The sequence below is a fragment of the Lolium perenne genome, chromosome 4, assembly GCF_019359855.2.
Source record: "Lolium perenne isolate Kyuss_39 chromosome 4, Kyuss_2.0, whole genome shotgun sequence".
NCBI classification, from domain to species: Eukaryota; Viridiplantae; Streptophyta; class Magnoliopsida; order Poales; family Poaceae; genus Lolium; species Lolium perenne.
In genome coordinates this window covers 137,315,628-137,387,716 of record NC_067247.2, presented here as the reverse complement: position 1 = coordinate 137,387,716, position 72,089 = coordinate 137,315,628, and the positions used below count along the sequence as shown (strand labels likewise).

The 72,089-nt window shown below is 41.4% G+C and overlaps 2 protein-coding genes and 1 long non-coding RNA gene across 3 annotated transcripts; 2 read left to right on the top strand and 1 right to left on the bottom strand.

The window, feature by feature from the left end:
• The first annotated feature begins 28,213 nt into the window (after nt 1-28,213).
• On the top strand, nt 28,214-29,006 carry LOC139839139 (uncharacterized). Its single transcript, XM_071829184.1, has 2 exons — nt 28,214-28,849; nt 28,941-29,006. Exons 1-2 carry the CDS (start codon nt 28,214-28,216, stop codon nt 29,004-29,006), a joined length of 702 nt encoding a protein of 233 aa, XP_071685285.1.
• Nucleotides 29,007-29,069: 63 nt separating this feature from the next.
• LOC127294005 (F-box/FBD/LRR-repeat protein At1g13570) lies at nt 29,070-30,948 on the bottom strand. The gene is made up of 3 exons (XM_051323735.2): nt 29,975-30,948; nt 29,723-29,866; nt 29,070-29,607 (listed from the first exon to the last, which is right to left on the bottom strand). The coding sequence occupies exons 1-3, from the start codon at nt 30,878-30,880 to the stop codon at nt 29,242-29,244; spliced, it is 1,416 nt and encodes a 471-aa protein (XP_051179695.1). The 5' UTR covers nt 30,881-30,948; the 3' UTR covers nt 29,070-29,241.
• An 8,914-nt stretch (nt 30,949-39,862) lies between these two features.
• On the top strand, nt 39,863-41,750 carry LOC127294003 (uncharacterized). The gene is made up of 4 exons (XR_007846324.2): nt 39,863-40,150; nt 40,239-40,514; nt 40,603-40,671; nt 41,158-41,750. It is a non-coding gene; the product is annotated as an uncharacterized lncRNA (long non-coding RNA).
• The last annotated feature ends 30,339 nt before the right edge of the window (nt 41,751-72,089 follow it).

Below are 72,089 nucleotides of genomic sequence, written 5' to 3'. Positions count from 1 at the left end.
AAGGGGGACTCGTTGAGAGACCTTCCCGCCCGAAGCCTGTCGGTGACCCGGAGGTAGCCAGACTGCTTCGCCAGCGAGCTCTCCTCACGGCAGACAGAGAGGTTGCGAACCATGGAAACTGGGATGACGGGGAATCGGAGAAGAATGCGGGATTCAGGCAAGGTGAAGAGACAAAAATTGGAGGGTATGTGGACATGGAAGATGATGTCTTTCTGGAGTTCGAGGAAGAAGAGGAAGTGAAGAAGGATCCTGATGAAGCACCAACCTGGCAACTCATGGCGAGGTACATGGCCAATTTCAAACCCAATACTAAAGCAATGTTCACTCGATTTGTTGAGGAAGTGTGGTTTTTGCGTACTGGGATTGATTATGCCGAGAAAGGTAAAAACTACTATATGATCACCTTGTACTCAAAAGGTGATTATGACTTTGTTAGAAGAGGAGGACCGTGGATATATAAGAAAAACGCTCTGATTGTGAAGGATTTTGACAGTACTGTCCAGCCATCTGAGATCAAACTCGATGCCGTTCCTGTTTGGGTAAGAATATATGATGTGCCGTTCCAGAAGCAGGATTATACATGGGGTATGCGATATGGCAATGGTCTAGGCGAGGCCTTAGAGGTGGATGTGCCAGAGTCTGAAATTAAAAAGCAGGAGTTTCTTCGCGTAAGGGTGAATCTCCCTTATGATAGGAGGCTACAAACACACATAGCAGCAGGGATCAAAGGGAAACCTGAACAAACTAAAGTGTTCAAGCTCATGTATGAACGTGTGCCCTATTACTGCTCACATTGCGGATTCATGGGGCACAAGAAGGATGATTGCGAGAAGTCGCGTCTGGGGATACCATCTTTGGAGTATGATGCCATAGAGCTGCGATGCAGCCCATATAAGAATTCGAATATCGGAGTCATTCTATTCCTCCAGCTGGGCACCCCAAGGCAAAACGCGGGCTGAGCTTCTCAAGCTTTGGGAGTGCTGAATCTCGGAAACAGTTTAACCGGGGCAGCAACTATGGAACACAACGTACAAGTGGTAATAGTGCTCAAAGCCAGCCTCGCTCAAACTCCATTGACCCAGAGATGCCCCCGCTTGCGGATGACATTGTGCCTGGAGTGATTGATGCTGATGGCCAGATCGTTGGGCAACCTGTTTTATCTGAAGAAGAGAGAAGGCTCGCTGAACGGATTGCGGAACTGGATATGTCTCCGAACCAGCATGAGAGGAGTGGTGCAGAGTCCAAAGGCCGGAACACCTCTGAGCCCATCATTCAATTCCCCGATGAGGATGGCCAGACCATGGGTGTGGAGGGGGCTACAGTTTCAGTTTCTGTAGAGATGATGGCACATGTCCAGCGCCTTCAGCATACAATGAGACAGGGGCCTGGTAATCTGCCCAGAATGTCGGGACCTCATGCGAGCGATATGATACCTGCGTTGCAAGGCCTATCTAGCCTGCAGGTCTCTTTCGGGTCTGTCAATGACACCTCTATGCCAGCGGCTGACTCTGTGCTCGGCAAGCACTTGGCTGATCAAGAAGCTCAGGGGGAACTTCATGACCAACAATCAGATGGGCACGCGGAGAAGAATCTTGGCGGCACCCCAAAGAAGGGGAAATTGCAAGATGTGTGGCATGGAAAGGCCGGTCAGCGTGAGGTGGAGGTGGTGTACAAGAGAAACAAGAAGACGACTCAAGCTGGCGCAAAGCTAGCGGGTAAACTGGCGAGACCAAACGTGTGGTCTCGCCAGCAGCAATGAGTTGCCTATCCTTCAACTGTCGGGGGGCCGGGAACGCCCCGACAGTTCGTGATATCGTTACTATTTCCCGGGCTTCAGATGCTCGTTTAGTCTTCTTGTGTGAAACTAGGCAAAATAAAAATAAAATGCGTCGTCTTCGTCTTAGGTTAGGTCTTAAAGGTTTTGATGGTGTCAATTCTGAAGGTCTTAGTGGTGGTCTCGCTTTGTTTTGGCATGAGAGTTGGTTTGTAGATATCAAAGCTATGAATAAAAACTATATTGATGCGTATGTTCGTGTGTCTCAAAACGACCCTCTTTGGCGTCTTACTTGTGTTTATGGTGAGCCTCGAGTGGAAAATCGTCACACCTTTTGGGAGGCTCTGCAAAATCTATGTATGGAATCTGATCTTCCCTGGTTAGTTTTTGGAGATTTTAATGAATGTCTCTGGCCAGAAGAGCACTTTTCGGGTACCCCCAGGCCTGTGAGGCAAATGGAAGATTTTAGAGATGCGCTTAACATATGTCATTTGCATGATCTAGGCTTCTCTGGCACACCTTATACCTATGATAATAAAAGGAAGGGGAGTGCAAATGTTAGGGTGAGATTAGATCGTGCAGTTGCAACTCATTCTTGGAGAGATTTGTTTTGTGACACAACTGTGCAACACTTGGTTTCTCCCTGTTCTGATCATCAACCAATTTTAATTAATTTGATGCAGGAACAACGGAGATGCAATCAAGCACCGGGAAGGCAATATGAAGTGTTTTGGGAACGATCAATGGAATTGCCAGAAAAGATTGCTGCAGCCTGGGAGAGCACAGGACAGAAAAATGATCTGGGGTCAGTGCACCAGGGACTGGATAGGGTCATGACCGAACTGCAGCAGTGGAGTAAAAAGAAGTTTGGTAACGTCCTTTGTGAACTAGGAAAATCCAGGAAGAGGTTGGAAGAACTAATGCTTAAAGGAGCAGATAATAGTGAAATAAGGAAGGAGACTGATCATATGAATGAGTTACTCTACCGTGAAGAGATGCTCTGGTTGCAACGGTCGCGGATAAGCTGGCTCAAAGAAGGAGATCGCAATACGCGTTTCTTCCATCAAAAGGCGGTCTGGCGAGCCCGCAGGAACAAAATAAAAAAGCTGAAGAATGCTGAAGGGGTGTGGAAGGACACACCCTCGGATATGGAGAGGATGGCCACCTCGTATTTTCAAGAATTATTCACCCGTGACCCATCCTTAAATGCAGACGATCTGATCAACCTTTTTCAGGATAAAGTCACAGCGGATATGAATGAGAACCTATGCAAAGATTTTACAGACACTGAAATTGGAGACGCACTCTTCCAGATAGGTCCTCTAAAAGCTCCAGGAGTGGATGGGTTTCCAGCGAGGTTCTATCAGCGGAACTGGGCAACACTGAAAGAGGAAGTTATTAACGCGGTGAAGGTCTTCTTTGTGACAGGGCGCATGCCTGAGGGAGTAAATGATACTGCCATAGTCTTGATACCGAAAATTGAACAACCCGAGACCCTAAAGGACTTCAGGCCTATTAGCTTGTGTACAGTGTTGTACAAGGTACTGGCGAAGTGCATGGTTAACCGGCTACGACCCATTCTTGGTGAACTCATTTCAGCAAACCAAAGCGCCTTTGTCCCTGGCAGGCTCATTACGGACAACACTTTAGTGGCATTTGAGTGCATGCACTTTATTGAGCAAAATGTGAATACTAATAAGGATTATTGTGCATACAAGCTAGACCTCTCAAAAGCATATGATAGAGTGGATTGGGATTTTCTAAAGAAAGCGATGCAAAGATTGGGTTTCGCTCCCCGGTGGGTCAACTGGATAATGGCATGTGTGACCATGGTGAGTTATAAGGTTAAATTCAATGGAACCCTGCTGGATTCGTTTTCGCCTTCCCGGGGCCTCCGGCAAGGTGATCCCTTGTCCCCCTTCTTGTTTTTGTTTGTTGCAGATGGGCTATCCGCTCTTCTGCAGAAAGAGGTGGAAAACCAAACTATTGAGCCAGTGAAAATTTGCCGTAGAGCACCAGGGATATCTCACCTGTTATTCGCAGATGATACACTTCTATTCTTTAAAGCAAAGCAGGAACAAGCACACAAGGTAAAGGAGGTTCTAGAGAAGTATGCATACAGCACGGGGCAGCTAATTAATCCCAGCAAATGCTCAATCATGTTTGGAGCATCATATCCAGGGGAAGTACGGGAAGAGGTTAAAGCGATACTGCAAGTGGTGCAGGAGTCTTTTGAAACTAAATATTTGGGATTGCCAACACCGGAAGGGAGGATGAATAAAGGAAAATTTCAAAGTCTTCAAGCGAAGTTAGCAAAAAGCCTAGTTGAATGGGATGACACTCACAAATCCCAAGCAGCAAAAGAGACCTTGATTAAGGCAGTGGCCCAGGCCCTCACAACATATGTCATGGGAATTTTTAAGCTACCATATGGACTGTGTGATGAACTAACCAAGCTGATCCGGGATTACTGATGACCCACAAGTATAGGGGATCACAACAGTCTTCGAGGGAAGTAAAACCCAATTTATTGATTCGACACAAGGGGAGACAAAGAACACTTGGAAGCCTTAACAGCGGAGTTGTCAATTCAGCTGCACCTGGAAACAGACTTGCTCGCAAGAGTTTATCGATAATGAGTTTTATAGCGATGCGATAGTGAAATAACAGCAGCAGAGTAACAGAGACAGCAGTAGTGATTTTAGTAAACAGCAGGATTAAAATACTGTAGGCACGGGGACGGATGACGGGCGTTGCATGGATGAGAGAAACTCATGTAACAATCATAGCAGGGCATTTGCAGATAATAATAAAACGGTGTCCAAGTACAAAGCAATCAATAGGCATGTGTTCCATATATAGTCGTGCGTGCTCGCAATGAGAAACTTGCACAACATCTTTTGTCCTACCAGCCGGTGGCAGCCGGGCCTCAAGGGAAACTACTGGATATTAAGGTACTCCTTTTAATAGAGTACCGGAGCAAAGCATTAACACTCTGTGAACACATGTGATCCTCACATCGCTACCATTCCCTCTGGTTGTCCTGATTTCTGTCACTTCGGGGCCATCGGTTCCGGACAGCGACATGTGTATACAACTTGCAGGTAAGATCAATAGACAATGAATATCATGATGAAACAATAACATGTTCAGATCTGAGATCATGGCACTCGGGCCCTAGTGACAAGCATTAAGCATAACAAGTTGCAACAATATCATCAAAGTACCAATTACGGACACTAGGCACTATGCCCTAACAATCTTATGCTATTACATGACCAATCTCATCCAATCCCTACCATCCCCTTCGGCCTACAGCGGGGGAATTACTCACACATGGATGGGGGAAACATGGTTGGTTGATGTAGAGGCGTTGGCGGTGATGGCGGCGATGATCTCCTCCAATTCCCCGTCCCGGCGGAGTGCCAGAACGGAGACTTCTGGCTCCCGCGACGGAGTTTCGCGATGTGGCGGCGTTCTGGAGGGTTTCGCGACTTCGACTTCTCCGTGCGTTTTTAGGTCGAGGCCGATAAATAGTCCGAAGGAGGGCGTCGGAGGCCGGCCGAGGGGGCCACACCACATGGCCGCGCGGGCCCCCCCTGGGCCGCGCCGCCCTATGGTGTGGGGCCCTCGGGCCTCCACCTGGTTTGTCCTTCTGGCTCCGTCAGTTCTCTGGGAAAATAGGGCCTTCTGCATAAATTCCGAGGTTTTTCCCGAAAGTTGGATTTCTGCACAAAAACGAGACACCAGAGCAGTTCTGCTGAAAACAGCGTTAGTCCGTGTTAGTTGCATCCAAAATACACAAATTAGAGGCAAAACAATAGCAAAAGTGTTCGGGAAAGTAGATACGTTTTGGACGTATCAACTCCCCCCAAGCTTAGCTTATTGCTTGTCCTCAAGCAATTCAGTTAACAACTGAGCGATAAAAGAACTTTCACGAACACATTTGCTCATATGATGTATATATTCTCATGCTATGGCTAATACTTAAGCAGTTCATAATGAGATACATGCAAATAAGATCATCTAACAGCTATGTCAATCATGGAGAGGTACCAACAATTAATAATAAGCATCATGAATCATGTATATAAGCAGGATTGCAATGTTCATAAAAGAGTATGATAAAGTGGTATCTCGCTTGCCTGTATTTGATTGGCAAAACATAAATGCCCGGGCACCTTTGGAGTTCATAGAAAGACTAGAAGTAGTGATTGTCAAAGATAAAAGCATCAAAGTTATACCACAATCAATCATATTTTGAGACAAGCATATTATACTAAGAATGACAGTTGTGCTCTCAAGATAGTGCTCAAAGAAATAATGGAGACACAACATAGAAGTAAAAGATTGACCCTTCGCAGAGGGAAGCAGGGATTAACATGCGCTAGAGCTTTTCATTTTTGAAATCAGGAGTAAAATTATTTTGAGAGGTGTTTGTTGTTGTCAACGAATGGTAATGGGTACACCAACTACCTCGCCAACCGGACTTCCAAGAGCGGCTCCCATGAATTATTGCATATTTATTTGGCACTCCTTCCAACCTTTCTTACACAAACCATGGCTAACCGAATCCTCGGGTGCCTGCCAACAATCTCATACCATGAAGGAGTGCCTTTTTATTTTAGTTTTATTATGATGATGACACTCCCCCCAACCTTTGCTTACACAAGCCATGGCTAACCGAATCCTTCGGGTGCCGTCCAACAATCACAAACCATGGAGGAGTGTCTATTTAAGTTAATTAATTCGGGACTAGGAATCCCATTGCCAGCTCTTTTTGCAAAATTATTGGATAAGCGGATGTGCCACTAGTCCATATGAGAGTCCGTCAAAAGTAAATGACAAGGTTGAAAGCTAAACACCACATACTTCCTCATGAGCTATGAAACATAAACACAAATTGAGAAGCATTTTGAAGGTTTTAAAGGTAGCGCATGAGAATTTACTTGGAATGGTTTGAAATGCCATGCATAGGTATTTATGGTGGACACTTTTGGAACAACTTGGTTTTCAGGTGTTTGGAAGCATGAGCAGCGTTCCCGCTCGGTACAAGTGAAGGCTAGCAATAGACTAGGGAGCGACAAATCAAGAGAGCAGTAACTGTCATAATCATGCTTGCGGCAAAATAAATTAACGGAGGCATAAAAGTGATACAAGAACTCTGAAGCAATATAAATCATTGAGGCTTAATTGACTTTTGTTCAGTCATATGCATGCGTGAGCATGTGCCAAGTCGATATAAATGAATTATTCAGAGGAGGATACCACAATGCCATACTTACTTATGAATAAAACAATGCAAGCAAACATCCATGACATGCTACTCATATTAATAGATTGGAGCTAAACATGAGAGATCATGAACTACTAGACTTTCTCAAATAACATATACCTCACATGAACCAACTAAGCATGCTCACATGGATGAGTATATGTACAAAAATGAAAGCAAATAGAGTTCATACCAGCCTCTCACCACAATCCAATTGTCGTAGATCGTCATTATTGCCTTTTCACTTGTGCAGCTTGGATAATATAAAATGAAAACCACGCTCCAGCCACCGAAGACCATGGAACTCAAGATGAACTTTACAAACCAAAGAAGAACAGCAAATATTTTTGGTGTTTTCGAATTTGAGAACAAGAACAAAAGGAAACAAGCAAACAAAGCAAAATCTTTTTGGGTTTTCTTATAGCAAACTAGCAATAGCAAATAAAGCGAAACAAATGCAAGAAACCAAAGCAAACAAATGGTGAAGAGAAACAACAGAAATATTTTTGGTCTTTTTGTGTTTTGGGAAGGGAACAAAGCAAAAACAAGAAATAGCAAACTAAAAGAAACACAGAAAAGCGAGATGGCAGAAATCTGCCAAAACCTGACAGCAGTACAGAAATCGATTTTTACAAAAATCTTACGTTGCTCAGCTCGAAAAGTGTTCAACTAATGAAAGTTAGATAACAACCTGGGGAACCTGCACAAAAAATTGGCAGCTCAAAATAACGCTCTGGCTGTGCGCACGAATTTTTCTAGTAACAGTCCAGAATCTGTTTTCAGGCAGCACTTCCCCAAATATCATCTTCCTCTCATTAGAAAACCACTCAAACGAACAAAACAAATATGTACAAGTATCCAGCAACCATAATATGCAAAGAATGAGTGATGCCGGTATACCTCCCCCCAAGCTTAGGCTTTTGGCCTAAGTGGAGTTCAACCCCAACGAGGGTACTGTTTCTTGCCGGTGGATAATTCATGGAGTAGTCATAGTAAAGTTCCTGTGCAGAAGAAAAGCGTGGAGGCTCCACATGTCCACCATGTTGATGCGAGGAACTTGCTGCATCGGATGATGAGTCGAGGTGCTCCTCGACCTCCATGTCGTCTCTTGCATGTTGGCCTCCTCCCTCTATGTGTGCATCCAGTGCACCTTCTGTGACCGACCAATCTCCCCTGGAATCAAGGTTAGACAGAACAGGCGCAGGCAATTTTACTAATTTCTCAGTTTTCTTAGTTATTCTCCAGATTTTCTTATAAAATGTCATCTTGTAAAACAGGTTACCCAAGTTGGAGGAATCAGAAACAAATTCATGTTTAATCATAGAGGCTATGTCAAGTTTTTCTATGGGGAATGGAATATCAAAATGATGAGGTTCTACATTATGAAAAGCTAGTAAACGAGAGGCGATGAGACCTCCACAAATTCCACCTTTCTCACGGTTAGTAGCAAGTCTATAAGCTATCAATGCCCCCAAATTATAAGTCCTACTACCTTGCAGTGCCGCAGCTAGAAAAGCTAAATCCGGGATAGAAAGTTTACCACCAATCTTTTTAGCAAGAACGCATTTGGTAATAAAATAGGCAAAGTAGCGGATAGCCGGGAGCTGAATGCTAGTGATTTTACCACTATCCTCTGAGAAACTCCTTCCATAGCAAATCATCTTGAAGAGGTTCAAGAGTTCTTGCGGCGATCCCCTTATCTTCTCGCATGATCCCCATTGCGGTATGATACGTCTCCGACGTATCGATAATTTCTTATGTTCCATGCCACATTATTGATGTTATCTACATGTTTTATGCACACTTTATGTCATATTCGTGCATTTTCTGGAACTAACCTATTAACAAGATGCCGAAGTGCCAGTTCCTGTTTTCTGCTGTTTTTGGTTTCAGAAATCCTAGTAACGAAATATTCTCGGAATCGGACGAAATCAACGCCAAAGTTCCTATTTTCACCGGAAGCATCCAGAACACCCGGGAAGGACCAGAGGGGGGCACTGGGCCCCCAGACCATAGGCCGGCGCGGCCCAGGCCCTGGCCGCGCCGCCCTATGGTGTCGTCGCCCCTTCGACCCTCCTGCGCCGCCTCTTCACCTATATAAAGCCCCTGGATCGAAAACCCTGATACGATTGGCGAAAACCACAGAAACCTTCCAGAGCCGCCGCCATCGCGACGCCAAGATCTGGGGGACAGGAGTCTCTGTTCCGGCACGCTGCCGGAGCAGGGAAGTGCCCCCGGAAGGCTCCTCCATCGACACCGCTGCCATCTCCACCGCCATCTTCATCACCGCTGCTGCTCCCATGAGGAGGGAGTAGTTCTCCATCGAGGCTCGGGGCTGTACCGGTAGCTATGTGGTTCATCTCTCTCCCATGTACCTCAATACAATAATCTCATGAGCTGCTTTACATGATTGAGATTCATATGAGTTTTGTATCACTACTATCTATGTGCTACTCTAGCAATGTTATTAAAGTAGTTTTATTCCTCCTGCACGTGTGTAAAGGTGACAGTGTGTGCACCGTGTTAGTACTTGGTTTATGCTATGATCATGATCTCTTGTAGATTGCGAAGTTAACTATTGCTATGATAGTATTGATGTGATCTATTCCTCCTACATATGCATGAAGGTGACAGTGCGCATGCTATGTTAGTACTTGGTTTAGTCTGTTGATCTATCTTACACTACAAGGTTACTAAAACATGAGCATTATTGTGGAGCTTGTTAACTCCGGCATTGAGGGTTCGTGTAATCCTACGCAATGTGTTCATCATCCAACAAAAGTGTAGAGTATGCATTTATCTATTCTGTTATGTGATCAATGTTGAGAGTGTCCACTAGTGAAAGTGTAATCCCTAGGCCTTGTTCCTAAATCGCTATCGCATTTTGCTTGTTTCTTGTTTCTTTGCGTTACTACTGCTGCAATACTACCACCATCAACTACACGCCAGCAAGCTATTTTCTGGCACCGTTGCTACTGCTCATATATATTTATACCACCTGTATTTCACTATCTCTTCGCCGAACTAGTGCACCTATTTGGTGTGTTGGGGACACAAGAGACTTCTTGCTTTGTGGTTACAGGGTTGCATGAGAGGGATATCTTTGACCTCTTCCTCCCTGAGTTCGATAAACCTTGGGTGATCCACTTAAGGGAAAACTTGCTGCTGTTCTACAAACCTCTGCTCTTGGAGGCCCAACACTGTCTACAGGAAAGGAGGGGGAACGTAGACATCAAGCTATTTTCTGGCGCCGTTGCCGGGGACCAGAAAGCTACACAATAGGGATTTCCTCCCTCGTCAACCACGCGCCAGTCCTGGACAGCATCAAGTATTTTCTGGCGCCGTTGCCGGGGAGGAAAGGTAAAAGGTACTCACACTCCGGACCTCGGCTACCAAGCTATTTTCCGCTGCCGTAAGTACTCGAAGCTATTTCCTTTAGATCCTGCAATTGCATCTTTTTGTTTCTTGTTTACACTAGTTTGGCATAATGGACAAGAATGATCTTCTTACTCTATTTCCTGATTTAAAACATGGATTGTTTGATGCGAAAATTAAAAAACCTATGGAATCTTATTTGCATGCTGGTAGTAATATTAGTATGAACGCTTTGAACACCATTGTTGATAATAATATAGAAAGTTCTAAGCTTGGGGAAGCTGGTTTTCATGATCTTTTTAGTCCCCCAAGCATTGAGGAGAAAATTTTCTTTGATGATACTTTGCCTCCGATTTATGATGATTATAATGATAGTGGTCTTTTGTTGCCACCTACTATGGAGAGTAAATTTTGTTGTGATTATACTATGCCTCCTACACTTGATGAGAATAATAATGATAGCTACTTTGTTGAATTTGCTCCCACTATTACTAATAAAATTGACTATGCTTATGTGGAGAGTAATAATTTTATGCATGAGACCCATGATAAGAATGCTTTATGTGATACTTATATTGTTGAGTTTGCTCATGACACTACTGAAAGTTATTATGAGAGAGGGAAATATGGTTGTAGAAATTTTCATGTTACTAAAACACCTCTCTATGTGCTGAAATTTTTGAAGCTATACTTGTTTTATCTTTCTATGCTTGTTGCATTATGCTTCTTGAACTTGTTTATTTACAAGATTCCTATGCATAGGAAGCATGTTAGACTTAAATGTGTTTTGAATTTGCCTCTTGATGCTCTCTTTTGCTTCAAATACTATTTCTTGTGAGTGCATCATTAAAACTGCTGAGCCCATCTTAATGGCTAAAAAGAAAGAACTTCTTGGGAGATAACCCATGTGTTATTTTGCTACAGTACTTTGTTTTATATTTGTGTCTTGGAAGTTGTTTACTACTGTAGCAACCTCTCCTTATCTTAGTTTTGTGTTTGGTTGTGCCAAGTGAAGCCTCTAATCGAAGGTTGATACTAGATTTGGATTTCTGCGCAGAAACAGATTTCTATCTGTCACGAATCTGGGCTGTTTTCTCTTTAGAAAAATCAGAAAAATATGCCAATTTACGTGCGTGTTCCTCAGATATGTACGCAACTTTCATTAGTTTTGAGTTTTCTGATCTGAGCAACGGAAGTATTTATTAGAAATTCGTCTTTACGGACTGTTCTGTTTTGACAGATTCTGCCTTTTATTTCGCATTGCTTCTTTCGCTGTGTTGGGTGGATTTCTTTGTTCCATTACCTTCCAGTAGCTTTGAGCAATGTCTAGAAGTGTTAAGAATGATTGTGTCACCTCTGAACATGTGAGTTTTTGATTATGTACTAACCCCTCTAATGAAGTTTATGAGAAGTTTGGTGTGAAGGAAGTTTTCAAGGGTCAAGAGAGGAGGATGATATACTATGATCAAGAAGAGTGAAAGCTCTAAGCTTGGGGATGCCCCGGTGGTTCACCCCTGCATATATTAAGAAGACTCAAGCGTCTAAGCTTGGGGATGCCCAAGGCATCCCCTTCTTCATCGACAACATTATCAGGTTCCTCCCCTGAAACTATATTTTTATTCCATCACATCTTATGTGTTTTGCTTGGAGCATCGGTTTGTTTTTGTTTTTTGTTTTGTTTGAATAAAATGGATCCTAGCATTCACTTTATGGGAGAGAGACACGCTCCGCTGTAGCATATGGACAAGTATGTCCTTAGTTTCTACTCATAGTATTCATGGCGAAGTTTCTTCTTCGTTAAATTGTTATATGGTTGGATTGGAAAATGATACATGTAGTAATTGCTATAAATGTCTTGGGTAATGTGATACTTGGCAATTGTTGTGCTCATGTTTAAGCTCTTGCATCATATGCTTTGCACCCATTAATGAAGAAATACATAGAGCATGCTAAAATTTGGTTTGCATATTTTGTTTCTCTAAGGTCTAGATAATTTCTAGTATTGAGTTTGAACAACAAGGAAGACGGTGTAGAGTCTTATAATGTTTTCAATATGTCTTTTATGTGAGTTTTGCTGCACCGGTTCATCCTTGTGTTTGTTTCAAATAAGCCTTGCTAGCCTAAGCCTTGTATCAAGAGGGAATACTTCTCATGCATCCAAAATACTTGAGCCAACAACTATGCCATTTGTGTCCACCATACCTACCTACTACATGGTATTTCTCCGCCATTCCAAAGTAAATTGCTTGAGTGCTACCTTTAAACAATTCAAAATTTATCACCTCTGATTTGTGTCAATGTTTTATAGCTCATGAGGAAGTATGTGGTGTTTATCTTTCAATCTTGTTGGGCAACTTTCACCAATGGACTAGTGGCTTCATCCGCTTATCCAATAATTTTGCAAAAAGAGCTGGCAATGGGATTCCCAGTACCAAATTAATTAACAAAAATAGACACTCCTCCATGGTATGTGATTGTTGGACGGCACCCGAAGGATTCGGTTAGCCATGGCTTGTGTAAGAAAAGGTTGGGAGGAGTGTCATCATAATAAAACTAAAATAAAAAGGCACTCCTTCATGGTATGAGATTGTTGGCAGGCACCCGAGGATTCGGTTAGCCATGGTTTGTGAAAGAAAGGTTGGAAGGAGTGCCACCCAAAAATAAAATAAAATGGGAGCCGCTCTTTGAAGGTTTGTCTGGCAAGGGGGTTAGAGTGCCCACTACCATTCGTTGACAACAACAAACACCTCTCAAAACTTTATTTTTATGCTCTCTTTATGTTTTCAAAATCAAAGCTCTAGCACAAATATAGCAATCGATGCTTTTCCTCTATGGAGGACCATTCTTTTACTTTCAATGTTGAGTCAGTTCACCTATTTCTCTCCACCTCAAGAAGCAAACATTTGTGTGAACTGTGCATTGATTCTTACATACTTGCTTATTGCATTTGTTATATTACTCTATGTTGACAATATCCATGAGATATACATGTTATAAGTTGAAAGCAACCGCTGAAACTTAATCTTCTTTTGTGTTGCTTCAATACCTTTACTTTGAATTATTGCTTTATGAGTTAACTCTTATGCAAGACTTATTGATGCTTGTCTTGAAGTGCTATTCATGAAAAGTCTTTGCTATATGATTCACTTGTTTACTCATGTCATATACATTGTTTTGATCGCTGCATTCACTACATATGCTTTACAAATAGTATGATCAAGATTATGATGGCATGTCACTCCAGAAATTATCTGTGTTATCGTTTTACCTGCTCGGGACGAGCAGAACTAAGCTTGGGGATGCTGATACGTCTCCGATGTATCGATAATTTCTTATGTTCCATGCCACATTATTGATGTTATCTACATGTTTTATGCACACTTTATGTCATATTCGTGCATTTTCTGGAACTAACCTATTAACAAGATGCCGAAGTGCCGGTTCTGTTTTACGCTGTTTTTGGTTTCAGAAATCCTAGTAACGAAATATTCTCGGAATCGGACGAAATCAACGCCAAAGTTCCTATTTTCACCGGAAGCATCCAGAACACCCGGGAAGGACCAGAGGGGGGGCACTGGGCCCCCAGACCATAGGCCGGCGCGGCCCAGGCCCTGGCCGCGCCGCCCTATGGTGTCGTCGCCCCTTCGACCCTCCTGCGCCGCCTCTTCGCCTATATAAAGCCCCTGGATCGAAAACCCTGATACGATTGGCGAAAACCACAGAAACCTTCCAGAGCCGCCGCCATCGCGACGCCAAGATCTGGGGGACAGGAGTCTCTGTTCCGGCACGCTGCCGGAGCAGGGAAGTGCCCCCGGAAGGCTCCTCCATCGACACCGCTGCCATCTCCACCGCCATCTTCATCACCGCTGCTGCTCCCATGAGGAGGGAGTAGTTCTCCATCGAGGCTCGGGGCTGTACCGGTAGCTATGTGGTTCATCTCTCTCCCATGTACCTCAATACAATAATCTCATGAGCTGCTTTACATGATTGAGATTCATATGAGTTTTGTATCACTACTATCTATGTGCTACTCTAGCAATGTTATTAAAGTAGTTTTATTCCTCCTGCACGTGTGTAAAGGTGACAGTGTGTGCACCGTGTTAGTACTTGGTTTATGCTATGATCATGATCTCTTGTAGATTGCGAAGTTAACTATTGCTATGATAGTATTGATGTGATCTATTCCTCCTACATATGCATGAAGGTGACAGTGCGCATGCTATGTTAGTACTTGGTTTAGTCTGTTGATCTATCTTACACTACAAGGTTACTAAAACATGAGCATTATTGTGGAGCTTGTTAACTCCGGCATTGAGGGTTCGTGTAATCCTACGCAATGTGTTCATCATCCAACAAAAGTGTAGAGTATGCATTTATCTATTCTGTTATGTGATCAATGTTGAGAGTGTCCACTAGTGAAAGTGTAATCCCTAGGCCTTGTTCCTAAATACTGCTATCGCTGCTTGTTTCTTGTTTCTTTACACTACTGCTGCAATACTACCACCATCAACTACACGCCAGCAAGCTATTTTCTGGCACCGTTGCTACTGCTCATATATATTTATACCACCTGTATTTCACTATCTCTTCGCCGAACTAGTGCACCTATTTGGTGTGTTGGGGACACAAGAGACTTCTTGCTTTGTGGTTACAGGGTTGCATGAGAGGGATATCTTTGACCTCTTCCTCCCTGAGTTCGATAAACCTTGGGTGATCCACTTAAGGGAAAACTTGCTGCTGTTCTACAAACCTCTGCTCTTGGAGGCCCAACACTGTCTACAGGAAAGGAGGGGGAACGTAGACATCACGGTACTCTAATTGCTGCACAAAAATCACTGAATGGCAAGTTGACGGCTTTATTGTAAATTTTATACTGGACCGTGGGGTTAGATCGCGACCAATTGAACTTAAAGTCCTGCACAAAAGACATAGTTAATTTTGCATATTTTCTTGGCTCTCCTTCAACAAAGTCACTCAGCCCTGCACGAGAAATTAGACTTTGAACATCTTCAAATATTCCCGCGCTTCTCATGAAATCCGCGCACGGGTAGTAAGAGGGGTATACTCCCTCTTCACGGTTCACCCTCATAACTTGTTGGACTTCCAATTCTTGTTGGTTCAATTGATATCTATTCCACTCCATTTTCTGAAATTTCAACAAACAATATAAAAATTTGATTTGGTGACATATAATCAAGGGGAACTACTATAGGAACTTGCTAGAGTACTAATCATGCATCAAAACTAGTTTCTACCACTTAGAACAAGCATGCAAGCTCACTAAACATGTTACCTACAGCAGCAAAATATTCAAGATATACTCAACCAAACAAAATTCTACTTGGATGGGTGGAGGAGTCACATACCAAGGAGCAAATGTGCCAAATTTCAGCAAGAAATCTGGGCTGAGCAAAGAGATCGAAAAATCTGGAGCTCTGGAGCAAAAACGCGAGTGAGAGGAACCTGGTACGAGTTTTTTCGGGAGAGAGAAGGTGCTGGGAGAAAGAGATGGCAAAGTGGGGCAAGGAGGGGCCCACACCACAGGGTGGCGCGCCCCCCTCCTTGGCCGCGCCGGCCTGTGGTGTGGCACCCTCTGGTGCCCCACAGGTCATCCTCTGGTGCTCCCAGGTGCCTCGTCGAAAAATAGGACCAACGGTATAATTTTTGTGAATTTTTGAAAACTTTGAAAAATGCACATTTCTGGGTATTTAATTTATTATTACTGGCCAGGAAATTTTTTGAAATCTCCAATTAACTAAGGAACTTTGTAAATTAAAAGTGCTACAGCAACTAGAGCAAGTGGAGGAAGAAAGAGATGTTGTTTACCTCCTCTATGCATATAAAAAGTATTCGTTAACAAGGTTGATCAAGTCTTGCCACCAAATAAATTTTACATAGCATAAGAAGAAATAAACCTCAAATCAATCATGTTACCTTGAATTGTATTGATATGGATCCAATCACGAGAGTTTGATATTCTTCCCTAGGCTCATATATAGGACAATCAATAGTTCCCACTTTGATAGTTCTCACATTAGAAATAGTATTAACTCCACATACTTTATCAATCTTCTTGGGGAAATAAACGGTATGCTCCTTATCATCAATATTGAAAGTAACCTTTCCTTTATTGCAATCAATAACAGCCCCTGCGGTGTTAAGAAAAGATCTCCCAAGAATAATAGACATATTATCATCTTCAGGCATTTCCAACACAACAAAATCAGTTAATATCAAGCAGTTAGTAGTAACTTGAACAGGAACATCCTCACATATACCAACAGGAATAGCAGTAGATTTATCAGCCATTTGCAAAGATATATCAGTAGGTATCAACTTATCTAAGTAAAGTCTCTTGTAAAGAGAAAAAGGCATAACACTAACACCGGCTCCCAAGTCACATAGAGCAGTTTTAACATAATTATTCTTAATAGAACAAGGAATAGTAGGTATACCTGGGTCGCCCAACTTCTTTGGCACTTTGCCATTGAAAGAGTAATTAGCAAGCATAGTGGAAATTTCCTCATTGGGGATTTTCCTTTTGTTAGTAACAATATCTTTCATATACTTTGAATAAGGAGGCAATTTAATAGCATCAGTCAAAGGGATTTGCAAGAATAAAGGTTTCATCCAATCGCAAAATTTATTATAGTGTTCTTCTTCCTTTGATTTTAGTTTCTTAGCAGGAAAAGGCATTTGCTTTTGCACCCAAGGTTCTCTTTCATTACCATGTTTCTCAGCAATAAAATCTTCTTTAGTGTACTTTTTATTTTTAGCATGCTTTTCAGGTTCTTCTTCAACCTCTTCTTTATCAGGAGTATCATTCTTATCATTATCTTTATCATGTTCATTACCACTTTCAGTTTCAGCATCAGAAATAGAAATACTATTAGGATCATTAGCAGGTTCAGAGGATTCTACAACATTTTTATGTTTCTTCTTCTTTTTCTTCTTAGAATGAGCACTAGGTTCAATGTGTTGAGAATCTTGTTCAATTCTTTTGGGATGCCCTTCAGGATATAGAGGATCCTGGGTAGAGACACCACCTCTAGTTGTTACTTTATAAGCATGTTTCTCTTTAGAATTGTTCCCTAACAAGTCATTTTGCACTTTAGTGAGTTGATCAATTTGAGTTTGAACCATATGAAAATGTTTAACAAGCATCTTAACATCATTGGAGGTTCTCTCTACAATATCATGTAATTCACTAATAGCTCGAGAATTTTCCATTAAATGATTCTCTACTCCCATATTAAAATTTTCTTGCTTAACAATATAATTATCAAACTCATCTAAGCATTGTGCAGGAGGTTTCGAATACGGAATATCTTCCCTAGTAAAGCGTTGAAGGGAGTTTACCTCAATCATGGATGAAGGGGGAATTATCTCACATATATCTTCTATGGGAGGAAGATTCTTCACATCTTCAGATTTAATACCTTTCTCCTTGAGAGACTTCTTGGCTTCCCTCATATCTTCATCATTCAATTTAATTAAACCTCTCTTCTTCAATATTGGCGTTGGAGTTGGTTCAGGTGTAGTCCAATCATCATGATTCCGGCCTATTTTAGCCAATAATTCTTCAGCGTCGTCTGGAGTTCTTTTCCTGAAAACACAACCAGCACAACTATCCAGGTATGCCCTAGACTCAATGGTTAGTCCGCTATAAAATATATCAAGTAAATCATGCTTTTCCAAATCATGATCAGGCCGAGCTCTAATAAGAGAGCAAAACCTCGCCCAAGCCTCAGGCAATTTCTCTCCATCTTCCTGGTTAAAATTATAAATTCTCTGCAAAGCAATATGTTGAGCACCAGCAGGAAAGTATTTACGGAAGAAAACATCAAGCAATTCTTTTGGACTTTTAATAGAATTAGGTGGCAAACTATTATACCAAGTTTTAGCGTCATCCTTTAATGAGAATGGAAAGATTTTAGCAACAAAGTAAGTACGCATCTTGACATCATCAGAAAACAAGCTACTTAGAGTAGATAACTCAATCATGTGTTCAACAGCACTCTCTTTTTCAGTACCACAAAAGGGTGTTTTCTCAACAATAGCTATATGAGATAGATCAAGAGAAAAATCATAATCTTTATCCTTAATGTTTATGGGAGATGTGGCAAACTTAGGATCAGGAGACAGCTTTATATCTAACAGCATGTTACGCAAGTAACTTTTTAATTTTTCTTGCATCAGTAGTAGCATTGCATTTTTCAATAAAATCATCATTAAGCTCCACATAATCTTCATCAGGATCATCACTAAAATAATCAAGTTCAGGTGAATTAACAGGTGTAGTAGCATTAGGAGTTTCAGTATTTTCAATTTGTCTAGACCTAGCAATCGTAGCATCTAGAAAGGATCCCAAAGAACCACTATCATCAAGCACAGCAGAAACATTATCAATATCATGGGAGTTTTCAGATTCAGCAGAAGTACCCGCATGTGAAGCATGTGGCGGTGAAACAAGTTTATCAATCACAGATGGTGAATCAAGTGTAGCGGAGGTATTCAGAATTGTACCTTTTCTTGTAGTGGATGGTAATATGGCGACCTTACTATCGCGAGGTTTACCCATGATGGAGAATTTGCAGCGAACAATATTAATCCAAGTGAACTTCCAAATAAAGCTATGCTCCCCGGCAACGGCGCCAGAAAATAGTCTTGATGACCCACAAGTATAGGGGATCGCAACAGTCTTCGAGGGAAGTAAAACCCAATTTATTGATTCGACACAAGGGGAGACAAAGAACACTTGGAAGCCTTAACAGCGGAGTTGTCAATTCAGCTGCACCTGGAAACAGACTTGCTCGCAAGAGTTTATCAGTAGTAACAGTTTTATAGCGATAGCGATAGTGAAATAACAGCAGCGAGTAATGAGACAGCAGTAGTGATTTTAGTAAACAGCAGGATTAAAATACTGTAGGCACGGAGACGGATGACGGGCGTTGCATGGATGAGAGAAACTCATGTAACAATCATAGTAGGGCATTTGCAGATAATAATAAAACGGTGTCCAAGTACAAAGCAATCAATAGGCATGTGTTCCATATATAGTCGTGCGTGCTCGCAATGAGAAACTTGCACAACATCTTTTGTCCTACCAGCCGATGGCAGCCGGGCCTCAAGGGAAACTACTGGATATTAAGGTACTCCTTTTAATAGAGTACCAGAGCAAAGCATTAACACTCCGTGAACACATGTGATCCTCACATCGCTACCATTCCCTCCGGTTGTCCCGATTTCTGTCACTTCGGGGCCATCGGTTCCGGACAGCGACATGTGTATACAACTTGCAGGTAAGATCAATAAACAATGAATATCATGATGAAACAATAACATGTTCAGATCTGAGATCATGGCACTCGGGCCCTAGTGACAAGCATTAAGCATAACAAGTTGCAACAATATCATCAAAGTACCAATTATGGACACTAGGCACTATGCCCTAACAATCTTATGCTATTACATGACCAATCTCATCCAATCCCTACCATACCCTTCGGCCTACAGCGGGGGAATTACTCACACATGGATGGGGGAAACATGGCTGGTTGATGTAGAGGCGTTGGCGGTGATGGCGGCGATGATCTCCTCCAATTCCCCGTCCCGGCGGAGTGCCAGAACGGAGACTTCTGGCTCCCGCGACGGAGTTTCGCGATGTGGCGGCGTTCTGGAGGGTTTCGGCGACTTCGACTTCTCCCGTGCGTTTTAGGTCGAGGCCGATAAATAGTCCGAAGGAGGGCGGCGGCGGCCGGCCGCGGGGGCCCGACCACATGGCCGCGCGGGCCCCCCTGGGCCGCGCCGCCCTATGGTGTGGGGCCCTCGGGCCTCCACCTGGTTTGTCCTTCTGGCTCCGTCAGTTCTCTGGGAAAATAGGGCCTTCTGCATAAATTCCGAGGTTTTTCCCGAAAGTTGGATTTCTGCACAAAAACGAGACACCAGAGCAGTTCTGCTGAAAACAGCGTTAGTCCATGTTAGTTGCATCCAAAATACACAAATTAGAGGCAAAACAATAGCAAAAGTGTTCGGGAAAGTAGATACGTTTTGGACGTATCAATTACTGGTGGGGTGCGGACAAGGGAAAAAGGAAAACACACTGGATCTCTTGGGATACCATGCTGCGGCCAAAGGATAAAGGTGGCATGGGATTTCGGGATATGAGGCTGTTTAACCAAGCACTACTAGCTCGCCAAGCCTGGCGGCTGATTGAGTTCCCTAATTCCTTATGCTCTCAGCTTTTGAAAGCAAAATACTATCCTAATGGCTTTCTAGTTGATACCGTGTTTACAGGTAATGGATCATCTACTTGGCACGCAATTGAATATGGATTGCAATTGTTGAAACAAGGTGTTTGATGACGCGTAAAGCACACGCTCGTTGGGAACCCCAAGTGGAAGGTGTGATGCGTACAGCAGCAAGTTTCCCTCAGTAAGAAACCAAGGTTTATCGAACCAGTAGGAGTCAGGAAGCACGTTGAAGGTTGATGGCGGCGGGATGTAGTGCGGCGCAACACCAGGGATTCCGGCGCCAACGTGGGACCTGCACAACACAACCAAAGTACTTTGCCCCAACGAAACAGTGAGGTTGTCAATCTCACCGGCTTGCTGTAACAAAGGATTAACCGTATTGTGTGGAAGATGATTGTTTGCAGAAAACAGTAGAACAAGTATTGCAGTAGATTGTATTTCAGTAAAGAGAATTGGACCGGGGTCCACAGTTCACTAGAGGTGTCTCTCCCATAAGACAAACAGCATGTTGGGTGAACAAATTACAGTTGGGCAATTGACAAATAAAGAGAGCATGACAATGCACATACATATCATGATGAGTATAGTGAGATTTAATTGGGCATTACGACAAAGTACATAGACCGCCATCCAACTGCATCTATGCCTAAAAAGTCCACCTTCAGGTTATCATCCGAACCCCCTCCAGTATTAAGTTGCTAACAACAGACAATTGCATTAAGTATTGCGCGTAATGTAACTAGTGACTACATCCTTGAACATAGCACTAATGTTTTATCCCTAGTGGCAACAGCACATCCATAACCTTAGAGGTTCTTGTCACCCCTCCAGATTCACGGAGACATGAACCCACTATCGAGCATAAATACTCCCTCTTGGAGTTACTAGCATCAACTTGGCCAGAGCATCTACTAATAACGGAGAGCATGCAAGATCATAAACAACACATAGATATAACTTTGATAATCAACATAACAAGTATTCTCTATTCATCGGATCCCAACAAACGCAACATATAGAATTACAGATAGATGATCTTGATCATGTTAGGCAGCTCACAAGATCCGACAATGATAGCACAATGGGGAGAAGACAACCATCTAGCTACTGCTATGGACCCATAGTCCAGGGGTAGACTACTCACACATCACACCGGAGGCGACCATGGCGGCGTAGAGTCCTCCGGGAGATGATTCCCCTCTCCGGCATGGTGCCGGAGGCGATCTCCTGGATCCCCCGAGATGGGATCGGCGTTGGCGGCGTCTCTCGAAGGTTTTCCGTATCGTGGCTCTCGGTCGGGGGTTTCGTCACGGAGGCTTTAAGTAGGCGGAAGGGCAAGTCAAGAGGCGGCACGGGGGGCCCACACCATAGGCCGGCGCGGCCAGGGGTGGGGCCGCGCCGCCCTAGGGTTTGGCCACCCCGTGGCCCCTCTTCGTCTCGTCTTCGGACTTCTGGAAGCTTCGTGGAAAAATAGGCCCCTGGGCTTTGATTTCGTCCAATTCCGACAATATTTCCTTACTAGGATTTCTGAAACCAAAAACAGCAGAAAACAGCAACTGGCACTTCGGCATCTTGTTAATAGGTTAGTTCCAGAAAATGCACGAATATGACATAAAGTGTGCATAAAACATGTAGATAACATCAATAATGTGGCATGGAACATAAGAAATTATCGATACGTTGGAGACGTATCAGCATCCCCAAGCTTAGTTCTGCTCGTCCGAGCAGGTAAAACGATAACACAGATAATTTCTGGAGTGACATGCCATCATAATCTTGATCATACTATTTGTAAAGCATATGTAGTGAATGCAGCGATCAAAACAATGTATATGACATGAGTAAACAAGTGAATCATAAAGCAAAGACTTTTCATGAATAGCACTTCAAGACAAGCATCAATAAGTCTTGCATAAGAGTTAACTCATAATGCAATAATTCATAGTAAAAGCATTGAAGCAACACAAAAGAAGATTAAGTTTCAGCGGTTGCTTTCAACTTGTAACATGTATATCTCGTGGATATTGTCAACATAGAGTAATATAATAAGTGCAATAAGCAAGTATGTAGGAATCAATGCACAGTTCACACAAGTGTTTGCTTCTTGAGGTGGAGAGAAATAGGTGAACTGACTCAACATTGAAAGTAAAAGAATGGTCCTCCATAGAGGAAAAAGCATCGATTGCTATATTTGTGCTAGAGCTTTGATTTTGAAAACATGAAACAATTTTGTCAACGGTAGTAATAAAGCATATGCATCATGTAAATTATATCTTATAAGTTGCAAGCCTCATGCATAGTGTACTAATAGTGCCCGCACCTTGTCCTAATTAGCTTGGACTACCTGGATTATCACCGCAATACATATGCTTTAACCAAGTATCACAAAGGTACCTCTATGCCTTTGTACAAAGGTCTAAGGAGAAAGCTCGCATTTGGATTTCTCGCTTTTGATTATTCTCAACTTAGACATCCATACCGGGACAACATAGACAACAGATAATGGACTCCTCTTTTAATGCTTTAAGCATTCAACAACAATTAATTCTTTTCTCATTAGAGATTTGAGGATGTTTGTCCAAAACTGAAACTTCCACCATGGATCATGGCTTTAGTTAGCGGCCCAATGTTCTTCTCTAACAATATGCATGCTCAAACCATTCAACTCAGTGTAGATCGCCCTTACTTCAGACAAGACGAACATGCATAGCAACTCACATGAAATTCAACAATGAAAAGTTGATGGCGTCCCCAGTAAACATGGTTATCGCACAACAAGCAACTTAATAAGAGATAAAGTGCATAATTACATATTCAATACCACAATAGTTTTTAAGCTATTTGTCCCATGAGCTATATATTGCAAAGGTGAATGATGGAATTTTAAAGGTAGCACTCAAGCAATTTACTTTGGAATGGCAGAAAATACCATGTAGTAGGTAGGTATAGTGGACACAAATGGCATAGTGGTTGGCTCAAGTATTTTGGATGCATGAGAAGTATTCCCTCTCGATACAAGGTTTAGGCTAGCAAGGCTTATTTGAAACAAACACAAGGATGAACCCGTACAGCAAAACTCACATAAAAGACATATTGAAAACATTATAAGACTCTACACCGTCTTCCTTGTTGTTCAAACTCAATACTAGAAATTATCTAGACCTTAGAGAAACCAAATATACAAACCAAATTTTAGCATGCTCTATGTATTTCTTCATTAATGGGTGCAAAGCATATGATGCAAGAGCTTAATCATGAGCACAACAATTGCCAAGTATCACATTACCCAAAACATTTTTAGCAATTACTACATGTATTATTTTCCAATTTCAACCATATAACAATTTAACGAAGGAGAAACTTCGCCATGAATACTATGAGTAGAAACCAAGGACATACTTGTCCATATGCTACAGCGGAGCGTGTCTCTCTCCCATAAAGTGAATGCTAGGATCCATTTTATTCAAACAAAACAAAAAAACAAAAACAAACCGACGCTCCAAGAAAAAGCACATAAGATGTGATGGAATAAAAATATAGTTTCAGAGGAGGAACCTGATAATGTTGTCGATGAAGAAGGGGATGCCTTGGGCATCCCCAAGCTTAGACGCTTGAGTCTTCTTGATATATGCAGGGGTGAACCACCGGGGCATCCCCAAGCTTAGAGCGTTCACTCTCCTTGATCATGTTGCATCATACTCCTCTCTTGATCCTTGAAAACTTCCTCCACACCAAACTCGAAACAACTCATTAGAGGGTTAGTACATAATATAAATTGACATATTCAGAGGTGACACAATCATTCTTAACACTTCTGGACATTGCATAATGCTACTGGACATTAGTGGATCAAAGAAATTCATCCAACATAGCAAAAGAGGCAATGCGAAATAAAAGGCAGAATCTGTCAAAACAGAACAGTTCGTATTGACGAATTTTAAAATGGCACCAGACTTGCTCAAATGAAAATGCGCAAATTGAATGAAAGTTGCATACATATCTGAGGATCATGCACGTAAATTGGCTTAATTTTCTGAGCTACCTACAGGGAGGTGGACCCAGATTCGTGACAGCAAAGAAATCTGGAACTGCGCAGTAATCCAAATCTAGTACTTACTTTTCTATCAACGGCTTAACTTGGCACAACAAAACACAAAACTAAGATAAGGAGAGGTTGTTACAGTAGTAAACAACTTCCAAGACTCAAAATAAAAACAAAGTACTGTAGGTAAATAACACATGGGTTATCTCCCAAGAAGTTCTTTCTTTATAGCCATTAAGATGGGCTCAGCAGTTTTAATGATGCACTCGCAAGAAATAGTATTTGAAGCAAAAGAGAGCATCAAGAGGCAAATTCAAAACAAATTTAAGCCTAACATGCTTCCTATGAAAAGGAATCTTGTACACAAATAAATTCATGAAAAGCAAAGTGACAAGATCATGAAGATAAAACAAGTGTAGTTTCAAAAATTTCAGCACATAGAGAGGTGTTTTAGTAACATGAAAATTTCTACAACCATATTTTCCTCTCTCATAATAACTTTTAGTAGCATCATGAGCAAACTCAACAATATAACTATCACATAAAACATTCTTATCATGAGTCTCATGCATAAAATTATTACTCTCCACATAGGCATAATCAATTTTATTAGTTGTAGTGGGAGCAAATTCAACAAAGTAGCTATCATTATTATTCTCATCATCAAATATAGGAGGCATATTGTAATCATAATCAAATTTATCCTCCATAACAAAGTGTACTAAAAGACCAATATCATTATCATAAATAGGAGGCAAGGTATCATCAAAGTAAATTTTCTCCTCAATGCTTGGGGGAATAAAAAGATCATGAAAACCAGCTTCCCCAAGCTTAGAACTTTCTATATTATTATCAACAATGGTGTTCAAAGCGTTCATACTAATATTACTACCAGCATGCAAATAAGATTCCATAGGTTTTTTAATTTTCGCATCAAACAATCCATGTTTTAAATCAGGAAATAGAAATAGAAGCTCATTCTTGTCCATTATGCCAAACTAGTGAAATAAAAACATGCATGATATTAAGTAAAGTAAAACAAGTAACTAATTTTTTTGTGTTTTTGATATAGCAAACAAGATAGCAAATAAAGTAAAACTAGCAACTAATTTTTTGTATTTTGATTTAGTGCAGCAAACAAAGTAGTAAATAAAACTAAGCAAGACAAAAACAAAGTAAAGAGATTGAGAAGTGGAGACTCCCCTTGCAGCGTGTCTTGATCTCCCCGGCAACGGCGCCAGAAATTTAGCTGCTGGCGCAAAGTTGACGTGGGAGTTAGAGATCTCTGTGGTGTAACTTTTCTTCAGTTCCCCGGCAACGGCGCCAGAAATTTAGCTTGATGACGCGTAAAGCACACGCTCGTTGGGAACCCCAAGTGGAAGGTGTGATGCGTACAGCAGCAAGTTTCCCTCAGTAAGAAACCAAGGTTTATCGAACCGAGGGAGTCAAGAAGCACGTTGAAGGTTGATGGCGGCGGGATGTAGTGCGGCGCAACACCAGGGATTCCGGCGCCAACGTGGAACCTGCACAACACAACCAAAGTACTTTGCCCCAACGAAACAGTGAGGTTGTCAATCTCACCGGCTTGCTGTAACAAAGGATTAACCGTATTGTGTGGAAGATGATTGTTTGCGAGAAAACAAGAGAACAAGTATTGCAGTAGATTGTATTTCAGTAAAGAGAATTGGACCGGGGTCCACAGTTCACTAGAGGTGTCTCTCCCATAAGACAAACAGCATGTTGGGTGAACAAATTACAGTTGGGCAATTGACAAATAAAGAGAGCATGACAATGCACATACATATCATGATGAGTATAGTGAGATTTAATTGGGCATTACGACAAAGTACATAGACCGCCATCCAACTGCATCTATGCCTAAAAAGTCCACCTTCAAGTTATCATCCGAACCCCCTCCAGTATTAAGTTGCTAACAACAGACAATTGCATTAAGTATTGCGCGTAATGTAACTAGTGACTACATCCTTGAACATAGCACTAATGTTTTATCCCTAGTGGCAACAGCACATCCATAACCTTAGAGGTTCTTGTCACCCCTCCGCATTCACGGAGACATGAACCCACTATCGAGCATAAATACTCCCTCTTGGAGTTACTAGCATCAACTTGGCGGAGCATCTACTAGTAACGGAGAGCATGCAAGATCATAAACAACACATAGATATAACTTTGATAATCAACATAACAAGTATTCTCTATTCATCGGATCCCAACAAACGCAACATATAGAATTACAGATAGATGATCTTGATCATGTTAGGCAGCTCACAAGATCCGACAATGATAGCACAATGGGGAGAAGACAACCATCTAGCTACTGCTATGGACCCATAGTCCAGGGGTAGACTACTCACACATCACACCGGAGGCGACCATGGCGGCGTAGAGTCCTCCGGGAGATGATTCCCCTCTCCGGCAGGGTGCCGGAGGCGATCTCCTGGATCCCCCGAGATGGGATCGGCGTTGGCGGCGTCTCTGGAAGGTTTTCCGTATCGTGGCTCTCGATGCGGGGTTTCGTCACGGAGGCTTTAAGTAGGCGGAAGGGCAAGTCAAGAGGCGGCACGGGGCCCACACCATAGGCCGGCGCGGCCAAGGGGGGGGGGCCGCGCCGCCCTAGGGTTTGGCCACCCCGTGGCCCCTCTTCGTCTCGTCTTCGGACTTCTGGAAGCTTCGTGGAAAAATAGGCCCCTGGGCTTTGATTTCGTCCAATTCCGAGAATATTTCCTTACTAGGATTTACGAAACCAAAAAGCAGAAATGACAAGCGGCACTTCGGCATCTTGTTAATAGGTTAGTTCCAGAAAATGCACGAATATGACATAAAGTGTGCATAAAACATGTAGATAACATCAATAATGTGGCATGGAACATAAGAAATTATCGATACGTTGGAGACGTATCAGTGTTATATGGAGAGTGGGCAATGGTGCAAACATCCGTGTATGGCGAGACCCCTGGATACCTGGAACCCCAAACTACAAACCTATTTCTGTCAAAGGAAGATGTAGATATCGATGGGTTTCAGACTTCCTCCATCCAGATGGTACCTGGAATGTGCCTAGACTGCAACTCTACTTCCTCCCTGAAGATGTGTCACTAATTCTGAAAATTAAGCCATCTAGAAGAAATGATGAAGATTTCCTAGCGTGGGAGCCAGAAAAGCGCGGCTCCTTCTCGGTACGAAGCGCATATAGAGTGGCACTAGAGAACCAAATGTTACAACAAGGATTAGAAGCGACTAGCACTAGGCCTGATGGTCACCGGCCAGACTGGAAGCTAATATGGCAGTGCCCAGTACCACCGAAGGTAAAGCACCTTGGCTGGAAAATTGCAAAGAATGCCTTGGCTACACAACAAAACAAACGACGCCGCGGCATGGAAACACCAGCAACATGCCTGATCTGTGGCCAGGAAGTAGAGGACACTTTCCATATATTCATCAGGTGTCAGCATGCTCGAAATCTCTGGTTAGCGATGAGGGAGGTTTGGAATCTGCCAGCCGACAACCTACTGATCCATACGGGGGTGGAGTGGCTGCTTCAGTTGTTGCACCAAATCACCGAAGAACAGCGAGTGATGACACTGATGGTGCTCTGGAGAATCTGGTTTGCACATAATGAAACTACACATGACAAGGCTCTACCGTCGATTGAAGGCTCCAAACGATTCTTAATGAGCTACCTGGATTCACTCTTGCTAATTAAGCAACATCCCATGGCAGATTTAGAGAAGGGGAAGATGGTGATCTCACAGGCAGGGTTCCAGCCTAACAAACACATGTGTAGAGGAGAAAAGAAGAATAAGCAGAAGTGGATGCCTCCAGCGAGGGGTGTACTGAAACTCAATGTTGATGGCTCCTATGCCAATGATTCGGCTGGAGCAGGTATAGTAATCAAAGACCACGATGGAACTGTGATCCTCACTGCTTGTTGGCAGCTTCAACATTGCATAGACTCTACAGAGGCAGAGATAGCAGCAATGGAATTGGGTATTGCCCAGGCCATGACAGTTACCACTGGCAGGTTTATGATCGAGTCAGACTGCGTGGAAGCAATTACTTTGATCAAGGAAGGCACTCCGAACCTGACGAAGTATGCTTCAAGAATTCAAGTAATTAGGGAGATGATTGGGGAAAGGGAAGTTCAAGTCGCTAAGGTTGATCGTACTAGTAACTATGTTAGTCATCTGTTAGCGAATTTAGGTAGAACTCATGGATGGACTCGTGTGTGGCTCCGTCATTTCCCCCAGGAAGTGGCTGGTGCTTTAGACATTGATTGTAATTCTACCCAAAGTTAATAAAATTCCTTTTCCCTCGAAAAAAAAAAAAAAAAACACTCCCAGATACTCACTTTGTAGTTGATACTGATATCTTCATGTACGTTCTTTCTAAAAGAACAGGCAGATATAATTGCCTAGAAACTGAACAGTACACTTGGCATGTAGAACACTATGCGATACACCAAAAAGCTTTGGATCATGCCAATATATAGACGGCCTCAGGTTCACCAGTGAAAAGGGTCGTCGACAGTAAGATCAGATGCTTTCTGGATGGTCAGCTCATTCCGAGAATTAGGGCCTAGCAGCATCACCTTACAGTCACGCCGCCATGCTAGAAGTGAGAGAGTACCCAATTTGCTTGTCATGTCAGTAGTCTTGGCCAGCGTAGTGAAGGTTTCATCATCTGCCAGAGCATAGAGAGTCCGCAGCTCCTGCGCACTTGTGAAGATGAACTTGAGGAATTCAAGTTCGCTTTGATCCCCTCTATATTCATGGACAACCATCTTCTTGACATGTGACTTGATGCATTCAACTGTAGTGATCTCCTGCCAGAACTCCGCATGGTTCCTTCCGGTGGGTTCAGTTAAAGACTGAAACATGATATCAGCAAATGACTTTTCAGTTAAAGACTGGATCATGTTTTCTGAAATCTTCCGCCTAGTAATATGAATGGGTGATTGCATGAGATATAAACTAGGATTTCACCTCGATGTGCAGTGTTTCAATGTTGGGAAAGCATCTGAGGAAGGTCACCAGCATCTCAACCTCCTGCAGGACACCAAAATTGACCTTAAAGGCCAATATTTTGATGCCTGGAACCACTGTGGCTGGGCTCGGCATCGTGCCAGGCTGCAACGGACAAACAAGAGTAAGAGATACATATAAATCATCTCTATACGCGCGCGTCACTTGCAATCCCATGTACTGAGACACTGATGGAAGGAAGGTAATGCGTACCTTGATCACATTTTCACCTATCTGCAACCTGTGAAATCTTGGCTCCAAGTAGCCGAGCACCCGCAGGGTAGGTGCAGAAGCAATCTTGAGCATCACAGTACTCCCATCACATCCACAAGGCTCAACCAGCAAGAAGAGCCGCTCCAGGAGCGGGGCGTCCACCACGGCAACCTCTTCCGCCGTGGAATTCCAGAGGGTGACGCACTGGAGTTGTTTTTTGCCGCGGAGGTGGAGAAGATTGGGCAGGGTATTGTGTCCGAAGGCGAACTGGTTCAGAACCGGACAGCAGGCGAGAATGTAGTCGAGATCCCAGTCGCTGATGGTGATCATGCACATGACGAGGTCGTGGAGGTGGGGAAAGATGTCGGCGCCGCGGGGAAGGCCGGCGGTGTCAGGGAACGTGCAGAAACCAAGGAAGAGTCGCTGGAGCGAGGCGCAGCGGAGGATGTCCACGGGGGGCCGGACGCGGTCGTCCACGGTGAGTTGGTCGATGCCGTTGGCGAGGACGAGGTCCTGGACGCCCTTGGAGGCGAGTAGGCGAGCCCACTCCGCGAGCGCACGCTCGTGGGAAGCGAACCTGCAGCGGATGATTTCTACCGTGCTGAAGGGCCCCGGGTGGTCGGCGAGGACGCGGGTGACCTCAGAGGGAAGTAGGTCCTTGTCGTTGAGGAGGAGCGGGGTCGAGCGCCATAGATGGCGCCACCTGGAAGCCAAGGTCGCGGTTCGGGCGGCGTCCTTGACGGGGAGGAGCGAGATGATGATGCGGAGGAGGTCGTCGGGGAGGGCGCTGATGCGGTCCTCCTCGTCGTCGTCGTCGTCGTCGTCGTCGTGGCCGAAGGCAGCACTTGCGACGCCATTGCGAACGCAGGGAAACCAACCCATGATTTTCTTGGCCAAGGCACCCATGGCCGGAACGGAGTGGATCAGTCGAGTGGAGATGCGGCGCCGGCGGCCGGAATGAAGCAAAGAAGGGGAAGTACAGCAGTATAGGATAGGGTTATTTTACTGGGCCAGCAAACTGTCGGAAGCGGCTTAGGATGGGCCGGTGAGGAAGCACATTGACATGCTAGCTGATTTCAAGGAAGAATATATCTTCAGTTCCAATTTGGATGAAATAATGTGAAAATTCATTTTAGATGCTGAGCACCAGTGCTCTTATCATATTAAAAAATTCTACAATTATATTTATGTGTTAAAAGAAATTATGTAATAAAATTCTAAAAGGAGCTGATGGTGTATCCCACTAATGTACAAAATCTCAATTACAAATGTTTTGTCTTCTGAACAAGAAAAAAAATGACAAAGTCTGAATTCCTTTTTGAAGAGTTGAATCGCTATACTCAGATTTACACATTTTTTTGTGTAGCCCAAAATGCATATTACTTTCACTTGAAAGTTTACATGTTTGTGGGAGACAATACTAGCTACATCATAATTTATTTTCAGATTTTTCTAAAACTTAAAAATATTATTTTTAATTACTTTTAAAAAAAAGTATCACGGGTGCCCATGTGCACCAAATCTATGTCCAAAATAATGAGTCAAATTAAAAGCTACAACGTGAACACTAACATCGAAGATCGAGAAGATAAGTATATCGACATGCTACACAAGATCAATCTTAAGAAAATTTTAAATTCCAGTTTTTACATACAATTAGTAAAATTACAAACTAACATCTTGCCCAACAAGGGACATCTTGCTAAAGACAAGCACACCACCTAGTTCAACGACTCCACAAGAATTCTTTCATGCCAGCCAACTCATCCTAGAACTGACAATTTGTCTTCCAATGACAAGTGAGACTACAATTGCTGCAAGTGGTCTCCCTTCTAGGTTTTCTTGTCAAATGACTATGCATCGGACAGATCGTTGAACCCCGACTTCATATCTTGGCTTCTCACGTGCGTTAGTTGGGCAGCCTAACTTTCGCTTCCGATCTGTAGGCTTCACACGTTCATACAATCACTTGTGAACTACATGGTCCGCAAATTCTGGACTCATATCCAGTTATCCACTATTGTCATGCTTGATCCCGTCGCTTCAGCATTGGACTCCTTCTCATCCAAGCTCATACCATCCCTCTTAACACTTACCTCTGCAAGGTTTGACTTAGTATCTAGAAAGAATGACATCAGAACATGGTAGCTATGAACAATGGCATCACCCACCTTCCCCAACTCAATAGCTGAAATGTAGAGTCAAATGACGAAAAGTCTCATATCTAATAGGGCCAGTGTTCGTATGATAGTGCGCAATGTGTTCAGGCAAGATGTCTGTAGCATTCTTTGTCCAACGCTTCATGATATTATGCTTAGGGGTCTCCTGAACACCTAAGTTTATCATCACCTTCATAATAAGAGAAAACATCAGTATTCATATAGGGATTCATGCACATGACACAAGCACACCGAGGTCTTGATTTACCTGTAAAGCATGGGCTGCATGGCAACAAAGCAAGCCCGTGCGGTTAAATTGTTCACACTCATAGTTGCATCTCCATCGACCCTAACATTACCCTCAAATGAAAACTTCGACTAGTGCTCCCTTCTCTCACTTTGCACATGCCTTGCAATATATTTTAATTTAAGCACCACCACTTCCATGACGTATGCACTGGATTCAAAGAATATTTTACTAAACAACTCCCTAGCTCAATTGGCGCCCCGACTTGTAGCACAAACCTTGCATGCACCATCTGAAAATGTAATGGAAAATTTGGTTCGTTGGCAAAAGTCCATCTATTCATAAAAATCATAAACCAACAAACATGCTAAACTGACCAATTTAGTCCTCTTCTCCTGAAAACTCTCTTAAGATTCGCGGTCAAACTATACCTTAACATATCGCTAAACGAACATGTTCAATTGATGAGCCATGTTGAACATAGCCTTCGAGTATATGGTTCGCGCTCTCACTCTGTTGACTGCTTGTATGCATTGCACAAAACCTGCCACTAAAATACGGCTTCTCCCATCGTCTGTGTACCTCTTATATCTGAGTGAAGAACATGTGATTTTGCAAACTATATTTTTCAATCAGAAAACCCCAAGCACACTCAAACTCATGTGTAGTTAGAATTTTGTTCATAATTTTGTGAAACTCATCTCTAAAACCACTATTCTTGGAATATACTGGGCCACTGCATTCCTTTGCCTTCCCAAGTACATGCCACTTGCACCAGTGATGTGTGGTGTCTGGAAGAACATCTTCAATTGCTACCTCCACTGCACGATATTGATCTGCAAAGAAACAAGCATGTTATGAGAGTGTAGTATCCGTTATTTCTGATGTAGTGCTATGAACTCAATATTAGTCCTATGAACATCGACAGTACCAGTACCACAAACAACGACAAGAAAAATGGAATTTATCCCCATACATGTAAGGATTGTCATAGGAGGTTTCCCATCCATTAGAGATACAAACTCAGTGAGGACCCATTTGAAGCTCTCAATTGTCTCATCACGCAGCAACACACCACCAAGTACTATGCTTTGGAAGTGGTTGTTTACCCCAACAAACATGCCGAAAGGCATGCATATATATATTTGTCCGGTATGTTGTATCAAAGGTTATAACATCTCTGAAGTGCTTGTATTGCATCTTGCTCCTACCATCAATCCACATCAACGCCTTCACTCGACTATCACCATCGACACGAACACTATCAATAAAATCTCGATCATGTGCCCTCATTTCCCGAAAAACTTTCATGGTATTCATGACATCATCGTCAGATTGTTCATGGTTAATCTTAGCACAAAGAGTGCGTAGGGATATCTTGTTGAAGGGAACCTTACCAAGCGCTCCGAAGAAACTGCCTATAACACAATACACCTTGTTCAGGTTTACATTGTTCTCCCTCAAGTGTCGAATAAAATATTTTGTGTACTTATCAATATTCCTATGTGAAGGCATGTTCCTCTTCTCTGCACAAGTCTAAGACAAACTATGGTTGTGGTTGCTCTTTTGGTCACTGATGTATCATCCATGACCATCTATTCTACGGAGCAGAATGCGAGCAGGGTAGTCACAACAAACTGATATGTTGTTACTTCTCTGAGGTTACTCTGAAAATGATTTATCATGCATAAAACCATGTTAAGCCCGAACCCAAAACACCTAGTATTGAACATAAAAAATGGTAGATCCATTATTACAATTGCAACACTCACCCCACAGCCACACATTATTTCCTGCACTATCTTGCTGCCAGCTGCAACATTCTTCAACCTGTGCCCATACCTAATACCAAATCCAATTTCCCAATAACATAGGTTGTAGAAGTCATATGCCTCAGAGAATGAGTCAAATTCAGTTTCCAAGGATGGATCAATCACACAGTCGGTAGTCCCCCATTCGAAAAAATTGGTAAATGAACTGAACCTGGAGGATGCCACACCATCTAATCACCTTCATGTTCACTCCATAAGCGGGGTCGTACGGAGCGTGCGAGTATCTGTCTATATTGGTGTCACATATCCAATTTAACAGTATCAAAGATTGTTTGAACTCAAGCAACATTTTTGCAGACTGAATTACTATGTAATTAGTCTACACATAGATCACTTCAATTACCTTGCAGTAGTATGCCCCATAAGAGCATTTTCAGTGTTCTAATGCTGACTTTCTTCACAACCTCACGCTTTTTAGGAACTCTTTGCAGAAATGTTCGTCCTGACGACCAATTAACAAAATCTACTTATCTACAAGAATTTTGATTTCACAAAGTGGCATGCTTAAGAACCTTCATGGCGAAGGCCATTGCGACACCAACGATGAAGAGGAAGAAAGGCATGAGAAAGTCGGCCAGGGTGCAACCGTCCCACACTGAATGATCGATCCGCTTGTAAACCCCACCGGCATCATCCACTAGTATCATCACTAATTTCAGGTGCGTATAGGGAGGGTGACAAAGCTAGTACGTACCACAATGGTGAGCCGTCTAGGCATCAAGAGCTGTCACCCTGGTGCTCTTCTTCTTCTCTAAGGATTCAGCCATATGAATCAAAAGGTGCACATAGCAAAATTCATATAATGATGACAATACTTTAAAATTCCTATAGGATTCCACTGGATCAAAAAATTAACCTGCACAAATTACTCGTTTTATCTGTCTTTTGCACAAAACACCAACTATACATGTAATGATGTGTAGCATAGAGGTCCAAATCTAGAAATTAGCAGGTTAACCCCTTCAATTTATCTTGTAACACTGCATTTACTTTTATATATTATATCAAAATTTCCCATATTATGTATGTTGTAATTTTCAGCTACTATATTTTTTAAACTTTTAAGGAAATTTTAAAAATTTCATCAAATTCGCCTGAATTTAAGAAAACTAATAAATCTTAGATCGCATCTACATGCTAAAAAACTAAACGGATGTTCTAAATTATTTGAAACTTCTGCATATCAATTTGTTAGCATGGATGCCACATAAGCATTGACGTGTGGGCCATAATTGTTAGATTTGTTATTTTGCAGCTTAATTACAATCCTAGATATGGACCTCTCCACACGGACTATATATATAGTTTGTGTTTTGTTTAGAAGACAGGTAACGTGATTAACCAGTGCCAGTAGTCTCTCCTAATTTTGCACTTCTTGTTCTTTTAACTAGTTTTGTTGAATATTAACCCCTTCAATTTATCGTGTACCACTACAGCACTTCCTTCAAACATTGTCCATCTCTGAACAATTTTTTTTAGCGCAAGGGTATTACTTTCACGAGCGTTGACACTAGGAACGACAATGTCATGCTTGTCCGTGCCAAGATGCATATTCCAGAGCTGTACCACGTCGACATCCAAGATATATTCAAGATCCGGGTAGGAATGGCTAATCTAGCAGAGGCCATCATCGACGGGTCCTACAACAACATGAAGACAAAGTTCTCACCTGACAAGCAAAACTGATGGGAGACTAAGCCACTCTCCCCCGATGCACCTCGAGTATGCAGCAAAAGACGGGTACGTGAGCTACGAGTTGTACCGTAGGATTCTTTCCCTCGAGTTGTAATTATGTAGAAATAAAAGTGTATGTGTCTCTATTCTATGGTGACCACTAGTACTGGTTCAGAATGTAATTTAGCAAATTATGTATGAAGCTTTCAGAAATACTCATGGTGGTCATGGGTATGCGAAAAAACATACAATACTACAAAAGGTGACCATTCGATTGGTAAAATTCTCATGCTAATTCGCATCGGATCCTTACCACTACTACTACGGTCAGGAAATGGTCAAACACACGCGCAAACACGAGCAAGAACATTAGTACATCATCTGCACAATGGGCCATAAATGTATCCTCTCCTCTCGGGCAGAGCAGATATGGCAGGGGTCACATTGTAGTGGATAACTTGAGCATGTACGGTAGGGGTCACGTCGGAGTGGAGAACTTGAGCAGGTACGCTAATGCAGAGCCTCTCTGATAAACCATGCGTAGCGATCTCGGGAACATGCGCACCATGAGGCGTGTGAGATCCACGCTTTCAAGTTCATCAGGTGAACAAAATTTCATTAACTCATAATGCACACGACAAACATTATACACATTTGATAATACAACACCTACAGTTTACTCATCCAACCCACCGGAGAGAAAATCAAATAACAGCGAGCTCAGACGGTTATCACCTGAGAGCAGATACGGTAGGGGTCACATCGGAGTGGAGAACTTGAGCACGTACAGTAGTACGGCAGAGAGCGTCGACTCGGTTATCACCCCAGACACGGGCTGTGGATTTTTCGTGCACTGTCACCAAAGTCTAATAATTCACTCGTCCAGATATCCGTCAATCTTGTTCGGCCAGCCAGCAATAATGCATCGCCTGTGCTTCTTCCCTAATAAATCTTATGCAGATGAGTTTGACGAACTGTATTCAAAATTGTAAAATATGAGCGTTCATAATACCAAATTCATATACTGTACACAATACTTAATATGTCTCATGTGCACCGTTAGGGCTATGGTGTTGGGGAGTGAAAGAGCAGGAAAACTTGCTACGTAGTAGTACATAGTGTAGCACATCTACTCATATGACCCAGTACAGATACGAAAGTCAAAATGTGACGACTCCAAGCTTAGATCCATTTGGTCTACTCATCTTTACTATTAAATTGAAGATTAATATGGAATCTTGACCACTTCAGTAGTACTGTATCCTCCCTCCCGAAACCCCCTCCCTCCCGAAACCCTAACCGCCTCCCGCCGCCGCCACCGGTGGCGCCGCCGGTCAAAGACCGCGGGGCGTGGCGGCGGTGGCCTTTCCTCGTGGCGCGCAGATGATGGCAGTCGGGGTCTTCCCTCGACGCTGCAGCGGCGGCCCCCCGACTCACGTGTGGATGGCTGGGCGGCGGCGGTCGGACGCGGATGGCTAGGCGGCGGCGGCCAGACTTGATCCGTGCTGCGGCTCCCCCACCTCCCGTCGGTGCCACACCGGTGGTGGCTGGTGGTGGGCGGCGATCTGCGCCATCCCCTCCGGCTCTCGCTGGTGCGTGGTGATGATCTCGGGTTTCTCCCGCGGCACGAGGTCACCCGGGGCAGCAGCCTTGGGTTCGACGGTGGAGGCGACCCTCTTCTTCGCTAGAGATGGCCGGTCTGCGGATGGTGGTGTCGGGTCTTTTCGATCTGTCACCGCGTACCGGCGGTGAGGTGGAGAGGCATGGAAGCCGACGACGGCTGATATCGCCGGTGGAGGGCTGGCGTTCGGCTGCTGCGTTGCCCAGGGCGTGTGCGGTGTCTCCGGACAACGCGGTCTGCGCTTGGTGTCTCCGGCGGCAGCTGTGCCAGCCTGCGATGGTCACCGGCGTGAGGGCCCGACCTGAATAAAGGCGGCGGTCCTATCGATCTGGCTGGGGTGTTGAGTTCTGGAAGGCGCCGCTGGCAAATGTAACAGTGCTTTTTTGCGTGGAGTTTGCTGGATCAGTGGTATTCAGTCGTGCGCACCCATGCTTTTATTTCGGTCGATTGGTTCTGGAGGGAGCGGCACGAAGCTCTGGTCTGTGTTAGCATCAAGTGACATTTTGGTCCAGGATGTAGTCAGATGAAGGGAATAACATGAAGGCCGCAGCGGAGGACTAGCTAAGGGAGGTTCAAGTCTCCGCGTTGTTGAGAGACTTGCTTGGTGTCCCGGGATTCGCAGCAGTGATATGGAAGTGGGGACGGCAGCACAGGTGAAGTTCAGCGTCCTACCTTTCAGAGTGAAAACGCAAGGTCTGGCCTTAACTGGTTGTTCCTGGCAATGATCTTGTTGGAGGCATTGTTTTGAGAGCGGGGACTATCTTCAGGGTGAAAACCTAAGATCATTGGTCGGGCGACGACGGCGCTGGTGCACCGTTTCCTTCTAGGAGGCGTCGTTTTTGGAGATGTTGTATTTCGGGTGTTTTCTCGGTGCTGGTTGTATTGCTGTTGCTAAGCGTAGGATGCTATAGCGGGACTTTTGTTTCTTAGTTTTTTTTTGGCTGTGTGCATCCGTACTGCTATTAGGGTGTTGCGTTGTTGCAGAGGTTGGGTGTAAATATTCCCTTTATTAAAAAAAATCTTTGCTATTAAATTGGAATAGGTGGCTGGCTGGTGTCACAAACGGATCAAATAGTATTTTTTAAGTAGGCCCAACACCCTAAAATCCTTATTGAACCGTACCTTAGTCCTAGGTAAGAAAACGATCGATGGTCTGAGGCCCGTGTTTCATGATCCAAAGAGTTCAGATTATTAATTACTATCCGGCTCCCTCCTTTCGAAAGATGTGTGCCACACGAGAAGCCCTCCTTTCGAAAGATGATCCTCCTTTGCTCCCGGATCACATCTTGCATGTGAACCATTGTGTGTATGTGCATGCATGCATCTAGACAGTATGCCCATGGATATACCACATGTTTTTTAGATATACGCCATGATTTTTTTACTACCTAGCTAGATGGATCTGCTCGTTCTTGCTAGCTTGCTACGCTCCATCTTCCCTCTAACACTCTTTTCACGGGAAACAACGAACAAATCGAGCCACACATTCTTTATGTATATCCAAAAAGAATTGAGTACACGCACAACTTACTTGAAAACGTTATTTACAAAACCAATACACGATTCGTACATGTAAAGGAAACCAGCAGCAACAAATAAAACGCGTGTCCAATATGCACGACTCCTCGCGGTTCGGTCGTTAGTCGACAAAGAAAAAAAGTAGTCCTATGTATTCCCGGCTGTTTTGCTTGCCGTGATCCATTGTAACGGCCCCGGGTAGCACCCCTATTAGATTTTGGTTGTTCTTTTCTTTTTGCGCATCATCATGGCATATGCATCATATCATCCATGTTTTTATTAAATAAAACTATTTTATAAACCCTCCCTTATCTTTCAGTTTAAACAAAGCCCTAATCTCCCCCTCTCATAATCTCTATTTTATAATTAATTTTGTTCAACAATTAATTTTGAAATAAAAATGTGTTTTGTTTTGGGTTACAAGTAACTTAAATATTTGAAAACTAGTTTTGAATCTCACTCTCCTTCCTCAGTATTCAAAACAGAATATAATCTATATTCAAATGGGTTTCCAAAATACAAGAGAAAACCTCCTCCTCCCTGGGCCTCTCTCTCCCTGGCCCGTCATCCTCTCTCCCTTCCCTCTCCCCCCCGGCGGCCCGCCCCCTTCTTCTCCTCCGGCCCGCTCCTCTCCAGCCCAACCTCTCTCGTTTCGGCCCGTACCCCTTCGCCAGGAAAAAGAAACCCCTCCACGTCGCCCTTGTCGCCTTCCTCCTCCACGAGATCGGCGTGAGGCAGTGGTCCTCCCTCGTCGCTGTCTCGCACCACCACCTGCTCCCTCCCTCTCCTTTTTATCCCCTCTGGAAACCCTAGCTTCCCTCCCCATCTCCCGTCTTCGCGCCGCCACCCTCTTCCCCCTCCCCTTTTATTTCTTCTCTGCAAACCACCGAGAGCCTCCGCCACCGGCCGCCGTTGGCCCCGTCGCTACGGACCTTCCCTCGCCGTTCTGAGGGCACCATCGGGTGCGCCTCGTCTTACTCTACCTCATGCTGCAAGGAATCGACCCCGGGCCCCTCAATTTGACGCCAAATCGCGGTTCCCTTCTCCGACTCCGGCGGCGTCTGTCGTCGATTCTGGCGCCGTTCGCCCACCTCCGGCCATGCCGACCCCTTCTCGAGCTTCAGGGTAACCCCGCGCACCCCCTGGACACCCTCTTCTCTTCCTTTGCTTCCTATCTTGATTCTCACCGTGGTGCCGACCGCCGCCTCCGCAGGTCTCTGACGTCGGCAGCCCTCCGGTGAGCCCCTCCACGCGCCACCGTCTCCATCTTGTCCGCGCCGCCAAGGCGTACCCCCGACGGTCATCGACGCCTCCTGGAACCAGCTACATCACCCGCACGCGCCGTGCCGTCTTGCAGATGGTCACCGCCGTCCCGCGCGGCATCCCTCCGTCGAACACGTTCCGTGCAGCCGCGCAAGCTTCGCCACGGTGTCAGCCACGCTGGCATCGCGGGCCCCTTCGTCAGTCTCTGTGGCTCAACTTTGTTTCGGTGAGAAGTTTCCCAGATCCAGATCCTTTCCAGTTTTGCACAAAGCCCCCTGCGCGTTTTGCTAACCAACCCGCGGTCCTTTCCTCAGATCCAGCCAACGTCCATGTCAGCAGCGCCCGGGCCCGCGCGTCAGTGACCCAGGCTGTCTTCCCCTTCGGTGAGAAACGTCCTAGGCCCTTTTCCGTTTTTCTGAAAATTGCAGGAAATGTATAATTCTTGCATGAATCATATCTTTTGAACCGTAACTCGAAATACAAAGTATTTTATATGAAAATTGATCAGAAAAATGTGCTGAACATTAATAGGCCATTCATATGATTGTTTGCATCTCGCATCATGTCGCGCGTTGATAGTTATGCATGTTCACCTCACATATATGCGGAGTATTTTGGATTTCCAACTAGGATTTCCCCGCTCCGTTTAACTTTGAAGTAGCTCATCCTTGCCATGCTATGCCATGCTAACCAACACTTAAATTTGCCGGTAGAAATGCAACTCCAAACCTAATTTGATTGTCCGGGGTTCCGACTCCGATTAATATGGATAAGTTGCACCGCATCATCCTTGCCATGTCATGCATATCATCTTGAGCATGCTGGTTCTTTATCCGTAGTAGTAAGATTGCATACGTTGTGTGTTTCAGCATTTGCTTCTTCTCGGATAGGATCACGAAGTGTTAATGTGAGATACGTCGAGTTCTCCGACAAGTTCTTCTGCAGCTTTCACAGGCGAGCCCACCCCTTCACCTATTTTACTTTTACATGCTCTTTTGATCTATTGCTATCCTTATGTTGCGATTCTGTTGTGTCACGTGTCCTATCCACCTGTTACCTATATGTCCGAGATACACCTCCTCGCCCTACCTATTGTTTGTTGTTTGCCAGCTTTGCGAGTCGTAGGCGAGTTTAGGGTCTTGTTGATATCTCGAGATGTTCGGGATATCTTGTTGGGAAGTTGACACATGTACCACCTTTTGAAAATGATGTTGATAACTTTTGCTACAACTAAAATTGCTAAGGGATAATAACATTGCAGAGGCATCTGTGAGCTCCTTTGCGAAAGCATTGGAACTTTGACTCGCTAATGTCCCCTAGGACCCGAGTTCTTGTTATCTGTTCCGAGATTGAGCGCTCTACCCATGCGTGGGGACGATTATTGGGACCCCCCCTCACCCATTACCTTTTCTCAAGTCAGTTGAAAAGGGGGCCACAACCTTGGTTTTATTTGCCTATGCCATGTATGCCATGCTTTACTTATTGTTGCCTTCGGGTGTTTACTTCCTGTTGCCTTCGGGTGTTTATATTCTGTACTGTACCCCGCAGGACGTTTAGCAAAAGCGTGTGGTTCGCACGCCTAGCCGCCGTCGCAAACCCTGAGTCCGCTTCGGATTACGGCCGGATTTCGTTACGGGTAGCTTAGTCGGGTGGCCCCCCTAGACTTTCTTGTTGAACTGGGAACGGTCTTGTTGTGAGACATCCACCTGTCGTAAGTGGGTCGAGCATGCGTATGGTTACATTTGGGCAACCCCTGCAGGGTGTACATCTTATCGATAAGCCGCGTCCGCGGTTATGGACGACTTGGAATTGTACAGCTTGATCATAGAACAACTTACACCTTATTTCCTGTTGCTAATAGCTTGCTAATAAAACTCTTTCAAAAGTGTGTGTGCCTTTGCAATACCTCTTGGCGAAGGGGGATCGCATTGGCTGGGTTATGTTTGTGTAGTATTTATCTGTTACCTTGTGCGCTCTTGTGGTGACCCAGCGTACCACTGCATGGTGTAGTACACAAGTCGTTGACATAACACAAGTGAAACACCGTTCCACTCATATTACATACCTCAGAGTGGTACAACAGAAACATATGCGAGTCCAAGGTATGTCTATAGAAGTACACATGAGCTGTTTACATAAGATCAACACAACCTCCTACTTTACAGTGAGGTAAAACTTCAAATAAAGCTCCAGAAGAACGACTCGTAGTCTAATTTGTTGCTAACTCCAGCTTAAGAGCTAACTGGCTTGCTATAGAAATCTAGCTACTTAGGTGCTAGGATTAGGGAAAGGTTCCCTTCTATTACTAGTCTAGGTTTCCATTATAGCTGATGCAGAAGTTGACTCCATTGACTTCTTTGATTGGATTCTTCATCTCGTTGTAGTTGACTCCTTTGTCTTCGAGTTCCACGGTAGTTTCTCCTTCGGTGCATTGATCTAAGAAGGGGGTTCAAACGAGATAGAATGAGTACGAGCGTACTCAGCAAGTTCATGTTAGGAAATATGTGTATCATGCACTAGCTACAGCCATAGACCAGAAAGTCATAGACCAATGCAAGTTTTCATAAACATTTCTTCAAAAGGTTTATTTTATTCTGAAAACTATGCCCGTCAGTCTTCACAGGTTGACTAGAACTTCGTGGAGTTCCTTTCCTGCCGCGTTCGCAGTTCCCTTCCCGGAACAGGGAGTGACAGTCACAATTCTTGATACCCTCTGCAGAGGTGCGTTACTTTACCCCACAAGAGATCTTAACCATGTTGCCGGCCGAGAGTATGTCCTCGTCCACACTTTCTTTGGTGTGAGGCCCAGTATAAGATCCAAGCCAATCACTGCCTTCTCCGCGACCCTGCAAACCCACCCTTTTGTCCAACCGTACACCTCCAGTAGACTTCCCCCGATAATACGGCTTTACTCATGGTGTACTCCGGACAATCCATCATAGATCGTAGAGCCATCATCACTAATGGATGGGGATTTAAAAGGCTATCCCAACCTACGGCAGTGCCTCCAACACCCCGCCGGCTCTACCAATCCGTTGGCGTGTGATGGCGTGTAACTCACACGTTCGTTGGGAACCCCAAGAGGAAGGTATGATGCGCACAACAGCAAGTTTTCCCTCAGAAAGAAACCAAGGTTTATTGAACCAGGAGGAGCCAAGAAGCACGATGAAGGTTGATGGCGGCGGGATGTAGTGCGGCGCAACACCAGGGATTCCGGCGCCAACGTGGAACCTGCACAACACAACCAAAGTACTTTGTCCCAACGAAACAGTGAGGTTGTCAATCTCACCGGCTTGCTGTAACAAAGGATTAACCGTATTGTGTGGAAGATGATTGCTTGCAGAAAACAGTAGAACAAGTATTGCAGTAGATTGTATTTCAGTAAAGAGAATTGGACCGGGGTCCACAGTTCACTAGAGGTGTCTCTCCCATAAGACAAACAACATGTTGGGTGAACAAATTACAGTTGGGCAATTGACAAATAAAGAGAGCATGACCATGCACATACATATCATGATGAGTATAGTGAGATTTAATTGGGTATTACGACAAAGTACATAGACCGCCATCCAACTGCATCTATGCCTAAAAAGTCCACCTTCAAGTTATCATCCGAACCCCCTCCAGTATTAAGTTGCAAAGCAACAGACAATTGCATTAAGTATGGTACGTAATGTAATCAACAACTACATCCTTAGACATAGCATCAATGTTTTATCCCTAGTGGCAACAGCACAACACAACCTTAGAACTTTCTGTCACTGTCCCAGGTGTCAATGCAGGCATGAACCCACTATCGAGCATAAATACTCCCTCTTGGAGTTACAAGCATCTACTTGGCCAGAGCATCTACTAGTAACGGAGAGCATGCAAGATCATAAAGAACACATAGATATAACTTTGATAATCAACATAACAAGTATTCTCTATTCATCAGATCCCAACAAACGCAACATATAGAATTACAGATAGATGATCTTGATCATGTTAGGCAGCTCACAAGAACCGACAATGATAGCACAATGGGGAGAAGACAACCATCTAGCTACTGCTATGGACCCATAGTCCAGGGGTAGACTACTCACACATCACACCGGAGGCGACCATGGCGGCGTAGAGTCCTCCGGGAGATGATTCCCCTCTCCGGCAGGGTGCCGGAGGCGATCTCCTGGATCCCCCGAGATGGGATCGGCGTTGGCGGTGTCTCTGGAAGGTTTTCCGTATCGTGGCTCTCGGTACTGGGGGTTTCGTCACGGAGGCTTTAAGTAGGCGGAAGGGCAAGTCAGGAGGGGGCACGGGGGCCCCACACCATAGGCCGGCGCGGCCAAGGTGGGGGCCGCGCCGCCCTAGGGTTTGGCCACCCCGTGGCCCCACTTCGTTTCGTCTTCGGACTTCTGGAAGCTTCGTGGCAAAATAGGCCCCTGGGCGTTGATTTCGTCCAATTCCGAGAATATTTCCTTACTAGGATTTCTGAAACCAAAAACAGCAGAACAAAGAATCGGCACTTCGGCATCTTGTTAATAGGTTAGTTCCAGAAAATGCACGAATATGACATAAAGTGTGCATAAAACATGTAGATAACATCAATAATATGGCATGGAACATAAGAAATTATCGATACGTTGGAGACGTATCAGCATCCCCAAGCTTAGTTCTGCTCGTCCCGAGCAGGTAAAACGATAACACATATAATTTCTGGAGTGACATGCCATCATAACCTTGATCATACTATTTGTAAAGCATATGTAGTGAATGCAGCGATCAAAACAATGTATATGACATGAGTAAACAAGTGAATCATAAAGCAAAGACTTTTCATGAATAGCACTTCAAGACAAGCATCAATAAGTCTTGCATAAGAGTTAACTCATAAAGCAATAATTCAAAGTAAAGGCGTTGAAGCAACACAAAAGAAGATTAAGTTTCAGCGGTTGCTTTCAACTTGTAACATGTATATCTCATGGATATTGTCAACATAGAGTAATATAACAAGTGCAATAAGCAAGTATGTAGGAATCAATGCACAGTTCACACAAGTGTTTGCTTCTTGAGGTGGAGAGAAATGGGTGAACTGACTCAACATTGAAAGTAAAAGAATGGTCCTCCATAGAGGAAAAGCATCGATTGCTATATTTGTGCTAGAGCTTTGATTTTGAAAACATGAAACAATTTTGTCAACGGTAGTAATAAAGCATATGTATCATGTAAATTATATCTTACAAGTTGCAAGCCTCATGCATAGTGTACTAATAGTGCCCGCACCTTGTCCTAATTAGCTTGGACTACCGGATCATCACAATGCACATGTTTTGACCAAGTGTCACAAAGGGGTACCTCTATGCCGCATGTACAAAGGTCTAAGGAGAAAGCTCGCATTGGATTTCTCGCTATTGATTATTCTTCAACTTAGACATCCATACCGGGACAACATAGACAACAAATAATGGACTCCTCTTTTATGCATAAGCATGTAACAACAATTAATAACTTTCTCATATGAGATTGAGGATATTTGTCCAAAACTGAAACTTCCACCATGGATCATGGCTTTAGTTAGCGGCCCAATGTTCTTCTCTAACATTATGCATGCTTAACCATAAGGTGGTAGATCTCTCTTACTTCAGACAAGACGGACATGCATAGCAACTCACATGAAATTCAACAATGAATAGTTGATGGCGTCCCCAGTGAACATGGTTATCGCACAACAAGCAACTTAATAAGAGATAAAGTGCATAATTACATATTCAATACCATAATAGTTTTTAAGCTATTTGTCCCATGAGCTATATATTGCAAAGGTGAATGATGGAATTTTAAAGGTAGCACTCAAGCAATTTACTTTGGAATGGCGGAAAATACCATGTAGTAGGTAGGTATGGTGGACACAAATGGCATAGTGGTTGGCTCAAGTATTTTGGATGCATGAGAAGTATTCCCTCTCGATACAAGGTTTAGGCTAGCAAGGCTTATTTGAAACAAACACAAGGATGAACCGGTGCAGCAAAACTCACATAAAAGACATATTGAAAACATTATAAGACTCTACACCGTCTTCCTTGTTGTTCAAACTCAATACTAGAAATTATCTAGACCTTAGAGAAACCAAATATGCAAACCAAATTTTAGCATGCTCTATGTATTTCTTCATTAATGGGTGCAAAGCATATGATGCAAGAGCTTAATCATGAGCACAACAATTGCCAAGTATCACATTACCCAAGACATTAATAGCAATTACTACATGTATCATTTTCCAATTCCAACCATATAACAATTTAACGAAGGAGAAACTTCGCCATGAATACTATGAGTAGAAACCAAGGACATACTTGTCCATATGCTACAGCGGAGCGTGTCTCTCTCCCATAAGGTGAATGCTAGGATCCATTTTATTCAAACAAAACAAAAAATAAAAACAAACCGACGCTCCAAGAAAAGCACATAAGATGTGATGGAATAAAAATATAGTTTCAGGGGAGGAACCTGATAATGTTGTCGATGAAGAAGGGGATGCCTTGGGCATCCCCAAGCTTAGACGCTTGAGTCTTCTTAATATATGCAGGGGTGAACCACCGGGGCATCCCCAAGCTTAGAGCTTTCACTCTCCTTGATCATGTTGCATCATACTCCTCTCTTGATCCTTGAAAACTTCCTCCACACCAAACTCGAAACAACTCATTAGAGGGTTAGTGCACAATAAAAATTGACATATTCAGAGGTGACACAATCATTCTTAACACTTCTGGACATTGCATAATGCTACTGGACATTAGTGGATCAAAGAAATTCATCCAACATAGCAAAAGAGGCAATGCGAAATAAAATGCAGAATCTGTCAAAACAGAACAGTTCGTATTGACGAATTTTAAAATGGCACCAGACTTGCTCAAATGAAAATGCTCAAATTGAATGAAAGTTGCGTACATATCTGAGGATCATGCACGTAAATTGGCTTAATTTTCTGAGCTACCTACAGGGAGGAGGACCCAGATTCGTGACAGCAAAGAAATCTGGAACTGCGCAGTAATCCAAATCTAGTACTTACTTTTCTATCAACGGCTTAACTTGGCACAACAAAACACTAAACTAAGATAAGGAGAGGTTGCTACAGTAGTAAACAACTTCCAAGACACAAAATAAAAACAAAGTACTGTAGGTAAAAACATGGGTTGTCTCCCATAAGCGCTTTTCTTTAACGCCTTTCAGCTAGGCGCAGAAAGTGTGTATCAAGTATTATCAAGAGACGAAGTGTCAACATCATAATTTGTTCTCATAATAGAATCAAAAGGTACCTTCATTATCTTTCTAGGGAAGTGTTCCATACCTTTCTTGAGAGGAAATTGATATTTTATATTTCCTTCCTTCATATCAATAATAGCACCAACAGTTCGAAGAAAAGGTCTTCCCAATATAATGGGACAAGATGCATTGCATTCAATATCCAGGACAACAAAATCAACGGGGACAAGGTTATTGTTAACGGTAATACGAACATTATCAACTTTACCCAAAGGTTTCTTTGTAGAATGATCAGCAAGATTAACATCCAAATAACAATTTTTCAGCGGTGGCAAGTCAAGCATATTATAAATTTTTTAGGCATAACAGAAATACTTGCACCAAGATCACATAAAGCATTACAATCAAAATCTTTAACCTTCATCTTAATGATGGGCTCCCAACCATCCTCTAGCTTTTTAGGAATAGAGGCTTCGCGCTCTAGTTTCTCTTCTCTAGCTTTTATGAGAGCATTTGTAATATGATGTGTAAAAGCCAAATTTATAGCACTAGCATTAGGACTTTTAGCAAGTTTTTGCAAGAACTTTATAACTTCAGAGATGTGGCAATCATCAAAATTCAAAACATTATAATCTAAAGCAATGGGATCATTATCCCCAATGTTGGAAAAAATTTCAGCAGCTTTATCACAGCGATTTAATGATTTTAGCTTTCAGCAGTTTCTCGCTTTGCATTAGAAGTGGAAACATTGCTAACACCAATTCTTTTATTAGTATTAGTAGGAGGTGCAGCAACATGTGTAGCATTAGCATTACTAGTGGTGGTAATAGTCCAAACTTTAGCTACATTCTTCTCTTTAGCTAGTTTTTCATTTTCTTCTCTATCCCACCTAGCACGCAGTTCAGCCATTAATCTTATATTCTCATTAATTCTAACTTGGATGGCATTTGCTGTAGTAACAATTTTATTATGATGATTCTCATTAGGCATAACTTTCGATTTCAAAAGATCAACATCAGCAGCAAGACTATCGACTTTAGAAGCAAGTATATCAATTTTCCCAAGCTTTTCTTCAACAGATTTGTTAAAAGCAGTTTGTGTACTAATAAATTCTTTAAGCATGGCTTCAAGTCCAGGGGGTGAACTCCTATTATTGTTGTAAGAATTCCCATAAGAATTAGCATACCCGTTGCCATTATTATAAGGATATGGCCTATAGTTGTTACTAGAATTGTTCCGGTAAGTATTGTTGTTGAAATTACTATTTTTAATGAAGTTTACATCAACATGTTCTTCTTGTGCAACCAATGAAGCTAATGGAACATTATTAGGATCAATATTAGTCCTATCATTCACAAGCATAGACATAATAGCATCAATCTTATCACTCAAGGAAGAGGTTTCTTCGGAATTTACCTTCTTACCTTGTGGAGCTCTTTCCGTGTGCCATTCAGAGTAGTTGATCATCATATTATCAAGAAGCTTTGTTGCTTCACCAAGAGTGATGGACATAAAGGTACCTCCAGCAGCTGAATCCAATAAATTCCGCGAAGAAAAATTTAGTCCTGCATAGAAGGTTTGGATGATCATCCAAGTAGTCAGTCCATGGGTTGGGCAATTTTTAACCAGAGATTTCATTCTTTCCCAAGCTTGAGCAACATGTTCAGTATCTAATTGTTTAAAATTCATTATGCTACTCCTCAAAGATATAATTTTAGCAGGGGGATAATATCTACCAATAAAAGCATCCTTGCATTTAGTCCATGAATCAATACTATTCTTAGGCAGAGATAGCAACCAATCTTTAGCTCTTCCTCTTAATGAGAAAGGGAACAATTTTAATTTTATAATGTCACCATCTACATCTTTATGTTTTTGCATTTCACACAATTCAACAAAATTATTAAGATGGGCAGCAGCATCATCAGAACTAACACCAGAAAATTGCTCTCGCATAACAAGATTCAGTAAAGCAGGTTTAATTTCAAAGAATTCTGCTGTAGTAGCAGGTGGAGCAATAGGCGTGCATAAGAAATCATTATTATTTGTGGTTGTGAAGTCACACAACTTAGTATTTTCAGGGTTGGCCATTTTAACAACAGTAAATAAAGCAAACTAGATAAAGTAAATGCAAGTAACTAATTTTTTTGTGTTTTTGATATAGCAAACAAGATAGCAAATAAAGTAAAACTAGCAACTAATTTTTTTGTATTTTGATTTAGTGCAGCAAACAAAGTAGTAAATAAAACTAAGCAAGACAAAAACAAAGTAAAGAGATTGAGAAGTGGAGACTCCCCTTGCAGCGTGTCTTGATCTCCCCGGCAACGGCGCCAGAAATTTAGCTTGATGGCGTGTAACTCACACGTTCGTTGGGAACCCCAAGAGGAAGGTATGATGCGCACAGCAGCAAGTTTTCCCTCAGAAAGAAACCAAGGTTTATCGAACCAGGAGGAGCCAAGAAGCACGTTGAAGGTTGATGGCGGCGGGATGTAGTGCGGCGCAACACCAGGGATTCCGGCGCCAACGTGGAACCTGCACAACACAACCAAAGTACTTTGTCCCAACGAAACAGTGAGGTTGTCAATCTCACCGGCTTGCTGTAACAAAGGATTAACCGTATTGTGTGGAAGATGATTGCTTGCAGAAAACAGTAGAACAATTATTGCAGTAGATTGTATTTCAGTAAAGAGAATTGGACCGGGGTCCACAGTTCACTAGAGGTGTCTCTCCCATAAGACAAACAGCATGTTGGGTGAACAAATTACAGTTGGGCAATTGACAAATAAAGAGAGCATGACCATGCACATACATATCATGATGAGTATAGTGAGATTTAATTGGGCATTACAACAAAGTACATAGACCGCCATCCAACTGCATCTATGCCTAAAAAGTCCACCTTCAAAGTTATCATCCGAACCCCCTCCAAAGGTATTAAGTTGCAAAGCAACAGACAATTGCATTAAGTATGGTGCGTAATGTAATCAACAACTACATCCTTAGACATAGCATCAATGTTTTATCCCTAGTGGCAACAGCACAACACAACCTTAGAACTTTCTCACATCGTCCTGTGTCAATGCGAGCATGAACCCACTATCGAGCATAAATACTCCCTCTTGGAGTTACAAGCATCTACTTGGCCAGAGCATCTACTAGTAACGGAGAGCATGCAAGATCATAAACAACACATAGATATAACTTTGATAATCAACATAACAAGTATTCTCTATTCATCGGATCCCAACAAACGCAACATATAGAATTACAGATAGATGATCTTGATCATGTTAGGCAGCTCACAAGATCCGACAATGATAGCACAATGGGGAGAAGACAACCATCTAGCTACTGCTATGGACCCATAGTCCAGGGGTAGACTACTCACACATCACACCGGAGGCGACCATGGCGGCGTAGAGTCCTCCGGGAGATGATTCCCCTCTCCGGCAGGGTGCCGGAGGCGATCTCCTGGATCCCCCGAGATGGGATCGGCGTTGGCGGCGTCTCTGGAAGGTTTTCCGTATCGTGGCTCTCGCATCGGGGGTTTCGTCACGGAGGCTTTAAGTAGGCGGAAGGGCAAGTCAGGAGGGGGCACGGGGGCCCCACACCATAGGCCGGCGCGGCCAAGGGGGGGGCCGCGCCGCCCTAGGGTTTGGCCACCCCGTGGCCCCACTTCGTTTCGTCTTCGGACTTCTGGAAGCTTCGTGGCAAAATAGGCCCCTGGGCGTTGATTTCGTCCAATTCCGAGAATATTTCCTTACTAGGATTTCTGAAACCAAAAACAGCAGAAAACAGCACCTGGCACTTCGGCATCTTGTTAATAGGTTAGTTCCAGAAAATGCACGAATATGACATAAAGTGTGCATAAAACATGTAGATAACATCAATAATGTGGCATGGAACATAAGAAATTATCGATACGTTGGAGACGTATCAGCGTGCAGAAGGAAAAAGATACAGCTGACTTCCCCAGAGCCATTATAGATCTTATGGATAACGCGATATGTACGGCGCTAGAATCACTGGACGGCATTGGTAATTAATCCTAGGGTGATATAACCCATGCAATGGAACCTCCACCATATCAACACATACCATGGTTCCATTGCCCACCACATAGTCATATTCATAATTGTAAAATAATACTTTGCTTTTCAATGCATGAGTGATAAGTATAGTACTTTGCATATAATTTGATAAAAATAATCAAATGACATGAGCAAGCAATGAACTTGCCTTTCTTGACTGCAAGATTATGCAGGCAAAAGCTTCGATACGTGATAACTCCAAATTCTGAAATACCATCATCGTCCGGTAAGGACAATGTTTAAAGAACTGGCAAAGATGCTATAATGCATAGTATGAGATGCAATCGTCCCGAGCGTAACCTAACCTCGATGATTTAGGATGTATGAGTTGTAAAGATTTCTTTAGGGTTGGTTGCACTTTTAGAATGGTTCTCAAACAAGGTTCTTATTAGGGTTTGGTTATATTAGCATCATAACCAAGGGATATAAGACATCATAACAATCATACACATAAAGAATAGTGGTGGAATAATATGTAAAGAACAATTGTCAATTTTAAGTTCTACAGAACATGGTTGATGATTCCTTATACTATACTTCAAAACAATAACTTTTGAAGAACATGTTGTTTAAGAAATAATGAGTATTTCAAAGAAGGATAAGGCTTCTAAGGTTTGTTTGACATTTGTACTTCAAAAGAATAACTTTTGAAGAATAGGTTAAATAAGAATATGAACTATTATATATATAGGAGCTATGGCTTTCTAGGGTTTACTATTGAGCTCATTTAGTTTCACTAATAGGAACTAGTTGGGTTCTTAAGTAGAATTGGTTCTATATACAACAAGCATTGGCAGGTTTATTACTATGGTTGCTTATGGTATCATATCAAAGGATGGTTATCAAGATGATTCTATAAATTAGTTATTAGGGTTTACTATAGTTTCACAATTGCTTCACTAAGTAATCTCTAATTGCTTCTAAGCTAAGTGGCTTATCAATTACTAAGTAGGGTTTAGTTAATTAGGAGTATGTGATGTGATTTGCTACACAAGGTTGGTATTAGGGTTTATTATTATGGTGCTACTAAATTATGATGGCTGAGGTTGATCCTAATGGTATGGTATATAGTAATAGGGATCAATAGTACTAATTCAATTAACAAGTTAGGGTTTATATCTAGGTGATACTAGTGAATCACATAGGTTTTAATTAAGAATAGGAACATGAAATGACAAGCTCATGTGAATTGGTTTTAGGTTGATGGATCATGATTATGCATTCATTGGTTACTTATCAAGGTTCTACAAGTAAAGTTGAAATTCACATGATCACATGTGATAAGTAACTAGGGTTTTAGAGTTTAACATTTTAACATGATCACATAAATTAATGGAATCCAGGTCTTACTTAAATCGAAACTAAGGTTTCTAAATTATGGTATAACTCCTAAAATGATAATTGATAAATAGAGTTGTGGTTACTAATTACTTTGAATCAAAATTAGTAATGGTTTAACATTTTATTAATTTTTACAAGTTTTAATAATTAGAGTGATTCTTATTTAGGTTTAATTAAGATTCAGGGTTTAATAATTGTTATTAGGATTTTAAAATAATTAACTTGTTAACTAAAGATGTTTAAGTAAATGAGTTTTGATTTACCAAAATAATATTGGCTTATATTATTTTCTTGAGTTATTACTATTTAAAGAAAATAGAAAACAGTAATTTCCAATTAGGGTTTATGAATTACCACTAATAATTAAGTTAATGCAAATATGGTAAATAAATTAATCCTAACATTTTACTTAGTTACTGAATAACTAATATTTAATTTTGAAACTTCACTAATTATTGAATTCAAATTTTATTTTAAATAAATGAAATGGCATAATTAATAAGGTTAAAAATAAATGAATTTTTATTTTGACACACATTTTTGTTTTATATTTTATTTGAATAGAGTTTATTTTTGTGAGCACTTTGATATATTATTCATATTTTTCTGAGTTGAAATTATTTTTCTATGATTTTGCAAAGTTTCAGTATTTTACTGGAATTTGAAATAACTAACAAATACTAAACCTACCCGGTACTGAGCTAACCCTAGCCACTGACTAGTGGGCCATAGGACACGTATACTGCCAGGTGGATGAAGACTAAGTCAAACGGCTTACAGGGGACCCACTGCCACGGCGACCTCGCCGTCGGCTCAACGCCGGCGACCAGAGATGAGCATCGGCGACGATTTATGGGTCCCCGGGACGAGCGGCTTGTTGCGTTCGAACGAGAAGACGGTGGCGAATCTACTGGTGGCAGTGCCCCCTTGAAATGGTCACCGGAGCTAGCTCCGGCAACGAGGTCTGCGGCGGCGAGCTCCGGCCAAAACGCAAAATGAAACTAGGATGCGAGCTAGCAAGCGAGAGTTGGTCCAACAGACGCGCAAACTCACCAGGAACATGCTGGTGTGGTCGATGGCATCGATGACCGCCGGAGACGACGGCGATTGACCATTTTCCGGCGAACCCGAGTGAAAGGGAACGCCAAAATTCTCCCTCCTCCTTGCTCCGCTTGATGTTGTACTCCTCCAGGATGCTCCTGGTGATGATGTGCGTCGCCAGGACTGCTTGGTTGGCCCGGGGTGGCTTGTACCCTCGAGTTCTTCCTCGTCGCCGGCGACAGTGAGTGGAAGAGCACGCGAGATAGAGGATGTCTGAGAAGCAATGGATGGGCGGCAAGGTGCTAGGGTTTCCTGGCGGTGCTCTAGGCATATTTATAGGGCAAGAGAGGGTCTGGTTCGTCGGCTCGCCGGCGGTACTGGCCGAGATGCGATGGCGATGGTGAGCGGTGTATGGGCGTGAATCTTGATGCGAACGGATAGGCTCAGACGCGAGAGGTATAGGGAGGGGTTCTGGAAGCTTCTGCGGCGCCCGGCGCGTCCTTATCGTCGTCGAGGACGTGGCCGAGTTCCTCCTCTGCGCTGTCGTCTCCGAAGAAGAAGACGACGATGGTTTTCTTCTGTTCGGTACCGATTCGCTGCGTGGATCGTTTCTATGCTGGGTTGGGCTGGTTCTGGGCTTCGACGCGGGCTGCTCTTTGGGCTGAAGCTGGGTTGCTGCGGCCTGGTAGGGTAAGTCCTCTCCCCTCTCCTTTTCTCTTTTTATTTTCTGTTTTAAACTTGTTATTTAAATTCCAATTTGATTTATGTTTATTTTTGCAAGTTCTAAAATATTAAATATCAATATCACTTCATAAAAATACTTACTGCTTAGTTCTATTGTTTAAACAACTATTTGATGGGTGATTACTTGGTGTTCTTGTGAAGTGCATTTTAAATTTAAAATAGATATGGTTTATGTGTTTATCTCAATTGCCTTTTAATTTAGGAGCTAGATATATTTAAATGGTTTGAATTTTATAATAGGTGAATGGTAAGCATATTACTAGATTTTACTAGGGTTCTTAACAATATGGATGGTTCACATATAATTCTCCTTATGGCTAGAGTTTAAATTAAATGGTGTTGAGAATGGAATGAGTTATGATTTTATGTGAATAACTATTTCTAGGGTTTAAGAAGAGTGGTGATATAACCTCTATAATCATCAATCAAGCTTTGACTTAAATTATTTAGGATGAATCCTATAATCCTCATAGTTAATTCAATTGCTCTTGTGGTGATTCTATTTTATAAAAATAATATTTCATTTGGTTCCCAAAGCAAGTACTTGGAAAGCCAAATAGAATTGAATGTTTGTTTCACTGTACTCACCAAATGGCATTTAGTTTATAAGTGTATATGGATTGGTTTATACTTGGGATCCATGATACACAAGTTAGGACATAATATTCTATGTGGTGAATTCTACTTGAAAGGTTTAGGGTTTTGCAGAAGCTTCACTAAATTGAAGTATAACTAGGCATGAGGTATGGCAGGGTTCTAATTATAATCCAAAGTAATCCATGGGTTGGATTTCAGACTTGGTCTAGGGTTTTAGTAGAGATCACCAATGTGTTACACCACTAGGTTTAGGATGTGAGAAATAGCTTTGGTTATGTTTAATTGACTAGGATTACTCCTCTACACAAGGCATGAGGATTGGTTTGGGATTAACTACTATTGATATATTTATCATTTCATGTGAAGAATGAGATCTATGGATCACTTGTAGAAGTTTAACTTAGCATCTCAATTTATAATGTAAGATCATGCATTAGAGAAGATCCACTTATTCCTCACTAATCTCTCTTCTTTAATCCTTAACTCAACACACTCACTTAAATTCATAGGGTTTATGATCATCACCCAATTTGTAATGATCAAGGTATTGGCCTCATAACAATTCATTGGTGAATTATGGTTCTTTCTCCAAGATCAAGTATAAGTCCATATACTTGAGTATACCTCTTTAAGTTGAGCTCTTCTGAATAGGTAGGGTTTCCTCTAGGGTTTATGATCATTACCAAGGTGTAATGATCACAACACTTGTCTCTCCATAATTACTAGAAGAATGGGTTCTTGCTTACCATCAAGTGTGAGCTAGGTCAAGTAGAGTTTAATACTTGACTTACATTTCTTGTATCATTGGTTAGTATCAACGAGTACCTCATTTGGATAAGGTTTAAATAGTAATCTAGGTTTTATTCAATGGATAGAATAAGCACATGAATGATTCTCTCCTTTCTCTAGGTTTAATGATATGAGTTGAGAAACAAGGTTGGAATGGTCAAGGTTTAATGAAGAATGAATATGAATGTTCTTGTCATGGATTCCAGTATTGTAGTGGAAAAGATATACCATGTGACTCATGGTAGGAACATTTATTTAGTAGAAAGCATGTATAAGATAAGTATAGAATAGTTTCTTAATTAATTGTGTTCCTTGATTTAGGATTGAATAATTATTCATGTGTTGTTGTAAGAAATGTCATGTTGATATCCTTTTATATAAGATCTTGTAGTTGATCCTTACTTAAGGTGTTGTTTGTTATAAAACTAATTCTATTTGATCTAGCCCATAGATCAAATCATCTCTACCCAAAACAAGGTTTTAGCAAAAGTCACAGTGAAGTTTATAGCGCTTGACTTGATGATCTACTTCAATTCCAGCAAGTCAAGTGAATCTTCAGTTACTGTGGTAAGTTTTAGTTGAAGCGCGAAAATTCCCCGGATTTTCTATGCATGAATGCAATGCACACTTTGGTGTTCTCTTATTTTATAGCCTCTAAACCTGGGATATTACAGCCTCTCCCCCTTAAACTGAACTTCGTCCCGAAGTTCGAACGCTCTCATGTTTCGGAATGTTAAAATGTCTTGAACAGATCACCATCCTTCAACTCCATGGTGATCACACTAGATATAGTGGAATATATCCCTTGTCCAGATCCTTCCTAGAGTCTTCTCGATGTCCTGGCACTGATACTTTCTTTTATTCTATGATTTCTTCCAACACTCTAAACTTATAGGCGTACTCTCCTAAGATTCTTGGATTAGGACATCTTTTGATGCTAATGGACTTTACTAATGGTTGTGGTGACATCTTCCTATTTGGGTACTCAAATCTTGGTTCTACCAGCTGTGGTAATCCAGCTGCGGTGTAATATGGCACTATGGTGTACCAGCTGCGATGTCCAAACCTTAATTCTAAAAGATTTATTTAAGGTAAGGTATTGTTGTCCCTTACTACCATAACGAAAGTGATGGTACTTAGTAAGGTATTTACAATAGGCATGGTCGTGGTAGTTTTGGTCCTACGAATGGATTAGACTCATTTAGTCCATCCAATCATGGCTTCTAGTTTATACTAGTTATCTTCCTTTTGGTTTCTTTAGGTTCCATGAAAGGAATCTTTCTAATAATTATTAGTTTTAGTATGGTCAAACCCTTCGGTCTTTTGTTTTCTTAGGCTTTGATTGTTCTCCGATATCTTCTTCATCCAATGACATTATCTTAGACTTACTTGAGCTCTTCTACTTTTGAGTAATTATCAATTACCCACTCAAGTTAAGGTCTAACCCTTACTTCCTCGAGATATGAACCTCGGCTTCTGGTCTGACATTCTCCTGAGAGTACTATTATATGGATACTTCCACCAATCTTATGAAAATAGGATCGAACTTCCTCTCAGTTCAGACCTTCTTCTTGGTCCATCATACTCCAAATATTATGTCTTAATACTTCTCCTTCAGCCTTCCTCTCCCCCTTGGAGTTTACTAATGATCTTCCAACTTCCTTTCTTCTAATCATTAAACTCCAAGGTTAGGTAGTTGGTTTCAGTCTGGTTTATATTTTGTACCTTTCTAAAGTCTCACGAAGAATTCTTTGCGGTGTATCCACACTGTTGTGGGTATCCATTATGAATCCTCCGACTAAATATGTACCAACCACGAGATACCAGCTGCGAAATACTAGCTGCGGAATCCCCCTTTCTTTTAGGGTAAAGAAATGTTCAGCTGTGGGCTATCTGGTACCACTGCAGACTACCTAGTACCGAGATGTGACTTATTGGATACCAAATTTGTGACTATGTTATGGTTTTAGGTAATACCTACCTACCAGCTGTGGCTACTTTTATAGTTTTAGTCAAGATATACCTCACTTCACATTCTTTCTCTTCATGGTTATCCTATATCAGCTGCGGTCTTATTATACCAGCTACGACTTCACTTGTTTATTTTTCCTTCTTCTAGGGTTTGTTTTGCAAGATGACCACTTGTGGATACTATGAAAATAGTATTGTAAGTGACTTCACTTGCATTCCCTTCTTCCATAATGAATATGGCTCTACTTCTTCTGCTCCATATTCACTATTTTTCTCACTTTCATGATACTTCCATGTTGAAGTACCCCTTGATTAAGGATAAAAGTGAGTTTGATTGGTCCTTCCTTTAGAGTATTGTGGTTGCTTCCCACAATTTTACTTCCTTTTTCTAGTGAACCTTCATCTTATCTTAAAAATCTTCGTAATTCGTCACATCCTCACGCGAATACCTTTACCCTCTAGACCTATAACATCAAGTAAGAGCTTGATACTGCAACATGCATTTGCATATCAAAGTCAAACTTCATGTATGGATCTAGTCAATCAATGAAGATTCAAGAAAATCCAAGAAAATCCAGCTTTGTGCATACAATACACATCTTTATATGCCTGAATGTAGTAGTTGGGTAAGACATCCCTAAACATCAGGATCAGATGTGTAGTATATAACACCACATAAGATAGGTTTAGGTTGTGATATTAGCACGAATACGTGAATTTCTACTAGTGGTCTCAACATTTATCTTAATTGCACATTTGCAATGAGACAAACTTGAAACAAAATGGCCTGGGATAGTTGAAGTTAACCTAGTTTTCTTTGGAAGTACTAAGAATAGTATACCATATATATGTGCTATTGAGGACTACTTCCTAAGATATAATTAGTTCTAACATGTCTACTCTAAACACATGATTGTTTAGAATATACCACCTATAACTCTAGGATTTCTCTGTGTGGTATGCTCTAAATAAGCCTTCTTCAAATTAAGGACTATGGTTCTAACATACTTGGTACAGTTATTAGGATTTTAAGGCCTAAGGTTTCGAACTATTCCCTAAATCCTACTCCTTATCATCCTTTTGTTATCATACTTATGATGTTCTACTCCATCACATCATGATTCTCAAGTGAATCATATATGAGTACCTAGTTTATTATTGAAAGTAGACTCATGTAACTCCTATCACTCTTCCTTACCTCCTATGATTGACTCATCATAGACATATACTACCTTATATAACTTATCTCCCCTACTTAACATCAGTCATTTGACATTTTTAATGACTCTTACTTAACTATAACTTGCATTGGTATACTTCTTCCAATAGGATATCTTCCTTATGGTTGTATCCTCTCTTTGGACTACCATGTGTTGTATACCAACTGTGGTCTACTACCACCCATTATCTTAAGCTTCAAGGGTGTTCTACTAATTTGAAATGAAGCAAGATAACTAACTAACTTTACTTAAGAAATATAGATTAGAAAGATTGACTCAAGTGTGTCAGGATTATTCTCAAGTGAATACCCATCTCAAGTCAAAAGAATATTTGGTTTGGCTAAGACAACTTCCTATAGACACTACCAAACCTATAGGTCTCCTTTAAAGGGTTTTAATCCTAGGGTCAAAGCATTTGCTCTGATACCAGCTGTGGTGACCCAGCGTACCACTGCATGGTGTAGTACACAAGTCGTTGACATAACACAAGTGAAACACCGTTCCACTCATATTACATCCCTCAGAGTGGTACAACAGAAACATATGCGAGTCCAAGGTATGTCTATAGAAGTACACATGAGCTGTTTACATAAGATCAACACAACCTCCTACTTTACAGTGAGGTAAAACTTCAAATAAAGCTCCAGAAGAACGACTTGTAGAAGAACGACTCGTAGTCTAATTTGTTGCTAACTCCAGCTTAAGAGCTAACTGGCTTGCTATAGAAATCTAGCTACTTAGGTGCTAGGATTAGGGAAAGGTTCCCTTCTATTACTAGTCTAGGTTTCCATTATAGCTGATGCAGAAGTTGACTCCATTGACTTCTTTGATTGGATTCTTCATCTCGTTGCAGTTGACTCCTTTGTCTTCGAGTTCCACGGTAGTTTCTCCTTCGGTGCATTGATCTAAGAAGGGGGTTCAAACGAGATAGAATGAGTACGAGCGTACTCAGCAAGTTCATATTAGGAAATATGTGTATCATGCACTAGCTACATCCATAGACCAGAAAGTCATAGACCAATGCAAGTTTTCATAAACATTTCTTCAAAAGGTTTATTTTATTCTGAAAACTATGCCCGTCAGTCTTCACAGGTTGACTAGAACTTCGTGGAGTTCCTTTCCTGCCGCGTTCGCAGTTCCCTTCCCGGAACAGGGAGTGACAGTCACAATTCTTGATACCCTCTGCAGAGGTGCGTTACTTTACCCCACAAGAGATCTTAACCATGTTGCCGGCCGAGAGTATGTCCTCGTCCACACTTCCTTTGGTGTGAGGCCCAGTATAAGATCCAAGCCAATCACTGCCTTCTCCGCGACCCTGCAAACCCACCCTTTTGTCCAACCGTACACCTCCAGTAGACTTCCCCCGATAATACGGCTTTACTCATGGTGTACTCCGGACAATCCATCATAGATCGTAGAGCCATCATCACTAATGGATGGGGATTTAAAAGGCTATCCCAACCTACGGCAGTGCCTCCAACACCCCGCCGGCTCTACCAATCCGTTGGCGTGTAGAAGGGAAAAGATACAGCTGACTTCCCCAGAGCCATTATAGATCTTATGGATAACGCGATATGTACGGCGCTAGAATCACTGGACGGCATTGGTAATTAATCCTAGGGTGATATAACCCATGCATTGGAACCTCCACCATATCAACACATACCATGGTTCCATTGCCCACCACATAGTCATATTCATAATTGTAAAATAATACTTTGCTTTTCAATGCATGAGTGATAAGTATAGTACTTTGCATATAATTTGATAAAAATAATCAAATGACATGAGCAAGCGATGAACTTGCCTTTCTTGACTGCAAGATTATGCAGGCAAAAGCTTCGATACGTGATAACTCCAAATTCTGAAATACCATCATCGTCCGGTAAGGACAATGTTTAAAGAACTGGCAAAGATGCTATAATGCATAGTATGAGATGCAATCGTCCCGAGCGTAACCTAACCTCGATGATTTAGGATGTATGAGTTGTAAAGATTTATTTAGGGTTGGTTGCACTTTTAGAATGGTTCTCAGACAAGGTTCTTATTAGGGTTTGGTTATATTAGCATCATAACCAAGGGATATAAGACATCATAACAATCATACAAATAAAGAATAGTGGTGGAATAATATGTAAAGAACAATTGTCAATTTTAAGTTCTACAGAACATGGTTGATGATTACTTATACTATACTTCAAAACAATAACTTTTGAAGAACATGTTGTTTAAGAAATAATGAGTATTTCAAAGAAGGATAAGGCTTCTAAGGTTTGTTTGACATTTGTACTTCAAAAGAATAACTTTTGAAGAACAGGTTAAATAAGAATATGAACTATTATATATATAGGAGCTATGGCTTTCTAGGGTTTACTATTGAGCTCATTTAGTTTCACTAATAGGAACTAGTTGGGTTCTTAAGTAGAATTGGTTCTATATACAACAAGCATTGGCAGGTTTATTACTATGGTTGCTTATGGTATCATATCAAAGGATGGTTATCAAGATGATTCTATAAATTAGTTATTAGGGTTTACTATAGTTTCACAATTGCTTCACTAAGTAATCTCTAATTGCTTCTAAGCTAAGTGGCTTATCAATTACTAAGTAGGGTTTAGTTAATTAGGAGCATGTGATGTGATTTGCTACACAAGGTTGGTATTAGGGTTTATTATTATGGTGCTACTAAATTATGATGGTTGAGGTTGATCCTAATGGTATGGTATATAGTAATAGGGATCAATAGTACTAATTCAATTAACAAGTTAGGGTTTATATCTAGGTGATACTAGTGAATCACATAGGTTTTAATTAAGAATAGGAACATGAAATGACAAGCTCATGTGAATTGGTTTTAGGTTGATGGATCATGATTATGCATTCATTGGTTACTTATCAAGGTTCTACAAGTAAAGTTGAAATTCACATGATCACATGTGATAAGTAACTAGGGTTTTAGAGTTTAACATTTTAACATGATCACATAAATTAATGGAATCCAGGTCTTACTTAAATCGAAACTAAGGTTTCTAAATTATGGTATAACTCCTAAAATGATAATTGATAAATAGAGTTGTGGTTACTAATTACTTTGAATCAAAGTTAGTAATGGTTTAACATTTTATTAATTTTTACAAGTTTTAATAATTAGAGTGATTCTTATTTAGGTTTAATTAAGATTCAGGGTTTAATAATTGTTATTAGGATTTTAAAATAATTAACTTGTTAACTAAAGATGTTTAAGTAAATGAGTTTTGATTTACCAAAATAATATTGGCTTATATTATTTTCTTGAGTTATTACTATTTAAAGAAAATAGAAAACAGTAATTTCCAATTAGGGTTTATGAATTACCACTAATAATTAAGTTAATGCAAATATGGTAAATAAATTAATCCTAACATTTTACTTAGTTACTGAATAACTAATATTTAATTTTGAAACTTCACTAATTATTGAATTCAAATTTTATTTTAAATAAATGAAATGGCATAATTAATAAGGTTAAAAATAAATGAATTTTTATTTTGACACACATTTTTGTTTTATATTTTATTTGAATAGAGTTTATTTTTGTGAGGATTTTGATATATTATTCATATTTTTCTGAGTTGAAATTATGTTTCTATGATTTTGCAAAGTTTCAGTATTTTACTGGAATTTGAAATAACTAACAAATACTAAACCTACCCGGTACTGAGCTAACCCTAGCCACTGACTAGTGGGCCATAGGACACGTATACTGCCAGGTGGACGAAGACTAAGTCAAACGGCTTACAGGGGACCCACTGCCACGTCGACCTCGCCGTCGGCTCAACGCCGGCGACCAGAGATGAGCATCGGCGACGATTTATGGGTCCCCGGGACGAGCGGCTTGTTGCGTTCGAACGAGAAGACGGTGGCGAATCTACTGGTGGCAGTGCCCCCTTGAAATGGTCACCGGAGCTAGCTCCGGCAACGAGGTCTGCGGCGGCGAGCTCCGGCCAAAACGCAAAATGAAACTAGGATGCGAGCTAGCAAGCGAGAGTTGGTCCAACAGACGCGCAAACTCACCAGGAACATGCTGGTGTGGTCGATGGCGTCGATGACCGCCGGAGACGACGGCGATTGACCATTTTCCGGCGAACCCGAGTGAAAGGGAACGCCAAAATTCTCCCTCCTCCTTGCTCCGCTTGATGTTGTACTCCTCCAGGATGCTCCTGGTGATGATGTGCGTCGCCAGGACTGCTTGGTTGGCCCGGGGTGGCTTGTACCCTCGAGTTCTTCCTCGTCGCCGGCGACAGTGAGTGGAAGAGCACGCGAGATAGAGGATGTCTGAGAAGCAATGGATGGGCGGCAAGGTGCTAGGGTTTCCTGGCGGTGCTCTAGGCATATTTATAGGGCAAGAGAGGGTCTGGTTCGTCGGCTCGCCGGCGGTACTGGCCGAGATGCGATGGCGACGGTGAGCGGTGTATGGGCGTGAATCTTGATGCGAACGGATAGGCTCGGAAGCGAGAGGTATAGGGAGGGGTTCTGGAAGCTTCTGCGGCGCCCGGCGTGTCCTTATCGTCGTCGAGGACGTGGCCGAGTTCCTCCTCTGCGCTGTCGTCTCCGAAGAAGAAGACGACGATGGTTTTCTTCTGTTCGGTACCGATTCGCTGCGTGGATCGTTTCTATGCTGGGTTGGGCTGGTTCTGGGCTTCGACGCGGGCTGCTCTTTGGGCTGAAGCTGGGTTGCTGCGGCCTGGTAGGGTAAGTCCTCTCCCCTCTCCTTTTCTCTTTTTATTTTCTGTTTTAAACTTGTTATTTAAATTCCAATTTGATTTATGTTTATTTTTGCAAGTTCTAAAATATTAAATATCAATATCACTTCATAAAAATACTTACTGCTTAGTTCTATTGTTTAAACAACTATTTGATGGGTGATTACTTGGTGTTCTTGTGAAGTGCATTTTAAATTTAAAATAGATATGGTTTATGTGTTTATCTCAATTGCCTTTTAATTTAGGAACTAGATATATTTAAATGGTTTGAATTTTATAATAGGTGAATGGTAAGCATATTACTAGATTTTACTAGGGTTCTTAACAATATGGATGGTTCACATATAATTCTCCTTATGGCTAGAGTTTAAATTAAATGGTGTTGAGAATGGAATGAGTTATGATTTTATGTGAATAACTATTTCTAGGGTTTAAGAAGAGTGGTGATATAACCTCTATAATCATCAATCAAGCTTTGACTTAAATTATTTAGGATGAATCCTATAATCCTCATAGTTAATTCAATTGCTCTTGTGGTGATTCTATTTTATAAAAATAATATTTCATTTGGTTCCCAAAGCAAGTACTTGGAAAGCCAAATAGAATTGAATGTTTGTTTCACTGTACTCACCAAATGGCATTTAGTTTATAAGTGTATATGGATTGGTTTATACTTGGGATCCATGATACACAAGTTAGGACATAATATTCTATGTGGTGAATTCTACTTGAAAGGTTTAGGGTTTTGCAGAAGCTTCACTAAATTGAAGTATAACTAGGCATGAGGTATGGCAGGGTTCTAATTATAATCCAAAGTAATCCATGGGTTGGATTTCAGACTTGGTCTAGGGTTTTAGTAGAGATCACCAATGTGTTACACCACTAGGTTTAGGATGTGAGAAATAGCTTTGGTTATGTTTAATTGACTAGGATTACTCCTCTACACAAGGCATGATGATTGGTTTGGGATTAACTACTATTGATATATTTATCATTTCATGTGAAGAATGAGATCTATGGATCACTTGTAGAAGTTTAACTTAGCATCTCAATTTATAATGTAAGATCATGCATTAGACATGATCCACTTATTCCTCACTAATCTCTCTTCTTTAATCCTTAACTCAACACACTCACTTAAATTCATAGGGTTTATGATCATCACCCAATTTGTAATGATCAAGGTATTGGCCTCATAACAATTCATTGGTGAATTATGGTTCTTTCTCCAAGATCAAGTATAAGTCCATATACTTGAGTATACCTCTTTAAGTTGAGCTCTTCTGAATAGGTAGGGTTTCCTCTAGGGTTTATGATCATTACCAAGGTGTAATGATCACAACACTTGTCTCTCCATAATTACTAGAAGAATGGGTTCTTGCTTACCATCAAGTGTGAGCTAGGTCAAGTAGAGTTTAATACTTGACTTACATTTCTTGTATCATTGGTTAGTATCAACGAGTACCTCATTTGGATAAGGTTTAAATAGTAATCTAGGTTTTATTCAATGGATAGAATAAGCACATGAATGATTCTCTCCTTTCTCTAGGTTTAATGATATGAGTTGAGAAACAAGGTTGGAATGGTCAAGGTTTAATGAAGAATGAATATGAATGTTCTTGTCATGGATTCCAGTATTGTAGTGGAAAAGATATACCATGTGACTCATGGTAGGAACATTTATTTAGTAGAAAGCATGTATAAGATAAGTATAGAATAGTTTCTTAATTAATTGTGTTCCTTGATTTAGGATTGAATAATTATTCATGTGTTGTTGTAAGAAATGTCATGTTGATATCCTTTTATATAAGATCTTGTAGTTGATCCTTACTTAAGGTGTTGTTTGTTATAAAACTAATTCTATTTGATCTAGCCCATAGATCAAATCATCTCTACCCAAAACAAGGTTTTAGCAAAAGTCACAGTGAAGTTTATAGCGCTTGACTTGATGATCTACTTCAATTCCAGCAAGTCAAGTGAATCTTCAGTTACTGTGGTAAGTTTTAGTTGAAGCGCGAAAATTCCCCGGATTTTCTATGCATGAATGCAATGCACACTTTGGTGTTCTCTTATTTTATAGCCTCTAAACCTGGGATATTACAGCCTCTCCCCCTTAAACTGAACTTCGTCCCGAAGTTCGAACGCTCTCATGTTTCGGAATGTTAAAATGTCTTGAACAGATCACCATCCTTCAACTCCATGGTGATCACACTAGATATAGTGGAATATATCCCTTGTCCAGATCCTTCCTAGAGTCTTCTGATGTCTGGCACTGATACTTTCTTTTATTCTATGATTTCTTCCAACACTCTAAACTTATAGGCGTACTCTCCTAAGATTCTTGGATTAGGACATCTTTTGATGCTAATGGACTTTACTAATGGTTGTGGTGACATCTTCCTATTTGGGTACTCAAATCTTGGTTCTACCAGCTGTGGTAATCCAGCTGCGGTGTAATATGGCACTATGGTGTACCAGCTGCGATGTCCAAACCTTAATTCTAAAAGATTTATTTAAGGTAAGGTATTGTTGTCCCTTACTACCATAACGAAAGTGATGGTACTTAGTAAGGTATTTACAATAGGCATGGTCGTGGTAGTTTTGGTCCTACGAATGGATTAGACTCATTTAGTCCATCCAATCATGGCTTCTAGTTTATACTAGTTATCTTCCTTTTGGTTTCTTTAGGTTCCATGAAAGGAATCTTTCTAATAATTATTAGTTTTAGTATGGTCAAACCCTTCGGTCTTTTGTTTTCTTAGGCTTTGATTGTTCTCCGATATCTTCTTCATCCAATGACATTATCTTAGACTTACTTGAGCTCTTCTACTTTTGAGTAATTATCAATTACCCACTCAAGTTAAGGTCTAACCCTTACTTCCTCGAGATATGAACCTCGGCTTCTGGTCTGACATTCTCCTGAGAGTACTATTATATGGATACTTCCACCAATCTTATGAAAATAGGATCGGACTTCCTCTCAGTTCAGACCTTCTTCTTGGTCCATCATACTCCAAATATTATGTCTTAATACTTCTCCTTCAGCCTTCCTCTCCCCCTTGGAGTTTACTAATGATCTTCCAACTTCCTTTCTTCTAATCATTAAACTCCAAGGTTAGGTAGTTGGTTTCAGTCTGGTTTATATTTTGTACCTTTCTAAAGTCTCACGAAGAATTCTTTGCGGTGTATCCACACTGTTGTGGGTATCCATTATGAATCCTCCGACTAAATATGTACCAACCACGAGATACCAGCTGCGAAATACTAGCTGCGGAATCCCCCTTTCTTTTAGGGTAAAGAAATGTTCAGGCTGTGGGCTATCTGGTACCAGCTGCAGACTACCTAGTACCAGATGTGACTTATTGGATACCAGCTGTGACTATGTTATGGTTTTAGGTAATACCTACCTACCAGCTGTGGCTACTTTTATAGTTTTAGTCAAGATATACCTCACTTCACATTCTTTCTCTTCATGGTTATCCTATATCAGCTGCGGTCTTATTATACCAGCTACGACTTCACTTGTTTATTTTTCCTTCTTCTAGGGTTTGTTTTGCAAGATGACCACTTGTGGATACTATGAAAATAGTATTGTAAGTGACTTCACTTGCATTCCCTTCTTCCATAATGAATATGGCTCTACTTCTTCTGCTCCATATTCACTATTTTTCTCACTTTCATGATACTTCCATGTTGAAGTACCCCTTGATTAAGGATAAAAGTGAGTTTGATTGGTCCTTCCTTTAGAGTATTGTGGTTGCTTCCCACAATTTTACTTCCTTTTTCTAGTGAACCTTCATCTTATCTTAAAAATCTTCAGAATTCGTCACATCCTCACGCGAATACCTTTACCCTCTAGACCTATAACATCAAGTAAGAGCTTGATACTGCAACATGCATTTGCATATCAAAGTCAAACTTCATGTATGGATCTAGTCAATCAATGAAGATTCAAGAAAATCCAAGAAAATCCAGCTTTGTGCATACAATACACATCTTTATATGCCTGAATGTAGTAGTTGGGTAAGACATCCCTAAACATCAGGATCAGATGTGTAGTATATAACACCACATAAGATAGGTTTAGGTTGTGATATTAGCACGAATACGTGAATTTCTACTAGTGGTCTCAACATTTATCTTAATTGCACATTTGCAATGAGACAAACTTGAAACAAAATGGCCTGGGATAGTTGAAGTTAACCTAGTTTTCTTTGGAAGTACTAAGAATAGTATACCATATATATGTGCTATTGAGGACTACTTCCTAAAATATAATTAGTTCTAACATGTCTACTCTAAACACATGATTGTTTAGAATATACCACCTATAACTCTAGGATTTCTCTGTGTGGTATGCTCTAAATAAGCCTTCTTCAAATTAAGGACTATGGTTCTAACATACTTGGTACAGTTATTAGGATTTTAAGGCCTAAGGTTTCGAACTATTCCCTAAATCCTACTCCTTATCATCCTTTTGTTATCATACTTATGATGTTCTACTCCATCACATCATGATTCTCAAGTGAATCATATATGAGTACCTAGTTTATTATTGAAAGTAGACTCATGTAACTCCTATCACTCTTCCTTACCTCCTATGATTGACTCATCATAGACATATACTACCTTATATAACTTATCTCCCCTACTTAACATCAGTCATTTGACATTTTTAATGACTCTTACTTAACTATAACTTGCATTGGTATACTTCTTCCAATAGGATATCTTCCTTATGGTTGTATCCTCTCTTTGGACTACCATGTGTTGTATACCAACTGTGGTCTACTACCACCCATTATCTTAAGCTTCAAGGGTGTTCTACTAATTTGAAATGAAGCAAGATAACTAACTAACTTTACTTAAGAAATATAGATTAGAAAGATTGACTCAAGTGTGTCAGGATTATTCTCAAGTGAATACCCATCTCAAGTCAAAAGAATATTTGGTTTGGCTAAGACAACTTCCTATAGACACTACCAAACCTATAGGTCTCCTTTAAAGGGTTTTAATCCTAGGGTCAAAGCATTTGCTCTGATACCAGCTGTGGTGACCCAGCGTACCACTGCATGGTGTAGTACACAAGTCGTTGACATAACACAAGTGAAACACCGTTCCACTCATATTACATCCCTCAGAGTGGTACAACAGAAACATATGCGAGTCCAAGGTATGTCTATAGAAGTACACATGAGCTGTTTACATAAGATCAACACAACCTCCTACTTTACAGTGAGGTAAAACTTCAAATAAAGCTCCAGAAGAACGACTTGTAGAAGAACGACTCGTAGTCTAATTTGTTGCTAACTCCAGCTTAAGAGCTAACTGGCTTGCTATAGAAATCTAGCTACTTAGGTGCTAGGATTAGGGAAAGGTTCCCTTCTATTACTAGTCTAGGTTTCCATTATAGCTGATGCAGAAGTTGACTCCATTGACTTCTTTGATTGGATTCTTCATCTCGTTGCTGACTCCTTTGTCTTCGAGTTCCACGGTAGTTTCTCCTTCGGTGCATTGATCTAAGAAGGGGGTTCAAACGAGATAGAATGAGTACGAGCGTACTCAGCAAGTTCATATTAGGAAATATGTGTATCATGCACTAGCTACATCCATAGACCAGAAAGTCATAGACCAATGCAAGTTTTCATAAACATTTCTTCAAAAGGTTTATTTTATTCTGAAAACTATGCCCGTCAGTCTTCACAGGTTGACTAGAACTTCGTGGAGTTCCTTTCTGCCCGCGTTCGCGAGCTCCTTCCGAATAGGGAGTGACAGTCCACAATTCTTGATACCCTCTGCAGAGGTGCGTTACTTTACCCCACAAGAGATCTTAACCATGTTGCCGGCCGAGAGTATGTCCTCGTCCACACTTCCTTTGGTGTGAGGCCCAAGATAAGATCCAAGCCAATCACCGCTTCTCCGCGACCCCGCAAACCCACCCTTTTGTCCAACCGTACACCTCCGTAGACTTCCCCGATAATACGGCTTTACTCATGGTGTACTCCGGACAATCCATCATAGATCGTAGAGCCATCATCACTAATGGATGGGGATTTAAAAGGCTATCCCAACCTACGGCGATTGCCTCCAACACCCGCCGGCTCTACCAATCCGTTGGCGTGTAGAAGGGAAAAGATACCGACTTCCCAGAGCCATTATAGATCTTATGGATAACGCGATATGTACGGCGCTAGAATCACTGGACGGCATTGGTAATTAATCCTAGGGTGATATAACCCATGCATTGGAACCTCCACCATATCAACACATACCATGGTTCCATTGCCCACCACATAGTCATATTCATAATTGTAAAATAATACTTTGCTTTTCAATGCATGAGTGATAAGTATAGTACTTTGCATATAATTTGATAAAAATAATCAAATGACATGAGCAAGCGATGAACTTGCCTTTCTTGACTGCAAGATTATGCAGGCAAAAGCTTCGATACGTGATAACTCCAAATTCTGAAATACCATCATCGTCCGGTAAGGACAATGTTTAAAGAACTGGCAAAGATGCTATAATGCATAGTATGAGATGCAATCGTCCCGAGCGTAACCTAACCTCGATGATTTAGGATGTATGAGTTGTAAAGATTTATTTAGGGTTGGTTGCACTTTTAGAATGGTTCTCAGACAAGGTTCTTATTAGGGTTTGGTTATATTAGCATCATAACCAAGGGATATAAGACATCATAACAATCATACAAATAAAGAATAGTGGTGGAATAATATGTAAAGAACAATTGTCAATTTTAAGTTCTACAGAACATGGTTGATGATTACTTATACTATACTTCAAAACAATAACTTTTGAAGAACATGTTGTTTAAGAAATAATGAGTATTTCAAAGAAGGATAAGGCTTCTAAGGTTTGTTTGACATTTGTACTTCAAAAGAATAACTTTTGAAGAACAGGTTAAATAAGAATATGAACTATTATATATATAGGAGCTATGGCTTTCTAGGGTTTACTATTGAGCTCATTTAGTTTCACTAATAGGAACTAGTTGGGTTCTTAAGTAGAATTGGTTCTATATACAACAAGCATTGGCAGGTTTATTACTATGGTTGCTTATGGTATCATATCAAAGGATGGTTATCAAGATGATTCTATAAATTAGTTATTAGGGTTTACTATAGTTTCACAATTGCTTCACTAAGTAATCTCTAATTGCTTCTAAGCTAAGTGGCTTATCAATTACTAAGTAGGGTTTAGTTAATTAGGAGCATGTGATGTGATTTGCTACACAAGGTTGGTATTAGGGTTTATTATTATGGTGCTACTAAATTATGATGGTTGAGGTTGATCCTAATGGTATGGTATATAGTAATAGGGATCAATAGTACTAATTCAATTAACAAGTTAGGGTTTATATCTAGGTGATACTAGTGAATCACATAGGTTTTAATTAAGAATAGGAACATGAAATGACAAGCTCATGTGAATTGGTTTTAGGTTGATGGATCATGATTATGCATTCATTGGTTACTTATCAAGGTTCTACAAGTAAAGTTGAAATTCACATGATCACATGTGATAAGTAACTAGGGTTTTAGAGTTTAACATTTTAACATGATCACATAAATTAATGGAATCCAGGTCTTACTTAAATCGAAACTAAGGTTTCTAAATTATGGTATAACTCCTAAAATGATAATTGATAAATAGAGTTGTGGTTACTAATTACTTTGAATCAAAGTTAGTAATGGTTTAACATTTTATTAATTTTTACAAGTTTTAATAATTAGAGTGATTCTTATTTAGGTTTAATTAAGATTCAGGGTTTAATAATTGTTATTAGGATTTTAAAATAATTAACTTGTTAACTAAAGATGTTTAAGTAAATGAGTTTTGATTTACCAAAATAATATTGGCTTATATTATTTTCTTGAGTTATTACTATTTAAAGAAAATAGAAAACAGTAATTTCCAATTAGGGTTTATGAATTACCACTAATAATTAAGTTAATGCAAATATGGTAAATAAATTAATCCTAACATTTTACTTAGTTAC

Bases quoted from the DNA above. Each gene is read 5' to 3' on its own strand.
- LOC139839139 (XM_071829184.1), top strand. From the start codon at position 28,214: ATGAGGGAGGTTTGGAATCTGCCAGCCGACAACCTACTGATCCATACG. The intron at 28,850-28,940 runs GTAATTAGGGAG...TAGCGAATTTAG, and splicing joins AGTATGCTTCAAGAATTCAA to GTAGAACTCATGGATGGACT.
- LOC127294005 (XM_051323735.2), bottom strand. From the start codon at position 30,880: ATGGGTGCCTTGGCCAAGAAAATCATGGGTTGGTTTCCCTGCGTTCGC. The intron at 29,867-29,974 runs GTACGCATTACC...TGTCCGTTGCAG, and splicing joins TAGGTGAAAATGTGATCAAG to CCTGGCACGATGCCGAGCCC. The intron at 29,608-29,722 runs GTGAAATCCTAG...ATCATGTTTCAG, and splicing joins TTGAAACACTGCACATCGAG to TCTTTAACTGAACCCACCGG.